The sequence below is a fragment of the Monodelphis domestica genome, chromosome 6, assembly GCF_027887165.1.
Source record: "Monodelphis domestica isolate mMonDom1 chromosome 6, mMonDom1.pri, whole genome shotgun sequence".
NCBI lineage: Eukaryota > Metazoa > Chordata > Mammalia > Didelphimorphia > Didelphidae > Monodelphis > Monodelphis domestica.
In genome coordinates, this window is record NC_077232.1 from 57,446,860 (window position 1) to 57,518,948 (window position 72,089).

The 72,089-nt window shown below is 39.6% G+C and overlaps 1 protein-coding gene, 1 long non-coding RNA gene and 1 pseudogene across 5 annotated transcripts; 2 read left to right on the plus strand and 1 right to left on the minus strand.

The window, feature by feature from the left end:
- The first annotated feature begins 8,967 nt into the window (after window positions 1-8,967).
- LOC100030471 (tubulin alpha-1 chain-like) lies at window positions 8,968-9,789 on the plus strand (annotated as a pseudogene).
- Window positions 9,790-16,746: 6,957 nt separating this feature from the next.
- On the minus strand, window positions 16,747-27,575 carry LOC107649389 (uncharacterized). Of its 2 annotated transcripts, none has more exons than XR_008912771.1 (3): window positions 27,450-27,575; window positions 22,669-22,807; window positions 16,747-19,333 (listed from the first exon to the last, which is right to left on the minus strand). It is a non-coding gene; the product is annotated as an uncharacterized LOC107649389 (long non-coding RNA). The 2 variants fall into 2 exon arrangements; XR_001623113.2 differs by lacking the exon at window positions 27,450-27,575 and adding an exon at window positions 26,956-27,303.
- E2F8 (E2F transcription factor 8) lies at window positions 26,779-52,112 on the plus strand. 3 transcript variants are annotated; one of them, XM_007497151.3, is made up of 13 exons: window positions 26,779-27,003; window positions 28,773-28,899; window positions 35,092-35,370; window positions 35,713-35,869; window positions 38,385-38,696; window positions 38,923-39,084; window positions 42,683-42,820; window positions 44,610-44,813; window positions 45,101-45,188; window positions 45,452-46,019; window positions 49,865-49,997; window positions 50,119-50,507; window positions 51,312-52,112. In XM_007497151.3, exons 2-13 carry the CDS (start codon window positions 28,885-28,887, stop codon window positions 51,492-51,494), a joined length of 2,628 nt encoding a protein of 875 aa, XP_007497213.1. In that variant the 5' UTR covers window positions 26,779-27,003; window positions 28,773-28,884; the 3' UTR covers window positions 51,495-52,112. The 3 variants fall into 3 exon arrangements, with proteins under 3 accessions (XP_007497213.1, XP_007497212.1, XP_001368013.1); XM_007497150.3 differs by lacking the exon at window positions 26,779-27,003 and adding an exon at window positions 27,455-27,592; XM_001367976.4 differs by lacking the exon at window positions 26,779-27,003 and adding an exon at window positions 28,117-28,246.
- The last annotated feature ends 19,977 nt before the right edge of the window (window positions 52,113-72,089 follow it).

A 72,089-nucleotide genomic window follows, 5' to 3' on the forward strand; every position in this document is an offset into this window, starting at 1 on the left:
AACCCCTAGGGGGAAAGACGTCAGAATATCCATATAGTTCACAAAATGCAGAATAGGTGTTTTAAAAATGGACAGAGTAGAAGAAATGGCATTTATTATAACAGCTAGAATTTATATATCAATTTAAGGTTTACAAAATTCCTCACAAACGTTATCTCATTTAATCCTGATGTCAACTCTGGGAGGGAGGTACTATTATTTCCCCACTTTACAGATGAGGAAACTGAGGGAAAGTGACTTGTTTAGGGTCATATAGCAAGTAAGTGTCTGTGGAAGTATTTGAACTTGGATCTTGTTGGTCCAATGCACTATCCTCTGCATCACCTAGTTGGCCTCTTTATTTAGCAGAGAACCAGAATGATATCAAAATACACTTGGAGGGACAGCTAGGTGGCTCAGTGGCTATAAAGTCAGACCTAGAGATGAGAGGTCCTGGGTTCAAATTTAACTGCAGACACTCCCTAGCTGTGTGACTCAGAGCAAACCACTTATCTCCCATTGCCTGTCCCTTACCACTCCTCTGCCTTGGAATCAGTAAACAGTATTGATTCTAAGAAGGAATATAGGGACTTTAAAGGGGAAAATGCATTTGGGGTTTAAATATTGAAGATATAAATTCGTTCAAGCCCCCTACGCCCATTAAGGAAGTTTGGGAAACCTTGCCTTAGTAAATCAGAATGCTCTTTTCTTCCCTCCTTTCCTTGGTAGTGTTGCAAGGTAGAAAAAGTGATGGGTTTTAAGTTAAACTGCATTTTGATTTTGGCTCTGCTGCATTTTGGTTGGGCCACAATAAGTAAATCATTTCCTATCTCTGGGTCTTGGTTTTTCCCATCTGTAAAATAAGAGGGTTAAATAAGATGATCTCCAGGGTCACGGCCAGCTTTAAACCCCTGATCTTAAAACTGAGTGGGGTGAGCAAGAACACAGCTCCAAGAGCCACGTAAAAGCCATTGAGTGAGACAAATCATTCATTTCAAATTAACAATCATTTATTAAACTACTACTATGGGCTGAACACTGTGCTAGGCAATGGAGATATAAAGACTAAAATAGCAGCTCCTGCTCACTATAAGCTTACATTGTACGATGCAGGAAGCAATATGTATACACAGCAATCATTGCAGGGAGAGGTAAAGAATTTTAAATAGGGATGGGAGATCAGGAGGCTGCACCTGAGCTGCCCCTCGAATGAGAGCTCCAAAAGGTGGAAATGCAGAGAGAGAGCATTCCAGGCATGGAGGATGGCTAGAACGAAGCCTTGGAGGAAGATGGAATAGCGTTTGAGAGAACAGCAACTAGTCCGACTGAAATGTGTAACTCACGAAAACCAGTAATAGGGAATCGGTCTAGAAAACAGATTTGAGCCAGATCATGAAGGGCTTTAGATAGCACAGATCACTGGGGACTGTAGTGGGTTTAGGCTTATTGTGTGCTGGGGCAGATTTAAAGACCTCAAGTTCAAAGTAATTCTGCCCCTGAAAGAGGAGTTAATATATGAATGGCTCTGGATTATGGCCCCAATTAGAGCACAAACTCTCTAATGAGTTGGGAGGTTGAGATTCCAGCCCTGCCCTGGGAAAGACCATTCTTTCCTGTGTAGTTCTGACCTGCCCCATGCATTTCTTTTGTAAATGAAAGGGCACAGAGGCATATAAAGAACAGGGTCAATAATGAGTGTTTGTGAAAACTAAGGTTAAATTAGACAAATGTCATCTTTAGCAGAATTAAAGATGGTGTCAGTCTTACTTGGCTGACAAAGATGAGCAAAAGGAAAAGGACAAATAGTTCTTCCATCTCTTCTTCATTTTCCTCCTCAGCCCTTCAGAAGAAAGAAAGAAAGAAAGAAAGAAAGAAAGAAAGAAAGAAAGAAAGAAAGAAAGAAAGAAAGAAAGAAAGAAAGAAAGAAAGAAAGAAAGAAAGAAAGAAAGAAAGAAAGAAAGAAAGAAAGAAAGAAAGAAAGAAAGAAAGAAAGAAAGAAAGAAAGAAAGAGAGAAAGAAAGAGAGAGAGAAAGAAAGAAAGAGAGAGAGAAAGAAAGAAAGAAAGAAAGAAAGAAAGAAAGAAAGAAAGAAAGAAAGAAAGAAAGAAAGAAAGAAAGAAAGAAAGAAAGAAAGAAAGAAAGAAAGAAAGAAAGAAAGAAAGAAAGAAAGAAAGAAAGAAAGAAGGAAAGAAGGAAAGAAAGAGAGGAAGGAAGGCAGGCAGGAAGGCAGGCAGGAAGGCAGGCAGGAAGGAAGGAAGGAAGGAAGGAAGGAAGGAAGGAAGGAAGGAAGGAAGGAAGGAAGGAAGAGAAAAGAAAAGCAGGGAGGAAAGGAAGGAAAGGGAAGAGGAAAGGATGGGGAAGAAGAAAGGAGAGAGGGAAGGCGGGAATGTTAATGTAGTTCATGGGTTCTGAAAGAAATCAACGAAGAAAACACATTCCTTAAAACAGAAAGTAAAATCAACTGCTCTTTAAGTGTCCAGGTTGATCTAAGCTTTTCATTGGCTGTCCACCATACTTGGAATGTCCATCCTTCTCATCTCTGCCTTCTACCTTCCCTGATCTCCTTCAAGGCTCAGCTCAAATCCCACCTTCTGAAAAAAGGCTTTCTTTTCCCCCAACCCTCTCAGTGGTCTTCCTTCTGAGTTATCTCTCATTTACACTGTATATAGCTTAGTATAAGCCAGTTATTTGCATGTAAACTCCTTAATGACAGGGACCTATTTTGCTTTTCATTTTCTTTGAATATCCAAGATTTAGCAAGTATCTGGCACATAGAAGGAGCTTAAAAATGTTGACTGACTGAATGACTGAATAGAACCACAGATTGTCATGCCACTATCTGAACCCATTTTGCAAAGAATTCTTTGGGATGGTCCTTATAGTACATGTTCTCTGTAGCATCCTATGCAGAAAGGAAACAGTTAAAAGGCCATTTCCTCAATTTTCTTTTCCTGTTCTCCAAGTCCAGTTTCTGTGTTTGCATTAACTTTTAATTAGCATTTCCTCTGAAAGAAAACTAGGATCCTATTATTAACAACTGGAGGTGTTCATTTGTTTAGGAATCTCAGACACCAGAATATATTTTTCCCTTGTATCAGGAGGCCCTGACACAAATTGATTTAATCTGACCATTTTCAGAAGAGCATGTAACAATTAAAGGCAAATAAATGGAATTAAAATAAAATTGAATCCAGCCTTTCAATGATATGACTTCTGATTTAATTTTAACTGGTCTAATGAATAAAAAATGAAGGCTTAGTGGTTGTGACTGACAGCAACTGGGTCAGAGGCGCCACCTACTGGTTAGAAGTTGCTATTGTTTCCCCCAGTTCCAGTCTCCCTGGGTCTGATTCTTTTTGCTTTGGAATTTATAATTTTTGATCTTTAGCTCATTTTTCTATGTCAGATTCCCCATATTTCTTGAAATTGTTATATTTTATTATATTACATATTGATATGATATGATACATATTATATAGTACATTATTATATTCTAAAAAATGTTATATAATTTTGTGACTCAGGGAAAAGTCCCCTTTGCAGTAATAGTCTCCCAACTAGATGCCTAAATTCAAAATTCACAAAAATTCAAATTCACATATATCTTTCATGGACTCCTCTTTTAAATTCTGACAAAAAGCAACCACAATGGGTTCATCCCCACATCCAGGGTAACTTGAGCCACTTTAAGAATTCAGGAAAAATTACGATAGAATATTCTCTTACTTTCTTACTATGGCCATCATCCTATAAAATAAGAGGATGAACTCTATAATGTCTTCTGGATGTAAATAATTGTTTTCATCATCAAAGCAAATGAGAGACTACTTTATTCAAAGACTTGTACCAGATACTGCTATAAGGAAAAGCTAAAGTTAGGGAGGAAAGTGGGTGTCTACAGCCCTGCAGACACACATTCTGCACACTTTCCTCCTTAACTTTAACTTTTCCTTATAACAATACCCAGGTAGATCCTTGGAACCTGTGTGTGCTTGGGCAAGTCACTTCTACCTCTAGGCATTCATTTTCTCATTTTAACCTAAGGGGATTGGAGATCGGGGCAGGGTTCAAAAATGTCTACACCACTACAATGAAAACTAGAAAGACTGTCAGGCTTGCTTCTCAGGTATGTTGGAGGGAGGGTTCTTGTTCAGATATAGATGGGATTAGGTGGTCTCTGAGATCTCTTCCAATTGACATTTAGTGACTCAGTGACTAGCAGATGTCTATTCTGGTTGGGATCAAATAACAAATCAGTCGAGTATACAAAACTGCATAGATGAAGAAGTATGGTACACTAGAAAGAAGCCTAGCTCTGGAGTCAGTGAATAAATATTTATTAAGCATCTAGTAGTAGTAGTAGTATTATAAATATTAAGTAGTATTAAGTATCTGGGTAGTAGGGGGTGTATTGAGCATTCAGGGAGGACTAGCACCTCTGGTAGGAGGGCTTATTAACCCTTTGCTGGGGGTCCACCTTTTACAACTCTCACCTGTGGCTCTAAGATGCTATACCAAGCCTGGTGGCCACCCCAGTATAGCCATCTTGGCAGATGGGCTACTGTCCTCATTGGTGAGTTAGGGAGCCGTCTACCCCAAGCATGTGAAGACTTGCTGAGTCTGTCTCAGGACTGAATGTACCAAGAACACTCTGTTTCAGTGGCTATGAAGTGGCTGAAGCAGGTGTTGTGGAGTACTTAGAGCTTGGTCAGATGTCCAAGATGTCAAGGTCATCTACAGCATCCAGAGCCATTTCTGGTCATCCAGAGTTCTGTCTTGTCACTGGACTTGAATAACTCTGTAAGATACAGTGAGGCTGATGACTTTGTTCAACTCTGACTCATTTATGTCCAATCCATAATCGAGTCAAGACATCACCCTGCAATGTCACTCGCCCTCTTCCAAATGAAAACAAGGCACAGTGCTAAACTCCAGAGATACAGAGAAAGGCAAAAAGCCAAGCCCAGCTCTCAAGGAGGTCACAGTCTAATGGGGGAGACAACAAGCCAACAACTATGTACAAACAAGCTATGAACAGGATATATCAGAGGTAAATCAAAGAGGTGAGGCACTAGAAATAAGAGGGACTAAGAAAGGCCCCCTGTTAAAGATGAGATTTTAGCAGGAACTTGAGAGGAGGCCAGGGAAGGCAAGAATTGGAGAAGCAGAGAAAGAGCAATATAGGTGACAGCCAGGTAAAATGCCCAGAGTCGGGCGATGGAATGTCTTGTTAGAGGAATAGCCTGGAGGCCAACATTACTGGACCAAAGAGTATGTTGGAGGGAGGGTGGTGTAAGGTGTAAGAGGACTGGAAATGTGGGGAAGGGATGGTAGGTGAAGAAGGAGTCAGAGGATATGGTTTCGGATTTCACCTCAGATGCTTATATTTGGAGGATCATGGGTAGATCTCTGTTTTCTTATTTATAAAATGAATGGTAGTGGGGCAGCTGGGTAGCTCAGTGGATTGAGAACCAGGCCTAGGGATGGGAGGTCCTAGGTTCAAATCTGGCTTCAGCCACTTCCTAGCTGTGTGACCCTGGGCAACTCACTTGACCCCCATTGCCTAGCCCTTACCACTCTTCTGCCTTGGAGCCAATACACAGTGTTGATTCTAAGACAGAAGGTAAGGGTTTTAAAAATAATAATAAATAAAATAAAATGAATGGGCTAGATGAGATGGCTTAATATAAACAAATCTATATATTATATATAAATCTATCTATATATAATATAAATCATTGATCCCCTTTAAGGAAAAATATGTATATTTTATAAGCATATTACATATTGTCATAAAAGCCTTCATATACTTTTTTTTTATCCTTACCTTCTGTCTTAGAATCAAAATTAAGTATCAGTTCCAAGGCAGAAGAGTGGTAAGGGCAAGGTAATGGCAGTTAAGTGACTTGTTCAGGGTCACACAGCTAGGAAGTGTCTGAAGCCAGATTTGAATCTGGGATGTCCTGTCTCCAGGCCTAGCTTTCTATCCACTGAGCCACCTAGCTGGTCCCCTACATATAGTTTTAAACTTTAATCACTTAATATTCCCATTAAAGTTGAGTGTTAATATTAATTATTCAGAAAGCCATAAAATTACACTGACATTTAGGAAAACCCATCTGAGGTAACATAAGCACCAAACGACGATATCCCCCAATGAGCTGGAGGAGGTAACATTTTAGGAGCAAAGAAGATTTCTATTATAAGATTTCTTTTTAAAAAATATCTAAGACACAGTTCAACGTATATGATGTCTATGAAGCAAAGACCACCAAGTGTGTCTGCTTCAGTAATCCCGGTAGCACGCCTGGAAAGGTGGTTTTCAGTTGTATTTGTCCACTGCAATTTTTTGTACAGCTTCATTTTTGAAAAGGACCATTTGCGAGAGTAGTTTGTGATCATTCGAGTGTGACGAGTCTTTCAAAGCCGTTTCTGCATTAGGAAAAGTTACTTGCACATTATTGTCAAGGTGGTGGGCTGTGAGAGGGATTGGATCCCATGAACCTGTCAGCTGTTGGCAGGCCTTGACAGATATCATGTCAGCCTTTCTATAATAAACTATGTTAAGGTCCTTGCAAAAAGGCCCCATTATGTGGAGAGCCCATAGCGGCCGCCCATTTCCTCCTAGATGGATTTCCATGGTACGACTTGGCCTCTGGCAAGACCCCATCCTTTGGGAGGCCCTCTCCTTCAGACACCATAAAGAAGCATAACTTCAGGCCAACCCATGTAACAGTCTCACTTTATGGGGGAGGCATGTTACCTGGGGAACCCTGGATTTGGAATAAAAGAAATTAAATTTGAATCCTCCTCTGCCATATGGTGGCATTAGCTGTCAGGGGATAGATTGCCAGACCTGAAGTAAGGAAGACTCTTCTCCCTGAGTTCAAAGCCAGCCTTAGCTGCAAGACCCTGGATAAGTCACTTCATGCTGCTTGCCTCAGTTTCCTCATCTGTAAAGAAAGCAGAGGAAGAAATGCAAATCACTTCAGTTTGTTTGTCAAGCAAACTCAAAATGGGATCATGAAGAGTTGGACATGAAATAAAATTAACCAAAAACAATTGTTACTACCTGAATGATCTGTGCTCTCTCTCTGGACCTTGGCTCCCTCTTCTATATAATGAAGGGGGTCAAACTAGAGAACCTCTATGGTTACTTTAAAGCTCCGCATCCATGATCCCATTTCTAGTGACTGAGAAGCATAATGTGTTATACTATAATTTTTTTTAGAAAACAGGTCTCTGAAAGTGTTATCTAATCCAATATTTTCAAAGGAGAATTATATACAATTCTAAAACAACAACAAAAATGACCTGGAAGTGATGGTAGGGCAATAGTGAGATAAACCGTATGTTCTGTGGTAGAATTATAGATGGCAATTCAGACCTACAAGTGTAAGGAATACAAAGAAATCTGGAAAGACCTTTATGAAATAATACAAAAAAAAAGAAAGAAAGGCACACACTCACTATAATCATATTAAGTGAAAAATGAATGAAAATGGCTAACTAAAAAAACCTGGTGGAGATTGAGTGGAAGTGATTAAAACAAGTGTTATACTTCATTGTTGAAATTAATTAGCTTAAGTCTGAATGGTAATTGAGCAAGTTTAGTGGATTGTATCAATGTTTGATGTTGAATTTTTAATAAAACTCTTAAAATAGCTCCTAAGGTTTGGGCAAAATCACAGAAACATTTACAACACCATAGTTTGGAAATCAAAATTCTTGAAGTTTTTAAATGTAAATATGATTAATGGAAACAATCTCCTACGAAATTGGCCTCTATAAATGGAGAAAATGAAAATCATTGTTAAACATCTTAAATGGCAGGTGTATTCTTTACAATACAGCTCTAGTCTGTCTTTCCAAGAAAACTATACACATACACTCCTCCTTACATGCTCTGGACTCAGCTAAGTTAGCCCACTTGTTGGTTCCCAAATACAACATCCCATCTCTGCCTTGGCACTTTTGTTTGCAAAGTCAGTACACACTCCATGTCTAGAATACGGGCCCTTTTCCATCTCTTAGAACCCTGATCTCCTTTCAAGGCTCAGCTCAACTGCCCTAACCTTCAAGGAGCTGTTTCTGATGTAGTTAGTATTGCTGACTTCCCTCAATCACTCTGTATTTATTTTATGCCTATCATATTTATTTCTTTGAACTTATTGTATTTCTCCTTTCAGCCCCATTATAATGTAAGCTCCTTGAGGGCAAGGAAATTTCCCTTTTGGTAATTGAACCCCCCCTCCCGTGCCTTAGCACATGGTAGGTGTTTAATAAATATTTACTGACTTAACTGATGATTCCATATTGTTCCTAATTAACTTTTCATTATTTAATTAGTTTGTAAATAATACCAGATTTGAAATTGATCTAGGAAGAAAAGATTTTTAAAAATCAATCTCATGAGGCAGTTTTACAGCCTATTAGACTGAAATCTCTTATTGTTAGTCAGTTCTCTAATATAAAAACCTAGATGAAAAAAATAAACACCTACTATGTGCCAGACACTGTGCAAAGTGTTTTTACAAATACTATGACATGTGATCTTCACATCAACCCTGGGAGATAGGTGCTTATTATACCCATTTTACAGATGGGGAACAATAGTCCATACATGAGAAGATAAGAGTGGATAATGGCTATGTGAGTGGTGTAATTGTAAATGGGCAGGAATGGGAGAAACATAGATGATTATCCAGCAAAGGAGACTATAAAAGAATGTCTAGACAAATAGAAAGGAAAATAGAAGTTCAGTTGTTGTTCAATCACTTTTTCAGTTTTATTTGACTCCTCTTAATCCCACTGGGGTTATCTTGGCATTATCTTGACAAAGATAATGGTCTGGTTTGCCATTTCCTTCTCCTGCACATTTTACAGATGAGCAAACTGAGGTAAATAAGGTTAAATGACATAACCAGTGTCACACAGTTAGTATCTGCATTCATATGTGAACTTTGGAATTATCCAGTCCAGTGGTACCATGTCCAGCAACTGGACCCTCTTCAGTGAGACTGGGGCTGGCAAGCACTTCTCCAGAGCAGTCTTTGGAGACTTGGAGCCTGCTGTAATAGATGAGGTTTGGACCAGCATCTATAAACAACTGTTCCACCCTGAGCAGCTGATCTCTGGCAAAAAGGATGCTGCTAATAACTATGCTGGGGGCCATTACACTGTTGGGAAGGAAATAATTGATCTTGTATTGGAGTGCATCTAAAAACTGTAGGACCAATGCACAGGGATGCAAGGATCCCTGATATTTCACAGCTTCAGGGACAGTACAGATTCAGTGTCATCTCTCTCCTGATGGAGAGACTCTATTGACTATGGCAAGATGTCTAAGCTAGAGTTTGCTATCTACCAGTCCCATAGGTATCCACAACTGTGGATAATATAAGTCCATATTAACCACTCACAATTCTGGACTACTCAGGTTGTGCCTTCATGGTGAACAATGAAACCATCTATGACATCTGGCATCGAATGCCCTACCTACACCAACTTCAATTGGCTCATTGACCTGATCATTGATGGCACTATCAACATAGACCTCACTGAGTTCCAGACCAACCTGGTGCCTTATCCCAAAATCCACTTGTCCCTCATCACCTCCTTGTCTACCATCTCTGCTAAAAAGACTTATAAGCAACTCTCCGTGGCAGAAATCGCCAATGCCTGCTTTGACCCCTCCAACCAGAAGAGGAGGTGCAACCCTCATCATGGCAAGTACAAGGCTTGTTGCATGCTGTACAGAGATTATGTCAATGCCACCATTGCCACAATCAAGACCCAGAGAACCATTTAGTTTGTTCCATTCAGGCCTGGCTCCAAGCCTGGCATTCTATCCACTACACCACCTAGCTGCCCATAAGAGGTTACAATATCACTAATATCCTGAATAAAATATAACCAGAAGGCAGGCATAGTTCACAACATCAAGTGCTACAGAGGTCAAGAAGGATGAAGACTGGCCAGGAAATCCATTGGATTTGACAATTGAAAGATCACGTTGGAAGTCAAATCATAACGGTTTAAGAAATGAAGAAGAGAAGAAGGAAAGAAATTAAGGCATCCTTTTCTCATCTGTAACATGAAAACATGTGGGTATTTTTAGTGGGTATTCCTTTTGCATATGTGTTAGATTAAATGGACTCTTGGGTCCCCTCCAACTCTCAAAAGTCGATGCGTCTGTGAAGGTTTAACTGAAAACCCTGTATAAGGTTTCAGCTCCAACATTCCATGATTTTATAACCACACGTGAATCATTATATGATTTAATGTACAAATGCAAACTGCATAAACATGAAAGCATGATGGTTACCATCTGATGATTAAATTCAAAATAAGTTGTGCAATTAGCAAAGGCTGTTGATCATAAAACATGTGACTCATTGTGGCACATTTGAATAGTCACTAAATTAGATAAATATAGGCTGCTATCACTGAAGTGCACAGATTGAGTTGTAAAGTTAAGGAAAACATAACAGTTAATTATAAAAGAGTACTAGTAATATAATCTATGAATGCTAGACTGATTATAATTCATACTAAAATAATCATGTCTCTCAAAAAATTGCAGTGTCAGGAGTATCCTAACCCACAAACTCACGGATGTGGGTGAGTCAGGAGGGGCCATGATGGCAACAGCTAGTACACTAGAATAGGACAGAGTAGAGGCCAGATAGAGCTATCATAAAAAGAATCAAGGCTAAAGGAGACCAGGCAAATTAGATACGTAATTATTTCACCAACAATTGAGGCAGCATGCCTCCTTATCTTGTTTAGACCTTTGCTCCACTCCCAAGTTTTTCCACTTTCATTTCAGTCCCCTGGATCATTCTGAAAGATCTCTACTACTGACATGGCTTGTCCCTGGTTTAGACTTGCTTGGATCCAGATTTGAATCCCTGGTCCACTTTTCCCCAGAAGAAGAGCCTACACTCAATCTGTATAATCAATCACCCTTTAAATCATCAGCACAAACTACCACCCTCTTCTTTGGCCTCCATCCCTCCAGCAATCCCTCAGAGGCAGAGCCATAACAAGGAACTATAACACCTAGGGCAAATTCAGTTGAGGAGTTAGGAGTGTGAGAAGATCCTCCCCTCGATTACTACCCAATTATGTCCTCTTCTCTTTAAATACTCGTTATTAAGGGTAGCAGATTTGCTTGGGCAAAAACTCCCTTCCATGAACTGATCCTTTGTCCCTATTTACTCCAGGCTTACCCTTCTGTGGCTCCTACGCTGCTCTGCCCTTTGTGCCCTCTGGAAACCTTATTCCAAGATGAACAAACTTCCCTTTATCTTAGACCTCTTTTGATACCTTTTTTTTTCTCCTGGAACCGAAGACACCTGCCCACTTCCTCCAAACCCCTAAAACATATCTCAGGCCACTCTCTCTAGTATTGGTAATGGCCTTTTTCATTTCCACCTCCACCAAGGCTAAACATATGTGACAGCCTCAACAACAACTGATCATGGACAAAAAAATAAGAATGACTGAACAAGTGTTTATTAAGCATATCCAATGGGCCAAATAGAAGTGTAATAAGAAGCTATGCTATGCTATAATGTGATGTTAGCATATCTGTGATATATATGACGTGATATATTATGATATTATGTTTATCTAGTATCTTAAGGTTCTCAAAGCAGATTACACATGGTATTTCATTTGATCTTCATTCAAACAGTGAGCTAAGTGTTAAAGGTATTATTTCTCATTTTATAGATGAGGAAATTGAGATTTAGGAGTTTAATGACTTGCCCAATGTTACACGATTAGTAAAAGCTAAATCAGGATTTGAACCCAGTTTTTTCTCATTCTAAGTTTTCCTCTTTTATCAAAGAGTTTAGTACCTGGCTCACAGTCATCTTCGCCACTCTAATTGCTGCTTTAAAACTGGAGCAAAGGTGAGGAGGAAGCAAGAGCCTTCATTTCTGCAAACATCTAGACCTCCCCTTTAAAAGCTCCACTTTCTGCTCCCTCTCCTCTCTCTATGCTGTTATCTGAAAGAAAGTTTGAAAAAACTGGCAATTTAGAAACTTGAGGGAAAGTAAAAGCCCCCATGGGGAAAATGGAAGCATCCATAGGGACAAATGGCCTAAAACTCTTTCTCTTCCCCCTAGCTTTGACTGAATTGAAATGTTCTGTTCTGAGCAGAAGATGTCCCTGAAGATTTTTGCCTCCGTAGGTAGAGGACTGCTTCCCCAGCCCCCTGATGGTTCCTAGGCTACCTAAGAACTGTATGGTTCCTTTCTTCAAGAACCACCTGGTTAAGTGAGGCCTCTACTCTGTCCTAGCAAAGCTAACACCCATTCCCTGGAATCTCCAACTCCCTAAAGAATTCTTTGTTATCATTCCCTTTGCTTGATACTTTCCAGCTTCCTGTTCCAATCATTCCTATCCTTTGACCTCTGTATCAATCCACCCTTCCTTCTAAACCTAAGGGGTGGTGGTGGTGGTGGTGGTGGTAGGAACAACTATCTTTCCCACTCAATTTTCTATTAAACTTCCCTGACTCCCAGGGGTGCCTTCCCCATAATTCCCATGTAAACACAGGTCAGCAGAGGGCTGCAAGATACAGAACACAGGGCAAGCAATTTCTGCCTGCTACCCAACCCTAGTGGCAACCAGAAGCCTATGAGAAGCAATGAGGGAGAAAGACTCCCTGGATCTGGCTATATTGTGAGGGATATTTGTAGTAAAACATCATGAGGTTCCCTCCACTCTTTTCACTAGGAGGACCTCTTACTCCAGTGTAGACTGGAGTTCATAGACATCAATCTCCAGGGAATGCTCATCTTTAGTTAGAACACAATGATGGATCCTCTTCCATCTATCCATGAAAGAGGAACTGGTTCCAATCTAGGGTTATTCGATCTAACTCATGTTTCTACCTAGTGTAATAGTTTAAAAAGGGGTATGGTCACCAAATTATAATAATCACAATTAAAATTATGAGGCTGTTAGTGGCTTTAGAAGCTTTATTACAGCAAAGTAGAGATAGTAAAGAGAGGGAAATGTAGGAAATAGGTAGAGGGTTGCCTAGCCTATCACTATAAGTGCCCAAATGATGATATCCAGGTCACACACACACACACACACACACACACACACACACACACACACATACACACACACACAGGGGTACAGTCTCCAGTCAGAAGAGCAGGAGAGTCCCTTCAACAAGAGTGTCCAGAGTAAGAGTCTCCTTAGCAAGAGTCTTCAGTCAGCACCCAAGTCCAAACCCAAGTCCCTCCAGAATCTGAATGGAAAATCAAAATGTCCTTTCAGCAAGAGCCACCAGTGCCAGAGTCTGAATCCCAGAGAGCAAATGCAAATCAGAATGTCCCACTTTGTACTGGGTCTTACCTTATAAACATTTTTCTCCACCCACTAGTTCTCCCACATCACATCTCAGGAACCAATCATAGTTCCTTAATTTGTCTGACATTGCCCACAGGGGAAGTACTAATGGGATCAATTTCCTGTCTCATTGGTTCAACTTGCTTTCCCTGTGGGTGTCTGTACTTGCAATTAATGCTAAAGGATCTTCAAGTTTCTGACTGATGACATAAAACAAAGGGAGTGTAATTCCCTTTTCACACTATGCACAGGGTTCCAGCTGGAAAAACCACCTTGAACTCTGTTCCCTGCTCTCATGTGCAAATGTCCTTTCTATTATCCATTTCCAGGCCCTCCTCTTGTCACACTCCATTTTTTAGCCTGCCTAATCATAAACCTTAAAATCAATTTGCCACATCTTCAGTTATTGGGAGTTTCAACTATGATGCATTTAGAGATCTTTGAAAATTTCATGAAAACTATTCTAAATGAAAGGGAGATAATCCTTCAGAAAGTCTATGCTACCCCAGTGAGAGTCAAAACCCATGAAGCACACTCATTTGGGTTCAGACCAATGACTCAGGATACCAAGTCCTTAAAGGTCTGAATGATGAAATCTGATCAGGTATTTAGCCTGAAAATAACCCTCTCCTTTCTCTTCTGAGTGCTGGAGTTCAACTGACTGGTTCTATACATTCAAATGTTACATAGGTCCAGCTGTGCTCCTGGTATTTCTGGAGAATGGAACAGATGCATGCCACATCTAACCATAAGCAGGGAGAGTTACTGCTCTTCTTGGCACTATTGGGATGTGTTTAGCAGATGAGGTGGAAAGTGTACCCTCACTAAACCATAGCAGTTCCACTTTCCACAGGTTCAGTTATCCATGGTCAACCCAAAGTTCTAGAGGTCTGCCACCAAAGTACTAAAAATTCACCTATGGCAGTGGTCTACCCTAAGGGGTAGTCTCTTCTGCTTCCACTTTTACTTGTGTTAGTTTGTATCCTCTTCAGAGCTCAGCTTGCTGGCTCCCCATCCAGCTGCTACTATCTACTGAAACTGCTTTGTATACATTTTGTATTTACTTATAACTTATTATATTCTCTGCCTTTGCTTAGGTGTAGAAACTGGTTTTTTTAAATATTCCCAGTATATACCAGTGTCTGGTTGTCTTTGTTAAATTCATTAGGTAACATTTATAAGGACTCTAGGTTCTGCAAAGTTCTGCAAAAAAAAACTTAACATAGTATCATCTCAAGAACCCTTTTATTTTGTTTTACTTTATTTTATTTTATTTTGGCTCTAAGAAATTTATTTTTATTTTTAATATACACTAAGTTTTATATTTTTAATTTTTGTTTTTTAATCAATTAATTAAGAATATTTTTCCATAATCATATGATTCATGTTCTCTCCCTCCCTTCTTCCCTCCCCATCCTGGAGCTGACAAGCAATTCCACTGGTTTATACATGTATCATTGCTGAAAACCTATTTCTATATTATTATTTTCAATAGAGATCTTTTAAAGCCAAAATACCCAATCATGTCCCCATCGAACCATGTGATCGATCATGCTTTTCTTCTGCATTTCTACTCCCACGGTTTTTTCTCTGGATGTGGATAGAGTTTTCTAGGTCCCTCCAGATTGTTCTGGGTCATCGCATTGTTGCTAATAAAGAAGTCCATTACATTTGATTGTGCCACAGTGTTTCACTTTCTGTGTACAATGTCAAGAACTCTTTTGAATAGTTGTTATTGACAGATAGGAAAATTGCAGTTCTGAGAGGTTAAGGAAAATGGGGGGGAGGGAAGAGGGGTGGAAGGAGAAGTGGAAGGTGTTACACAGCTAATGTCAGGGATTGCTGGTCTTGCATGCTACATACTTGGCCACTATTGGCCTCACATAAGGTGTTTTTTTTTTTTAACCCTTACCTTCTGTCTTGGAGTCAATACTGTGTATTGGTTCCAAGGCAGAAGAGTGGTAAGGGATAGGCAATGGTGGAGGTTAAGTGACTTGCCCAGGGTCACACAGCTGGGAAGTGGCTGAGGTCAGATTTGAACCTAGGACCTCCTGTCTCTAGGCCTGGCTCTCAATCCACTGGACTACCCAGCTGCCCCCCTCACATAAGGTTTTAATAAACATTTCTTCCCTTTTTAGTTGATAGGGACAAAGTGCCCACTAGTTGTTCCTATCTAGGAATCAGGGCCCTAGGAATGTAAATGTTATTCAAAGGCTCAGTCCCTCCTGTAATTTGCATTGCCTAACACCAGAGGATGGTCTGGGGTACCTGTCTCCAGCACTCAAATCACATCTATCACTCTCATTTTGGCTCTGCCTCATTTTGGGTGGTAGAATTTTTTCATACCTAGGGATGTCATGGGTTGGCATTTCCTCCCATCAAACCTCATAATTCAGTCCCATCCTACCTTCCTGGTGCATCTATTGTTAAATATAAGCCACACTGTATAAAATTTAAATCAAAATGATAAAAAATAAAATACTATATATGCTTAGCCCGGGATCCCAATTAGGACTGAATCCAACTATTCTAAGAGGACAAAACCTTGAAACCAGGAGCCAAGTTAAAGGATTTTCACTCTGGTTAAAGCCCTGAAAGCTAGACTTCTCTCTTGTTGCTCTATGACCTTCACACATGCACAGCCAGCACTCAGAGAGCTGCTCGGTTCCCCCTCTTCCCAGCACCTGAGAATATTTTCCCCTGCCCCCACCCCTCTCCAGCAGTCCAAAGCAAGCACTTTCTCTCTCAACTCTCTCTGGGGCTCACAGTTTGAATTTGCCCTCTGGGCACTCAAACTGGGAAAAGTTTCCCCAACCCTGCTCTAAAAACTGTAAGGAATCTATTCCACAGGGCTTTCACTGGTTTGAATGGGATGTCCCCCACTAGGCCAACAGGTTTTTGCTCCCCTCTGCTAGAACTGCCCGGGAAATCTAAAATTCTATTGAGTTTCCCTGCATTCCACAACCCTGAAATGGGAAGCGGGTAGAATACCCATGCCCACCTGGCCTAGGATGATAGCATCCCACCTCAGAAGAGTTATGGCCTCAAGTGTCAATGCTCTCCATTCATTGTCCCCCTCTTCCAACTTCCAAAATTGGACCAGCTTCCCCTCCTACGTTACTGATGTGGGAATAATTTCAATGGAAGAGGGTCACAGCAGGCACATCTTTCAGGCAAGACACACCCACTGCATCCTTGAGCATAGTTAGTTCTCAGTCTTAGTCCAATCAGCAACTCCTGACTCACTGAGCTGGAACCTTCCTAAAGCCCAGCTATCTTTTTCATTAGTCATATAGGAAATAGAGTGATGTAGTTGTTTTTTAACCCAAGGGGAAAGTTTTATAGTTACCCTAATAATGGTTCTAGCTGACATTTATACAACACTTTCACATCTTTTAAAAAATAAGTTTTATTGATTTTTTTGTTCTTATGTCAAAGTCATCTTTGAGGAAAACAAAACAAAACAAAAGCATCTTCCCCCCTTCTCCAATTTGAACTCTCCTTTTTACAGTGAAAAACAAACACAAAGAGTTAATACAGAGTTAACACTGACAGTGGATCCAACCATATGCCCTCATTATTCCTAGCCTTTCAGTCATGAGGAAGAGGTGCTCTGGTTTGTTCTGGACCATTGCTGGTTTTTCAGTTACTCAGAGTTCAGGTTCCTTTTTACAGTATCTCAAAGTTCTCAAATGTTTCGCATTTATCATTCCATTTGATTGCTACAAAAGTCTTGTGAGGTAGCTATGACTCATTTTACAGATGAGGAAATTGGGTCTAAAAGAGAGGTAACTGACTTCCCCAGGTTCAGAAGCAGGATTTGGAGACAAAAGCTTATGGCCCTGTGTAACAATCCCTCCCCTGTTCGGTTACTTATGACCCATCTGCTAGGATCCTTTTTTGGATCTGGATACTTTTAATCACCATTAGCCCTCTTACCTACAGCTTCCTGTAATCCACAAATTAGAGAAGACTGGCTCTTGGGTTTTCTCCTCATAGTTCCAACAGCAGCATAATAGTGGGAGTGGATGCTGGGTAAGACCCCTCTCCTGCTCAACCAGCAGAACCTTGCTCCTTGTCCCAAACAGAGGAACAAGTAGGGTAGGGATCCTTGCAAACCCAGCAACTAAAGTCTCTTGGGACAAGACTGCTGAGGGCTATCAGAGAAGCCTACAGGGTCCAAAGGAACACCAGACCTTTAAGACCAGAAGGCACCCAAAACAGTCTCAGAGAGGAATGTGCCTCAGGCCTGCTAGGGAAATAAACTACAAAGGGGCAGAATAGACCCTAACAGCACTGCAGGAAGCAGTTTAGGCTTCCAGATTCATTCATCTGTTGGAAAATCCCTCCCTACTCCTAGGATGCAACTGCCCTTAGCTACATCAGAGGACAAGATTAGTACTGGAAAAGCTAGATGCTCTATGAAAAGTCCTCCTTCCCATTCCAAGAGGACCATGCCTCATAAACACCACAGGAATCAACAATTTGATGACCACTTTACAATACAAAAACTACCAGTAACCCATCATGATTACTGTCTCTGGAAATCATTTTTCTCCTCCTTCCATATATTCCAGAAGAAAAGAGTCTCTTGCATCCAGGAAGAACTGCACTATATTCCTATTGCCCAGGAAGTTATGAGATATTTTAGGGAAACAAACAATTGTCTACTTTCTATTTCCCCAACGAACTTTATTTTGTGGTTCGGGACACACCATATATAATAATTAGCCCCTTAGCATCCCTGGACCCAATTTTGGACACCTCTCTACTACTCTGTTAAGAATTTAAATATATTTCTGTACCTTCCAGTAAAATTTTGTTTTTGTAGTTTGCCAACTACTGCTTCACCCAAGTCACAAATAAAAATTGTGAACAGAACAGGGCCAAAGACAAATCTCTGAAGGACTCTTTTTATTTTTTTGTTTTAATTATCTCCGTGGGACTCTTGAAGAGACCTACATCCATTCAGATTGTCATCAATCCATTTCCCACCATTCTTGGAATATTGCCATTCAGTGAATTCCAAATCAAGGTGACTAAACTCAAACCTAACATCTCTTCATCTTGTCCAAAAGGATATCATGAAAGACTCTGTCAAAATTGGAAAATGAGGGGCTGCCCTTTGATCAGGGGAATGGCTGCACTAATTGTGATATCTGATGGTGATGGAATACTATTGTGCTCAAAAGAATAATGAATTGGAGGAATTACATGGGAACTGGAATGACCTCCAGGAAGTGATGCAGAATGAAAGGAGCAGAACCAGGTGAACGTTGTGCACAGAAACTGACACTGTGACACAATCGAATGTAATGGACTTCTCCATTAGTGGCAATGCAGTGATCCCGAACAACTTGGAGAGATTTACAAGAAAGAACGCTATCCACACCCAGAGAAAGAACTGTGGGAGTAGAAACACAGAAGAAAAACAACTGCTTGATCACATGGTTCAATGGGGATATGCAAATATTAATAATATGGAAATGGGTCTTGATCAATAATACATGTAAAACCCAGTTGAATTGTTCATTGGCTTTAGGAGCAGGGGGCAGGGGAAGAAAAGAACATGAATCATGTAACCATGGAAAAATATTCTAAATTAAATTATTTTTTAAAAAATTAAAAAGAAAGACTTTGTCAAATAATTGGTTTCAGTGAAGAAACACACTATCTATCAGTGGCATGGGCTAAGAGAGTCTCCATGCCAGGAGTTCTCTAAACAAAAAATCACATGGCTAGATCCATGTGGACCTCCCCTGAACTACAAGCATTTTTTACATAAGGAAATGAAGTTAGTCCAGCACAATGAATTTGTGATGAATATAATCAGATCTCCCCGGTTCCACAGCTCCTGGGAGGCTGCTTGTCCAGGGTCCAGGGTTTGAGGGTAGATAAGCATTCTCTTACATCTCCTCATGTGCCTGGGGTTTCAGATTCCTCACCAATCCCTGTTCACAGTCTGAAGATCATTCTCCCTAGGAGACAGAATCAACACCAAATCAGAATGAAGAAGTTCAGTCCTCTGCCAAACTGCAACTGGGTTCAAAAAAAATTAACTGCTTAAGTCTTAGTGGAACTCAGATAAAATCACAGCATTTAAGGTTGGGAGGGATTTTAGAGTTCATTTAGTGTAACTTATGGTCCAGTTTCATAAGGGAACAAGAACTGAACCAAGGGAAATAATCTCCAAAGAAATTCCCCTATGGGATTTAAGATCTAGATCAGTAACTTAATGAATATATATTAAGTACCTACTATGTGCCAAGCACTGTGCTAAATGCCTGAGTTACAAAAAGAGGCAAAAGATAGTCCCTGCCCATAAGGAGTTTACAGTCTAATGGGAGAGACAACATGCAAACAAATATATACAAAGTAAACTACACACAGGATAAATGGGAAGTGAAAGAGGGGAGATATTTACTAAAGCAAGCATGAGTCATGTTAAGACTCACTTGCACACAGACTAATGCCATTTTAAAAATCAAAAGCTGCCTTCCCCTCCGACAGCCTGAGCTTTAGTTCTCTCCAGGTCAGAAATTCTTATCAAATGTCAACATTCATTGCATCCAGAGGTTGATCCCTCTATTCTTTACATTAGGCAAGAGAGTGATTTAGGGGGTGCTTATCTTTTGTTTCTATTCAAACCTTGTAATGAAATGATAATACTAACACTCTGAGATGATTAGCCTGATGGCAATGAGCAACATAGAACTGGGGAAGAGACCAAAGGCAAAGGATAAGTCTACTGTGACAGTCTAGGGAGGTACTTACTAGCTGTGTGACCCTGGGCAAGTCACTTAACCCTGTTTGACTAAAAATAAAGTCAAAAGATAGGTTTTAAAAATGTCTAGGGAGTATAGCAGTGAGGGGCTGAACTAAGGGGACCAATAGAAAACTGGGGAAAAAAAGAAAAAGTCAAAAGAAAGAATTTGTATGATATTGATATGGGTGGAGAAGGACGGAGAGATGATGATTCTTTGGCTTTGATTTTCAGGGTCAAAGTGTGAGAACATAATCTTCTTGATAAATTAAATATTTTTATTAATATAGTCACCAAATTATAAAAATGGACTGCAGTAACTTTATCAGAGCAAGTTGGCAGCACATAAGTAACATAAAATCTTCTAGAGCAGCCCAGTGTCCTGAGTGGTGACTTGACCACAGTCATAGAGGGAATATGCCTAAGGGAGTTTATTCAATATGTTGGAGGCCCTCCTAGCTTCCTTCTAATTTTGAGGGGTACTAGAGGAGCACCCTGTCATCTCACCCTCTCCACATGACTAGCCTATCTTTTCGTCTTTGGTGAAATTTGGGCCTGCGATCAGGAAGACCTGAGTTCTAATCCAGTCTTAAACACTTGTTAGTTGTGTGACTCTAGTCAAGTCACTTAACTCGGCCTCAGTTTTTGCATCTGTACAATGAGCTGGAGAGGGAATGGCAAACCACTCCATTATCTTTGTCAAGAAAATCTCACATGAGGTCACAAAGAATCAGACACAACTGAAATGAATGAATGAGACAATACAATAAGGAAAATAAAAGAACCTGCCTCTCAAGGTCGTTATGAGGATCAACTGCTATGATAATTGTAAAGCAGTTAGTCTAGTCCCTGGCTTATAACAGGCATTTAATAAATGCTTATTTTCTTCCTCAAGGAATCTAGGTGGTATAAATAGATAGAATGCTGAACTGAGAGTCAGAAGTTCAAATTGCCTATCAGACACTATCTGCATGGTGCTGGGCAAGTCGCTTACCTTCTACCTCAGTTTCCCCATCTGTATAGTAAAAATAATAGCTCCTACCTCCCAGTATTGTTGTGAAGATCAAATGAGATATTTGCAACTCTTAAAGTATATATAAATGCCAGCTATTATTCTAGAGGCATTCAGGTGGCAGAGTAAAAAGAGTGGCATGCCTGGAATCAGGAAGACCAGAGTTGAAATCCACCTTTGGTCACTTACTAAGCTGTGTGTCCCTGGGAAAATAACTTCACTTCTGTCTCCCTCAGTTTCCTCAACTATAAAACAGAGATTAAAATACTGCTTATTCGACAGAATTGTTGTGAAGATCAAATGAGACGATATTTACAAAGTACTTAACACAGGAAGTGGCACATAGTAGATACTTAATAAATGCTTATTTCCATCCCCTTCCTTCCGGTCTCCCTTCTCTCATTCCCTCAAAGTTTTCTAGAAGCTAGAAGGAAAGAAGTTTCAGCTAAATGGAAGGATAACTAATAGGAACAATAGCCATACAACATAAGTTCTACTGAATATAATTTAATCTTTTTTGATGAGCCAGAAGGCATGTTAGGACTTTTTAATACCTCCTTTTTCTCTTCTACATATGTTAACTATCCATGGAATACATCATGAAATTTTAAATTGGAACAGACTTCAGTTCTTTAATTTTGCAGCTGAAAAAACTGAGGCCCAGCTAGGATAAGAGACTTGTCACAAAGCACACAGGTAACCAATCAGCAGCAGTGTTGGGATTAGGACTGAGGTTCTCTGGCTCCAGGTTCAGTTGTTTAAGATATCAAATAGAAATACTGGTTTGAAGAAACTACCCGTTATAGAACACCAAATTAAACAGCTTTGAGGAAATTATTTGACCAGGTCCCCCCTCAATTGCTGGCAGCCAGGATCCCTGTTTTCTTTGTTAGGTGTAAAAATTTAGGGTTGAGACTGATATATTGCTTTTACACATCTTTTCATGCATTTGACCTCTGAAAGGTCAACTTAAATTTTCCACAAAGTTTTCATCAAAAAACCTGATTCTGTTGGGGTTCTTTCATTTCCATTTAATTTCCCTTCCAGTTCTCATGGTCTTTTCCTCATTTAAGCCACTATGGAATGGGGTTAAGGATGAGAAGAGGGTAGTGCCAAAAAATCAACAGGGCTGCAAATTTAGGGTTGGCAGAAAAATCTCAAAAAACCGTTAACCTTGAAAGAAGGGGTGGGCACCACTGAAACTAACATTCATAAATTCCAACTTTAAAGTGATAAATATTTTACAAAATTACACTTCTAAAAATCAGTAGGATCCCAGAGTTCGAGTTGGAAGGGACTGGGGAGGCCAGGTCCAACAACTTCACTTTATTGATGAGGAACATGAGGCTTAGAAAGTTTAAGGGACTTGCCTGGAGTCCCATAGCTATGTGTAATGATCTGAGGCAGGTTTTGAACTCAGGTTTTCCTGAATCCAAATCCTTTGCCCTGCCTCTCAAATCATCTCTAAGAGCACTGGATTTTGTCCAAAGAAAATATAAAATATAAGAACAAAGGATTCAAGCACATGAGCTACTTACATTAAACATTCTATTCACACTGAATCTGTCTGTCTTCCTGTGTAGATGGATGCCTGCTCACGGATGCTTACTTATTTATCATAGGCAAAATTGTTTCATAGCAGAATTGCTTTTAGATTTCAAAGGCACCTTGGATATTCTGAAACAATTTCAAAGGGTCAGTTTAGATAAAATGAGAGAACTTGATATTTACTTCGTTGTAGGTCACTTATGTAGGTACTGATTTTTGACAGCTTTCTCTTCTGATATGTAATGGAACTTGGCAGATATCACAGAATTTGTAATGAATAATAATGCCCCAGATTTATTATATAGTGCTCTATGATTTACAATTGGCTTCATGGCTGAGAGTTCACATATAAATCTATAAATATGTGAATTCAGCATAATCAGATTCAGTCTTCTGCCATGTATCATTCATTGTCTTTTGTTGAATGTTATTTAGCGAGGGGGTTGGCCTTTCACTTGGAAGCTTTAGAGTAATTTGTAAATGAAACAAAGTTACGATGGTACAGTTTCAATCTGCTGCACACAGTAACGATATCTTGATACATTAGAACTGAATGATAGGCCATAATTTGGGATGAAGACAATGAAAGCCAGCTATTAACAAATCATCTCTTAAAACATAACTAATGTATTAAAAACAAACATGACAGACTTTAAATCAAATGTTTGTTCCATTCCCAAACCCTAGTAATATGCAGGGATTCCATTATAATTTTATATATTAGTTAGTCATATATAAACTAGAGGTTAATAATACATATTAATAAAATAGAATTGGTCCGTTTTTCTTGCAGGTTATAAGCAGTACCTTACTCATCCTCATAACTCCCCTTAATGTGGGTAGGAAAGGGTTATTTTCTTTCCATTTTCAACAATGGCAAACTGTGAAGGTTTCTAAGACTGTTCGAGGCAAATGGTAAAGCTAGTAAGACCACAATGGTGTTGAATTAATCTCGGGTGAGTTTTCTCAGCAGGACTGAGCTTTCATACTAAGAATCATGGGGCAATTTTCTGAGTGGTATCAGGAATAGCACCAAAGCTGTTGGGTGGCTGTGATGATAGATTGTATCATCAGCACGAGCCAGCCCATCTTCCCCTAAACTCTTCCATCCCTCCCATTTGCCTTCCCTTCCTCTCCCGGTATAAAAACTTCACCAGGGTAGGGCTCCTCTCAGAATCATATGCCTATAAAGTAACTAAACTGAACCTTTAGTAAAGGCAGGATAGAAGTAATAAGTAGATTAGGAATTGAGAAAAACTATTCCTCATGGCTCCAAAACATGGGATTTTGCTCATCTAGATATTTGGCAGAATAGTAGACACTGTGAGAGATTGGCAAAGGATCTAGATTCAAATTCTGCTTTGCTGCTAACTATTTGTATGACCATGGGCAAATCACATTGTGGGTCTGGGCCTTGGTTTCTTTAACTGCAAAAGGAGTGAGTGGGTTAGACAAGAAGACCCTTAAGGCCTTTCTAATTCTACAACCAGGATCTGGAGTATAATGAATCCTGGAAGAATTGTTTAAGAGTTGCAAGATCAAAAAATAAAATTTGAGAGTCATTGTACTTGAGAAATTCCCTTAGGTTAACCCTCTCCCAGATTTTGTTCTCCTGCTCTGACAAAAATGGTTTTTAAGAACTTTATCTGATGATCCCCTATACTAGGCATATTTTTCATAACTTTTTATCAGATACTGAATTATTTTACCTTTTATTTTATGAAAATGTTGTACAATACATGTTATTTTATGAAAATATTGTACAATATGCGCCTTGCAATGAATGAAAAAAATTGATTTAACTGCAGTAAGACAGAAAACATCAGGTGACATATTCTAAATAGATACAGTTCACCTTCTCTGAATTCTTTACTCACTGGAAAACACATTTGGATACAGTCCTCAGGCCTCATCTTTCTGGCCACTTAGCTTTCACAAATATAGTACCAGTAAGCTAAAGAAAGAGGGCTGGCTTCGGAATACAAAAACCAGATCTATCTAATTGTATGCCTATGGTAAGTCATGTTCCCTTAAGATTTTAAATCTGGAAGAGACCTTAGAGGTCTTGTAGTCTGAACCCCTTATTTTATAGCTGAGGAAACTAAGGCTCAGTATTTAATTGAATTGCTCAACATCAAACAGGAAGTAGCAGACCCAGGACAGGAGTTAGATCTCCTACCTCCAAATCCAGTCTTGCTACTACACCATACTTGGCTTCTTCTATTATAAAATGAGATATGGACAAATTTCTCTGGACCCTTTATAGCTCTGGTGATCTAAGATTCTCTGTAGTGAATAAAGGTTTCCTGGGTTCAAAATCTCAATCCCAAACTTCTATCATTTCAGTTTGCCCTATTTTGGTTAGAAAAGTCATTTGTTTTCCACAGCTGAAACCAATTCCATTCTTATTTAAGAACTGGTTTTTTTCTACTGGAATTTTCAAAAAGTTGCATGATACTGTTCAATAGCCTGAATTCAAAAAATGGTCACTGAAAGAGAAATCCATTTCCAATCTGACTTTTCCTGTTTCCTGCTGAATGATTCAAAGGAAGTATGATCTAGTGAAAAAAGCCTGGAGCAATTAAGCTAAACTCCTGGATTTTAGGTCTGGTTCTTCCATGATTAAACAAGTCACTACCTTTCTGTGTCTTAGCTTCCTTTTCTGTGAAATAGAGATAATATCTACCCTGCCTAACAAATAGGATTGCTGGAAGATTATAAGCATAAAAGTACTTTAGTAAGTCAAAAGTCCAAAACAAATTTCAAGGAAATATTACAAATATTAATTCTGTACTTAATTGGAAGGTAAATCCTATCTATCTAGATAGTGCCTGTTACTGCTATATTTTGTAATTTTCACACTAGAAGTTTTAACTCTTTCGTTATTCGATGGATTGAAACTATAGGGGAAAGGTTAAAATTCTGATCTATGCACACTTAAGTCTTCTTGGTTTGGGGTATCTGAAAAAAAGTGTTCAAGTAGAAGTACTGAATGTAATTACTGAAAAACTATATACAAAGTTGGCAAAAAAAAATGCCAATTACTGCATTCTGCTTATAAATAAAGTCTCATTAGCACATAACCCACTGACCTTTCTTTTTATTATTTTTAATCAGAAATGCAGACTGCCAGGATAATGTATTTAAAACACAAATCCTACATAATCTGATGTTAGGTCAAAATGTGTACTTCAGCAAAATATCACCCAATCAGGTTATACATCTCCAAAGAGTCCTTGAGAACATTTCTACTCTATTTGCTTGGATCACCACCCTCCCCCAACAAGCTTGAGAAAATCAGGAAAGAAGGAGAGGTCCTGTAGAACAAGATCTATGAATTTAGGTTGAACATAAGTGGTATAGCCTCCTCTCTCTGTCTGAGAAGTCTTGAGGTCCTTATCTTATGGGGGACAATATAAGAATACGTTTGGTTCCAAGTAAATAGCTAATGATTCATTGCCATATAAAGTAAACCAATTGGACTCGAGTAGCAAGGCCAGGGAGTCTTTAGGTGGCTTATTGAGAAGAGATAACAAAATAAGAAAGGGTTACAAAATAAGAGGAAGAAATCAAACTAAACAACGTAAAATGAATGGTTGCTCTGATCCTGGAGGAATTGAGCAATAGGAAATGCCTGGCAAAACCAGAAACACCAGCACTTAGAAGAAAGAGAAGAGAAGAAAAAGATAGAAGAGAAGCGAGAGGAAAAAAAGGAGAGAGGAAAAGAGAGAAAGGGGAGAGGAAGGAGGGAAGGAAGAAGCAGGAAGAGGAGAAAGAAAAGTAGAATTCAGAGGGAGCTAGCCACGGGCAGGGCAAAAAACAAACTCGAACACAGCATACACAAGTAGGCCATTATTTATACATATACATCTATATATCTATACAACTTCCTACTTCTCTTCTCAGGGACTCGGGTTCCCCAACTGTAAAAAAAAAAAAAGAAAAAGAAAAAGGTGGGCGGGGAACTAGATGACCTTCAAGGTCTACCTCCTGACTCAGGCAGTCCAGGAAAGGGGGAGGGGAAGATGCAAGAGAAGGCAAGAGGAGGGAAGTCGGGAGGAGTTGGCGGGTTTTCAGCTTTAAACTCCCTCCCATACCTAACCCCTCAATTTTTGGATAAAGCTTCCCAGGCCCCCATCTCTGGCGACAGGAGATCAAATTTCAAAGTGATGAACACCCTGATTTTCAGAAACTGTGCTGAAATCTTCTCTGGGATAAAAGGTCTCTTGGGCTCCCTTTTCTGGCAGCAGAGGCTCAAGTTTCAAAGTCATAAATACCCTGATTTTCGGAATCGGTGTTGAAGGCGAGTGCTACAGCTCCGACAGGTAAGAAGGGCGGAGTAAGCAGGTGTGGTGCTCTCCGGTAGAGGAGAGACCTGGGTTGCCTATTTGAGGGGAGGGCAGGGAAGAAGAGACTGGGTCGCGATCATAGCCCGCTCACAGGTACCCGGCAAATCCCTCCTTGACTTGAGTAGAGTCAAAAAAAAAAAAGTTTCTTAACTTTTTGCCCAACTTCGCGGGGAGGGCGGTGCCAGCCTCTGATTGGCTCGTGGCTCTTGGCGGGAGATTCGGATTGGCCGAGACAGACCCGGGAGGGGAGGGGCGGGTCCGGGGGGAGCGGCCCTCCCAGCTCCAACCCATCGGAGCCGCTCACTCGCGCGGACAGCGGGTTAATTTCAAATCTGGGGCTCTGGGAAGGTCACGCGCCCGCAGTTCTGCCACCCTCCCGCCGGGCCACCGACGGACACTCCCGCTCCGCCTTCCACACCCACCTCCAAGTGACACCTGGACGGACGGACGGGCGGCGGAGCCGGCTCGGGCGGGAAGTAGGGGACGAGGACTAGGAGGAGGAGCAGCAGTAGGAGCAGCAGAGGCGGCCTCCCTCCCTCCTGCCGGGGGCCGCCCACCCCGACAGGTGAGGGGGGTTCCTGGCCTGGCTGGACTGCCGCGGCCCCTGCAGGGCTCCAGGAGCCCCAGTGTTCTTCTGGCCGAGCTGCCGAGCCGAGCAGAGCCGGCCCTGGTCGGGCGGAGGGGGCGGGAAGGCGACCGGCGGTTTCCCGCCTCCCCCTCCGGCGCCCGCGGAAGGAGGAGCCGAGCTCCCGCGCTATGGGGGGGCGGGGCAGGGGCCGGGGGCTCCCGAGGGGGGACCCTAGGGGGGATGGGGAGGGGGATCCTGGCGCCGGCGGCAGCGCGGGGTCGCCTGCCGACCTGCCCGCCCTCCTGCTCGCAATCCCCGCGCTCTGCTGGGCGGCACCCGCCGTGGCCCGGGTTTTCCCCGCCAAATTTTTAAATCGAAGTCTGAAGGTTGGGGCCCGCCCCCTGTCCCGAAGGCCAATCGCGGGCCGGAGACCGAGCTTCTCATTGGTCTGGGCCTGTAACCCTGGAGACCACGAGGAAGCTGTCAAGGAACTGTCCTCAAGGTGGGCGGAGGGGAGGGGCAGTTAGGAGGAGGGGGAAGTTCTTTCGGCCCGCGCTAGTGGCCATCGGGAGCCCTGAAGGCTCTTAGCGGGACACCTTTAGCGTTTCCCGGGTCTGTAAATAGCTGGGCCAGAAACCAGCCAACCTACGAGTAAGGAAAACGAATTAAATGCAATCTTGGTAGATGTAGAATTATTTAAAAAGAAAAATCGTAATGAATGCTCAGCAACAAATTATTGAGCTGCAGGTATCCGCATCAGAGAAGGGCATTTCCTCCCCAAGAGTTCCTTACACTAATGAAATTGTATCCACGATGATCATTGATTTGTTGGGGGTTTTTTTTGACGAATGTTCTTATTTGAATTTTTTTCATTTACAATGCTGCCTAATTCCATCTCCATGGGAAGTGTGAAAGTTTATCATTGAGGAAAAGCCGTAATTTGAATTCTTTCTATCATTCTTTTCTGTCCAATTATACTTTTATCAGAATTTTGAAAAGTTATCCTTATTTATCAGTATCCATGCCAGTAGTAAAACTGTGGCTCCTTTTTGTTTTGCATTTTTATTTGAGAGGGGTGGGTGACATGGGATTTGCATCAGAATTTCTAAGAAACTCATTTCTCTTGTGTATTATATTTTTCTCTTTTTATTAACTTTTTTCTTTGTTTTTCTTGAAGGATATTGCAAATTTATCACAAAATTAAATATACTGGCATGTATGAGCCATCAGAATTTCTAGGAGAAATCAGCATCTTTAATTTTTAAGAAATTATATGAAGAGTTTACAAAATGGAGAATGAGAAGGTACTGTAATTTCCATATCTATAGTTTTAAAGTAATGTCCTCTTATCTTTACTCTGAAGTTTCTTTGTTTTGTTTTTTTTTCTTTTCAAGCAAATGGGACCTAGATTGATATTAAATAGTGCTAGGGTGGTTGTTGTTTTTCTTCATGTTTTAATAAGACCACATCTTCTAGAAATTATCTGTAAAGACAGAGAGGTTGAATTAAAACTAATTTGTTTGTGCTAATGCAAAAAAAAAAAGAGGAAACCCTATTGCAGTTTATCCTACTTGTGTGAAACTAAATTTCAGTAGTTTAGGTCCAAAATAAAATGTGGATGAAAAAGCACTATAATAAAAGAATTTGTGAACAAATTTTATCTTTCTTTAACCCAGAAAAGAAGTAAATAATATACAGGGTATCCCAAATATTTTAGTATAATCTGCACTAAGATGTTTGGGATATTTTGTATTTTCATTTTCACTTTGGCATTTCTGAGAGTAATAAAACACCAAGATTGTTTTTGAGAACTATATACCATGAGTTCACTTCACATGATTTCAGAGTTGGTTTCCTTTACCAGGGATGACCATTTTTTTCCAACTCTCATCTATTATCCAGATAAAGGCACTATAAACAACAAAAATATATCCAAATAGCTCTAACTCCTTGTTCCTAAAAGTTAACAGTTCACACGAAACAGGAAGATTCAGAATGCTTCTGGTTACTGGTATTGACATAGAATAGCAACCATCTACTTTCTTCTAATTCTCAGAATTGGAGAGATCAGAGCCATTACCAAATCATTTGACTCCCTCACCAAAAATCCTATCACTTGGTTATCATCTCTGATATGGATGCTAACAAGTATTACTGTTGAGTGTAAAAATGGAGATTTGAACCCCAGACTTCAATCCCAGAAGTCCTAGCTAGTTCCCAGAATTCCCTAAAATCTCACCAGAGTCCTCACCTGGGCCAAGAACAAAATGGGCATTTAAACTGACAGTACCGCCTACTTGGTCTCTCTACATGCAGGCAAGATGTGAGTGGCTGTGAATGGGCTCTGTGCACGTGCTTTCTTATTTTGTATTTTCTTTATTTCTTAATTCTAATAATATTTAATAAACCTCTAAAAATATATACTTTTAATAGAGAAACGAATTTAATTTTTACAGTTTGGCTAACCACTCGGTTGTGACGAAATATACCCTCAATCTTCTTAACTTTCCTAAATCTTTTCTCTACTGTGACTAAGTTCAGCTTTTAATAGCTACTGCTATATAATTTTTACATGAGACTAATTGAACTAATATAGTTTCTCTTGAATCTAAGAACATGAAGTTATTGAGGAGTAAGAACAAGATTTGTTTTTGTATTTAGGAAACAGTTAATAGAAATCAACCAGTTAGCATTTCTTGAGCTCCTCTTACATGCCAGGCACTATATTAGGTCCTGAGGAGTTGTTCATTTGTGTCAGACTCTTTGTGACCTCGTGGATCATAACTATTCATGAAATTTTCTTGGCAAGAATACTGGAGTGGTTTACCATTTCCTTCTCCAATGGATCCTTTTGTCAAGGCAGTCAGAGGTGACTTGCCCAGAGTCACCCAGCTAGGAAGTATCTGAATCCAGATTAGAACTCAAGGCTCCTGATTACGGACCCAGCACTCTATCCACTGAGCAACCTAACTACTTCTTAGGAAAAAACAGAGTTAAGTGATTTGCCCAAGGTCACACAGTTAGGAAATGTCTGTAAGATACAAAGTCTAAAGTGGAACAGCCTCTGTCCTCAAGGAACTTGCATTCTTTCAAGGGAGAAAACCTACACATAAATAAGTATACCCAGAATAAATTCAAAATAGGCCAGGTAGAAGGTGGGCTGTAGGAGATAGGTGCATTAGAGAGTGGTACTTGAACAAAATTTTGAAAGAAACAACAGAGTCTAAGAGGTGGGAGTATTTTCACAACGTAAGGCAAAACCAGTCCATGCAGACTCCTGAAGATAGTAAGTGGAGGGTCCTGTGTAAGGAGCAGCAAGAAGGGCATTGGCTGGAGTGAAGTGTGGGAAGGGGTATGATTCATAATAAGATTACAAAAGTAAGTTTAGGGCTGGGTTGTTAAGCAGAGGAGCATATTTTTGTTTCTTGAGACAATAGGGAACCCTTGGAGTTTACTGAGTCAGAGAACGGCATGGTCTTCCTTGTTCTTTGGGGAAATCACTTTGGTGACTGTGGACAATGGATTGAAGTAGGGACAGAGACTTAAGGCAGGAAGAACAAACAGGAAGCTATTGCCATAGACCATGCAAGAGATGATGAAGTCCTGAGCCAGTTGTGGTGGCCTTGAGAATAGAGAAAAGGAAGACTTGAAGAGGCAAAGACATGGCAGACGATTGAATAGACTGGACAGGGGGGAAGTGAAGAGTCAGGAAGAATGGTGATGTCCTTGAAAGAAATAGGGAAAGAGCTGTGAATTGGGAATCTTAATCATACTCTCATCCTCACCTGGCTGGTTGATATCTGTGTTTTGGGGGGAGTTATTTCACTCCTTTGAACCAGTTTCTCTGTAAAGCAAAGGAGATAGAGAAGGTCATACATAAGGTCCTAGACTTAATGTTTGAAGGGACTATGGGAGGCTATCTAGTCCATCCCTTTATTTTAGAGTTAAGGAAACTGAAATCCCCTGATTCCCAAGAACTTGCCAGGTCATACAGTTAGCCAGTGACTCAGCTGGGAGTTCATCCCTGTCCCCTGACTTCAGATCTAACCTTCTTTTGACTATACCAAGGCCTTGTCCAACTACAATGTGCTATGAGTCTGTGATCATCAGTATAACACACAATTGTAGGGCTTTCATTCTATAATTTCAAGTTTAGATTAGATACTTTCATAAGCCTTTGATCTTACCTTTTACCTGTGCAAACTATAGCCCGTCCACACCTTCTCCTCCTATGTAATTGTTGTCTGTATCCTTGGGTAAATTCTGCATAGAGGATACACCTACTATGCTGGGGGCCATCCTTTGGTATTTACTGTTTCTTCGAAACTGATTCAAGATTTTTATTTTTGTCACATCATTAGCCCACCTTCTCTCACATACTTTGTTGGTGATACTTTTTATGCCATTGCAATTAACCAATAATCATGTATTAAGTTCCTCATATGTGTCAAGCATATTGCTAAGATCTGGAGATAAGATAAAAATGAAACAGATAAGCAGATATAAAATAAATATAAGGTAATGTCGGAGGGAGAAAAGATGGCAATTGAAATTATTTTTTACGTTTGTTTCTTACATGATCATGGCTAGCCTGTGTATCCTTCTCATTCCTTCTGCCAGAATCATCCCATATAACAAGTAGTATTTTTTAGAAAGAAAAAAAAAAGGCAGGGAGCAGCTAATTGGCTCAGTGGATAGAAAGCCAGGCCTAGAGACTGGAGGTCTCAGATACTTCCTGCCTGTGTGACTCTGGACAAGTCACTTAACCCTAGTTGCCTAGCCCTTTCTACCTTACTGCTCTTCTACCCATACTTCGTATCAATTTTAAGACAGACTATGGGTTTTGTCTTTTTTTTTTAAAGGCCGGGGGCAATTATATAAAACATATACAATGTGTAAAATCTGTGGCCCTCTCACAAAGGAAGGAGTGGGTTGAGAGTTCTTTTGTATCTCTTTAATAGAGTAAGACTTGTTTAATCTGTATCACTTGGTTACATTGACTAATGACTGTTTAGTGTGTCGTTCTTTCTGTCTACAATGTTACAGTCACCCCATGTATATTTTCTTGACTGCCAACTTCACTCTTAAAGTACTTGAACTGAATTTTGAAGGATTTTGAGAGATGGAAGTGGGATACAGTATATTTCAGGCATGGGAACCAGCCTGTGCAAAGGGAGAAAAAGATAGATGATGGGAGTGGCTTGGGAGAAAGAGCAAGAGCAGTTGTTTGACTGGATCATAGAATGTGTAAAGGGGAAAAATATCTGATAAAACTGGAAATATGGGTTTGGTTAAATGCCAAAAAAGGAGAGGTGATATTTCACTCTAGAAATAAAAGGAGTCACTGGAGTTCACTGAGTAGGAGAATAACGTGCTTAAACTAGTTTTTTAAGAGAAATCATTTTGGCAGTTACTTCTTATCCCCATGTCATGCTTAGTAATGTATTCTACCATTTATTATGTCTTTGTAATTCTCTTTGGGTCACCAGCATTTAAAAAAAAAAAAACTTATCTAGGGGGCAGCTAAGTGGCTCAGAGGATTGAGAGCCAGGCCTAGAGACAGGAGGTCCTGGGTTCAAATTTGTTCTCAGACTCTTCCCAGCTGTGTGACCCTGGGCAAGTCACTTAACCCCCATTGCTTAGGCCTTACTGTTCTTCTGCCTTAGAATCGATACACAGTATTTATTCTAAGACAGAAGGTAAGAGTTTAAAAAAATAACAAAAAAACTTTTCTAAATATCTAGTTTATAAATATCTAGGCATACTAAATATCATTTCCAAGGCAGAAGAACGATAAGGGCTAGGCAATGGGGGTCAAGTGACTTGCGCAGAGTTACATAGCTAAGAAGAGTCTGAGATCACATTTGAACCCAGGACTTCCCATCTCCTGGACTGGCTTTATATCTACTAAGCCACCAGCTGTTCCTATCACCGGCATTTTTAATTCTTATGATGAAGCCAGCTGTTCTCTAATAGAAGAGATAATGGTACAGATTAGAAATCAATGAAGTCATCGGTCTTAGTTGTGGCTCAGAAGTAAAGACCAGCTTATGAAATAGCTGAGTCAGCTGCTGTCTCAGACGCCTCTCAGGAGCTCTGTTGCCCTCTACTGGACAGAAACTCTGTTGTCACCTGGATTTGGCTTCTCTGCATGCCTGTGGGCCAACCCTAATTCATTCTATAGGGTGGGCTTAGATTGGTGCTTATTGGAAACTGTATAACCATTTAATCTTATTATCAAGGGCACTGGTGACCCCCTTGAATTATTTCAAAATAAGTAAACTATTTAAAATGGGTCAGCTCATTAGCCATAGAAGTTTGAGTCAGTGTCTGGTTACTAGGTAGTCTGAAGGTGGTAAGCCAGTGAAATGGTGCTATTACACGCTCATTGCGTTACTGTCACGAAGGAGGCAGGGCAGCTGAGCTCTGGGAACAGGAAGACAGTATCTGCTGTCAGGATGCCAAATAAGGGCATTCCTGTCTCCCATACTAAGGCTTCCTGCCTATTGGCCAACTTGCAAAAATAGAGATAGCCCAGGCTTCTCTGGGGTCATGTTACCTAGCCAGGCCCTTACTCTGGGGCTGTTAGAGCTTGTATTGACAGCAGAGCAGCTCAGCTAGTTTCCTTTGTGACTTTCCCTGTTTGCTTCCCGTGTGCTCTGAACCCGTGTTCCCCTCTGTTCTGTGTGTCCCTGTGGAAAATCTTGCACGATCATCTGTTCTATGAACATTGTGAAGTGTTAGGCACAGGCCATGGCTAAAGGCTATCCAGCAAGACTGTTTTACTTGGTCAGTACCAGCTACATCCTTCCTTCACAGCACCATGGGATCACTGGATTTAAAGCTGGAGAACTCTTGGTAGATTGTCTTTTTAATTTTGCAGCTAAGGAAATAAAGGCTCAGAAGTTAAACAATTTACGCATGGTCATAACAGCAAGATACAGACCTGGATTTGAATTCGGGTCCTTTGATTCCAAATCTTAGTTAGCCCTCCCCTATTTTTTTCAACAGTCTTTGTCAGAGGTCATAGGATCCTAACACATTGGCAGATTGCCAATGGTTATTATCATCTTAAAAATATATATACTCTTACTGGGTTTTATTTTCTTAAAATATTAATAAACCTAAAGAAGAATGCATTCTGGAGCAAAAAATTCTCAGACAAAAAATAGATATCTAGATAGAGATAGCAAGTTCCTTCATTAGATGTTATCAGTTGAAGGTGAATGATCACTTGTTGAGGATGTTAAAGAGGAGATTCCTGTTTAGGCACAAGTAGGACTACATGCCCTCTCGCTCTTTTCCACCTCTGAGATTCTACAATTTTATCAAGCCCAACCTTGCACATATGGAGAAAGTGAGCTCGGGATTACCTAGAGAGTGTCAGAGCTGGGACTAGAATTCAGATCTCCTTCCCCTGTTTTTATGTATCTTCACCAAGACAAAGACAATTGTTTGTTGTATGATGAATGTCATTTTATATTTTCTGCTTTCAGGAAAATCATTTCTTTGAGCCACATAAAAGAATATTGATAAAAACTCCACAGAAGGAGTCGGCTACTCCCAATTCAGTATTAGCAGAGATTCAACCTGACTTTGGACCATTAACAACACCCACAAAGCCTAAGGAAATCTCTCCAGGTGAACCATGGACGCCAACAGCGAACCTTAAAATGTTGATCAGTGCTGCTAGTCCTGAAATCCGAAACAGAGATCAGAAAAGAGGATTGTCTGACAATAGGAGTGGAATCCTTGAGGCCAAAGATTGTTTACATGTAGGTTTTTAGAAGGCTCAGGACATTATTTGACCATACCAGTGAAAATATTGAAAGAATGGGAGCAGGAATCATTTAAAAGATCAGTGTTATTTAACTAATCTATAATAAGATAAAGCTTTTAATCAAAGAAAATATTCTGGGATGCTGGTATTTTTAGTACTAGATTGCCTTTCGAATTTGTCAAGTAAGCTTTACTAGTATATTTCTTTTTTCAAAACTTTGCAGCTGTTGAAGCTATAGCACATGGTATAAGTATCTGCCATTAAGTACAGGTGCCCCTAATAAATCTTTCATGCCTTATATTTCTATATTTAAAGTAATTTTCATCTTCTTGTGTAGGATCATTTATCTGGAGATGAATATGAGAAATCCCAACCAAGTCGTAAAGAAAAAAGTTTAGGGTTATTGTGTCATAAATTCTTAGCACGATACCCTAACTATCCTAACCCTGCAGTGAATAATGACATTTGTCTTGATGAAGTAGCAGAAGAACTCAGTAAGTATATAAACATTTTTGTATTTAATAATTTGAGTGACTATATGCTCATGACAATCTGTTCTAAACTAAATAATTTTTTATAAATTGTATATGATTGAATTAAAATGAGAAGTTTCTAAAATGACATTCGAAATAGTTTTTATTTGAGAATATGTTCCTGCTGTGGTTGCATATTTAATCCTTACAAAGTTTGAAACTCACATATAATTATGTTAAACTAACATTTGTAGATAGCTTAAGAACTGTGTGAATTTTGAGTGATTTTTCTGATGGAGGAAAAATCCCTTCCTGGAATGGCCACTCTTCTGATGAGGGATTCTCTGGATTTAGAGACTCAAGATTAGGATCCCAGGTACAGTCCATTGCCAGGCCTGTGCTCTAATCCTTTCCTTCTTGTACTCTTATTAGCATAGCATTGGAGGACACAACAGAAACTCTATTCCCATGTTTTTATGATCCAAATGGAGTAGGACATTCGTGAAGGAATAAGTAGATTTCAAAAACATTCTATGGCATGTGATTTTTTTTTTTAAGATTTGAAAGATACAAAGGCAAAAAGGGTTTCATGAAGAGGGGGGTACAATGGAAAGTCAGAGACCTAGAGTCATAGGACTTGGGTTCAAATTCTACCCATGCTACTCATTAGCTGTGTGACCTTGGGCAAGTCACATCTCTCTTGACATCAGTTTCTTCATCTGTAAAATGAAAAGTTGGATTAAAGCCTTCTAAAATACATTCTAGCTCATAAGTATTGGGATCCTATGAATCTCTTAACTATGAATTCTTATCCTGACTTACACTGTAGATGAGTGATTTTATTATATTTGCCTATTATCTATGTGTTTGCCTAGCAGTTTCTTTAAGTGGGAATCATTCAACTTCATTGTTGTTATAAAAACTAATGAGTTTATTAAATTCATTAACCTTGGCCCAGTGGTGCTATAGAAAGCTGTTGAGGTTGTTTTTCTGTGTCTTTTTACATTCTGTCCTCTCATTTTCTCCCTTCCCATATACTACACTTGTTGCAAAATTATGAAATCCTACTTTAAAAATAGATATGTGGCTGTATTTGGAGATACTGAAGTGGATAAAACTGCATGTAATAGGCATATATAAATCAATATAACTATTAACTATGGTATTTGGTCATATAATAATAAAAATATAACTCATCAACCTATAAAGAAAATAGCTCTATTCCTAAGGGTTTTCTTTTAAGCTTTAAAATACATTTTAAGCATACTAACATCTAAAATGTCACATTTAAAGATTATACAACTTGGATTGGTCTGTTTTATCTATAATATCACTTTGTATTAAAAAGATGGACCTTTGTTTCAGGGAGAAGTTTGGGATCATTTAAAGAACTTTGCCATTTCCCAAAGGCAATCCAGCCTGCTTTCCTCCTCCTGTTCAATAATGAGTTCAACTCATTGTCCACTTGCAGTGTTTGTACAGTATGTATGTGTATATATGTATGTATATATACATATATATTCTGATGGATGAACTCTATAGATTGTCCATCCATCTGCATATTATAATTGGGACAATAAACATTCTTCATCCACTTACTTTTCCTGTGTGGATAGTTAGACCAAACTCCTTTTAAACAATTATGGATGTCATGCAGGAAGCTCTACAGCGTTCTGGAATGTGATGCAACCAGCATTTCTTAATACCACTGTTCTACTGGTGGTTTCCTCTGACAACAAATGGGACATTCAGAGCGCCAAAGAACTGAAAATCACTGAAAGGGCAAAGGAGAGGCACACAGTGGACAGGGAAGAGGCTTATAGCAAATTACAAATAAGGAACTACAAAGGAGTAAAGGATGCCACCAAAGAAAGAAAGAAAAAGAAGCTGGGCTGGTCACATGGTGATGATGAGGGATAACCATCGGACTGTGTTCCTTTGGCATCCTTGCAACAAGGAAGTCTGCAGCCCATGGGTGGACCTTTAATGATGAACTTGTGAAAGAACACGGACAAGAATTTCCTAGGAATGGCATGCACAGAGGGTTTGCTTTCTTCATCCCTGGAGGCCGTGTCCTTGGATATGGTCACAGATCACTTGTCCTCATCTCATCGTAGTGATGTTAGCTCTGCTCTAGATGCACTGTTATATTTTTTAATTCCTGTTTTAAAAGTAAATACTAGAATTATGGATAGCACGCAACCGAATGAAAGGTACTGATCAAAGGTGGATTCCGTGTTATTTCTGACCTATCCAAAATATTGAATAGTCTAAGCATATTAATGTCACAGAATAATTTGTAGCCAGTGCATAGTTGTCAACAACGGACTGAAAATGTGACCCACGGATGTATATTTTAGGTGTTTTCCCAGTCACATGGTTAGTGTGCTTGTAGTTCATGCTTTTATATTAATTAAAACTTCATGAGTACAATTACGGTTGTACTGCTGAAGACAAAGGCTGCTCAATTTAAAATGCCCTAAAAAATCAACTTCAGGTCATTTGAAAATAACGGTCAATTATCCTTTCTTTGTAGATGTTGAACGTAGACGCATTTATGATATTGTAAATGTCCTAGAAAGTTTGCATATGGTCAGTCGCTTGGCAAAAAACAGATATACTTGGCACGGGCGTCATAATCTCCACAAAACCCTGGGAACTTTGAAAAGCGTTGGTATGGAAAACAAATATGCCGAACAGATCGTGATGATCAAGAAGAGAGAGTATGAGCAAGAATTTGACTTTAATAGTGACAAAAATGAAGAGGCCGCCGTGAAACCCAGCCCTGGCCAAAATGGACACTCCGACATGTGCTTTGTTGAACTGCCTGGAGTGGAATTTCGAGCAGGTGAGATATTTTTGAAAAGAGCCTTTTACATGGGCCTTCTTTTCTTTGTAAAGAAAATAAAACATGTGCTCGCAGACATTCTTGTCAGGTCGTTTTCCAAGTGTAAAAACCCTGAAGTTGTCCTGAGTGAATGAGAGAAGTGGCATTATTTTCAACCTTGTTGCCACATAGGTTGAGCTTACTCGTGGATTGTAATTCTTGACTCCCTCTCCTCTTGCATACATAGCTTCTGTAAATAGTCGGAAAGACAAGTCTTTAAGAGTGATGAGCCAGAAGTTTGTGATGCTGTTTCTGGTGTCCACCCCTCAGATAGTAAGCCTGGAAGTCGCTGCCAAAATTTTAATTGGTGAGGACCACGTAGAGGACCTGGACAAAAGCAAGTTTAAAAGTAAGTGTGCTGCTAATGTAAGCATGGCTTTGCTTAGGTATACCCAATGTTGGAATCCAGGTGGAGCCTTGGTATATAATTGCATCTTCTTGGCCTGTGTTTTGAATTCCTTTGGAAGCTATCATACTGCTTCTTTAAATCAAACTGGGATTCTTTTTGTCAGAAATACTTAGATTTGAAGCCATCTATAGCTCCCTAATTCTTTTCCAAGTTGCTTGAAAGTGTAGTAGCTTTTATTTCTAGAAATGGGGCTTGGACTAGGGTGCTTAGTGTTCAGAGTAAACAAAGAACATGATTCTTAATTTGTTTTAAACCAAAGAAATCTCCAGGAAAGGGCACTCCAGCAGATTCAGGAAACTTGCTTTCACTTTACTGAAGCCTTGAAATGGGATGGAAGAAGAGGTAGTTACTGCAGAGGTGGGAGGAGTTTCTCTTGCTCCCTATATTCTTCTCCCCAACTGAGAATCCCAGCACATTTTAGAGGGGAGCATAGCAAAGAGAAAAGCATGGACGCCCTGGTTGAGTCAGATATCGACCAGGTGGAACTTTGACATCTACCAAGGGATTCCTTTCTCCCGAAAGGTCCTTCTGTCTTCAACGTTCTTCGATGGCATGCAGAATAAAACTTGTGACCAACTGTAGAGAAGTTCCATAGGATCATAGATTTAGAGCTGGAAGGGATTTTCAAGGCCATCAAGTCCAACCCTTTGGGATGACAAAGTGGAGAGAGAGACCCAGAGAGTTGGGAACCGAAGAAACCCAGAAGGTTAGAACTGGAAGGGAGCTGGTAGAATTTGATTCCCTGTCCTCATTTTATGCCTAAGGAAATGGCTCCTAGAGAAGTTTAATGATGGACCAGTTTTCCCTGGTAAGTGATGAATAGCTAAAATTAAAACATCAGCCTCCTGATTCAGTGCCCTTTAAGCCCCTTGTCTATATTCACTTGGCTACTAGATGGCACAGTGGATAGAGTGCTGAGTCTAGAGTCAGGAAGACCTGAGTTCAAATCCAACCTCAGACACATAACTAATTTGTGATGCAGATCAAGTCACTTACCTCTGTTTGCATTATTCCACTGGCAAAGGAAATGGTAAACCATTCCAGTATCCTTGCCAAGAAAATCATGTGGAGAGTATGGTCCACAGGGTCACAAACATGTGGCTACACCTGTTACACATGGCTAAACAACTGGACAACAATTTTATTCATTGCCTATAATAAAATAGTTGTTATAAATTTTTAAAAACGAGCTCTAGTCTTATTGGTTGTGACGTGGAATATAGGAAACAAGAAGAGGATGTGATGTTTTGGGGAGTTCCAGCTTTTAGCGAGAAGCCAAAGCTTTGGGGCTCTGATAGGGGAAGCAAGGCTAGAGCTGTTCTGTCTGTTTTTCTTCTGGTCCTCATAAGCCTCAGAATTTTAAGAGAGGCATAAAACAGAAGATCCAGGCTGAAGCAAGTGCGAGCATATTTTTCCTCTCAACATTCTGAGAAGAAATCCTTTTTTTTTCCCCTTAAGTCACCAATGTCATCCTTCCTTGAGAAATTTTCAGGCTTACAGCCAAACATGCTTACATTCATTTTAGTAGCTAAAAGTATGATAATCACCTTTAGGTTGCCTAAAGAGGCTCTTGGTACAGTGGAAAGAACAACTGGCTATGGAGTCAGAGGTCCTGGATTCAGATCCTGCTTCTGACAATTACTAAATGTGTGACCTTGGGAAAGCAAGTCACTTAACCTCCCTGGCCTGAAATACCATGTACGAGATGCTTCTGAGGATCCCTTTCATCTGCTGAACACCAGCCCTAAGTCTCTTATTCTATAAAATTGGGACAGCAATAGCCCTTTCTCTTTCTTAGGAGGATAGAGTGATAGTACTTTTTTTTAAACCATTACTTTCTGTCTTTGTAACACCCATAGGACAGAAGGATAAAGGTGAGGCAAACAGGGTTAAGTGACTCACCCAGGGCCACACAGGAGTGACTGTACTTTGCAAAACTTAAGAAGCAATATAAATGTTGTTGGTTGTTTTAAGTTCTCAGTAAGCCACCCAATAGCCTTTTTCATCTTTGATGGCATTGCAAGAAGCATGTTTGTCATATAAATGAACTCTTCCTATAGAGTATCCCTACCATGCTAGGGATAAACCAATCCTTTATCACACTCATAATAACAATTTACCCTTAATGTGTAGCTTCGTTCAGGTTTGCAGAGCATTATCTTCCCCAAAACCCTATGAAGTAGAAAGAATAGAGATTCCCTACCTGTTAATGTATCTATAAAGACAGAAGGAAATGGAAAATGAAGGCAGTCATCCAGGTCATTTGGGCTACAGATCCTGCCGCTTCCTTGAGAAAAAACTGTAGTCTGTATCATACAGATGGGCTGCAACAGACAATGCTCCACTCCCCATTTCATTTTATTTGTCTAGACACAGCCATAGATTCATCTCTGAGTTCAGAAAGCATGATCGTTTGCCAGATCCGCAGGGAGTTCAGAGCCCTCTGGCTTGGCTATGAAGATGCAGCTAAATTTGCAAATGACAACCGTTTGCTGTGAGGGTGCGTCACTGGGGAGGTATAGGCAGGCCTTTTCAAGGACATATAAGCCAGTTGTGGGCTGCTTTTCAGAAGTGGAGAGTGTGGTGAGATTAAATAAGGCATCTGCATCTTAGATTGTGTCATATGCCGTTGTTAGAAATGACCAAGATGGGGGGCAGCTGGGTAGCTCAATGGATTGAGAGCCAGGCCTAGAGATGGGAGGTCCTGGGTTCAAATCTGGCCTCAGACACTTCCCAGCTGTGTGACCCTGGGCAAGTCATTTACCCCCATTGCCTAGCTGCTCTTCTGCCTTGGAGCCAATACACAGTATTGATTCCAAGACAGAAAGAAAGGGTTTAAAAAATAAAGAAATGACCAAGATGGAGCTTAGTGCAATAGAGAGAAAGCTGACTCTTGCTAGTGGTCCATCCGAGTCATCTGAGCTTTCTGAACCTCAGTTTCTTTATCTTATAAAATGAGATTATGTGTCTTATGGATTCCCATGCCATTTTCAGACCTTTAAAGCGCTATATAAGTGTGAGTTAAAGAGAAGCAAGAAATGGTTGCCACTTTTATCCCTGTTTCCTTCCCCTATAAAATTCTCCAGGATATTGAAAAGCCCCTCAAGAATTAAGGCATTGAAATCTATATGATAATTCTTTTTTAATTAATTTTTAATTAATTAATGGGAAAGGGACCTGAGGCCACCTCCCCCAGCCCTTTTGTGTTATGGTTCGTGGAAACTGAGGTTCACAAAAAGTTGAATGACTTGTCCAGTTTCTCTCACAATTTGAATCTGGGTTCTCTACCTTCACATTCAGTGTTCTTTTTCCTTACTGGAGGGAAAATCTACACAGCTGAGATCACATACCTTTTGAGGTGGCTTAGAAAAACAAGTCAGTATTGTCACTGGAATAATTTGGAAAAGTAATCTCATTTCTGCTCGTTGGACAGTTTGGTTATCTTAAATTAGAAGTACTTATAGTGCTTATTTTTATGTGGAAAATGTTTTGAAAAACTGACAAAAATGAATCTACTGTCCTATTTACTTGGTTCCAGCTAAAATTAGGAGGCTATATGATATAGCAAATGTTTTGAGTAGTCTGGAGCTCATCAAGAAAGTTCATGTCACGGAAGAAAGAGGCCGAAAACCAGCTTTCAAGTGGACAGGGCCAGAAATCTGTCCCAATTCCTCAGGTGTGTATTTTTTCCTTTTCATTATTTTGATTTAATATGAACACAGTTACTCAACCCACCTCCCCCACCCAAAGAGATTATGCAAGTGGATCTCAAGTTTATAGTCTGAGATATTTCTCCCTCTCACTCCTCTCAGCTGAGTTCCATGTTTATACCTTATTGAGAAAACAGAGGCCATATGCCAGTGAGCTTCCTCCTTTCCCCTTCTCTCCATCTCAAAATCCCTTGATAACAGCCCCCAGTTCTTCCCATTTGACTCTTAGTCTCATAAAGAGATGACTCTTGCCTTTCCAAGGCCAGTACTCCTTTACAAACTTTGATCCTTTCCTTCCCTGCCTTCTTTAGCAGATTGCTCCTCAAAACGATTCTCTCACATCTTAAATCTCTCCCAGCTACCAGTTATTTCCTTGTTGGTAGTAAGTATGCTCATACCTTCCCTGTCCTTAAAAAATTCTCTCTAGGAGACAACTGGGTGGCTCAGTGGATGGAGAGTCAGGCCTAGAGATGGGAGGTCTTGGGTTCAAATCTAGCCTCAGACACTTTCTAGCTGTGTGACCCTGGGCAGGTCACTTAAGCTCATTGCTTGGCCCTTAATGTTCTTCTGCCTTAGAACCAATACACAGTATTGATTCTAAGATGGAAGTTATGGGTTTAAAAAAAATCCTCTCTAGATCTTAGCATTCCCTCAAGCCATAATCCTTTATCCACTGTTGCTTTCACTGTCACACTTCTTAAAAAAAAAAAAAAGCTTTTATTCCCTTATTGCCTCTATTTCCGCTTCTGTGACTTATTTCTTAAGCCTTTTCATTCTGGTTATTGATCTTATGATTAAATTGCTTTCTCCCAAGTCACCAGCATCATTCTTTGTCTTTCTTGACCTCTCTCGCCTATGATATTGACCCCCCAACTCCCTCCCCTCCCCTCCTCATGCGTACTCAGTCTTCTCTGAGTTTTAGCGGCGCCGCACTGTTACCTGTTACCTGTCTGGCTGATCCCTTCCAGCCTGAAGTGATGGATCATCCGTCATCTATGTCAGACCTCCCAACAGTGGCTGTGGCTGTTGTCTACACTTTCTCTTTGGGGTTTTCTTCACTTGTGATGAATTAAAATATCTAAGTAGATGGCCACAAGATTGTGCTAGTCTCTTCTGAGCTCTATTCATTCATCACCAAATGCAATTGACCATTTCACATGGGAAGACTCACAGGCATCTTAAACTCATCATATCCAAAAAGGAGCTTCTCGCATTTGCCCCAAACCCATCCCTCTTCCAAACTCCCATTTCTCAAGGGGAACACCGTCATTCCAGCCACCCAGGCTTGTAAACTTGGCCTCATCCTTTAGTCCTCACTCCTTCTAACGCCTCATATCCATTCATGGCTGGAAAACTTCGAGTCTTTCAATAACTACCTCCTACTGAGGTGTCACCTATTACCCATCCACTCCAAGTAAGTCATTTGCTAGGTAATCAATGAAAAAAATGTAATTTAGAAATACAACCTCATGTTCTACCCTAAGAATGAAATGTCATCGTGAAAGCACTTTGAGAAAAGAATAAAAAACTCCCCAAATCATCAGTATTATGATCTTGCACCTTAGTGACCTTTAGAACTGAAATCTACGTGTCCAACTTCAATCATTTTGAGTCTGTAGTTTTTATTTTCTGTATTTGAGATGCTAGTCTGTGCCAATTATTACTTAAAATGTGCTCAGAAGAATGATTTCATTTCAGCGCATATGAATTTAATCCACTGTATACATGTGAATACACTGATCTCTTGTGTTTCAGTTCTGAGCCCCATAACTTCCTTTGACTCATCTGACTTGGAGCCACCTCAGTCCTCTAAAGATCAGTGTGCTAAAAATCTCTTCTCTACTACCGGGAAACCAAACTTTACCAGGCATCCATCTCTAATAAAACTAGTAAAGAGTATAGAAAATGACCGGAGAAAGATAAGTTCTGCTCCCAGTAGCCCCATCAAAACCAATAAAGGTAAGTATCTGAAAAAGAAGACTGGGACATACCACTAACAATGACTGGGACTTTTTGCTACAAAATATTCTTATTGAATTGCTTTAGTAGATCTGTTCAACTGATTCAGTAAGTTAGAGAATTACAGTAACCTTTATCCACTCAAATGTTCTTGACATCTAAATCATGCATGAACCAAGTGATAGGAATAGAATTTTGTGGACTGTTTCCACACATTTTCCTTCATTGTGGTTTCATCTGGAAGAATGTTTTCTCTAGCTTTAATTTACATTATTCTATTTTACCAGCTGAGAGTTCTCTGAAGTCAGTGCCCTTCCCAAGTAAGATGGCTCAACTTGCAGCTATTTGCAAAATGCAATTAGAAGAGCAATCAAGGTAGGTCGGCGTTTTGCACTTTCATATTGTCCTGAATTAATTTCCTCTGATTTACATGGATTTCATATTGTATCTAAGAATATTGACTAGACTTGGGAACTAGTAAGATGTTTTTAATGCTCGGCTACTTTCAAATAATATTTGGACTTAACAGAAGCTCCCATAAAAACACTGATTTTTTTTTTAACCTTTAAATTTGAATGATAGACTATTTCGTGGTGGTTATTGTTTTTCAATGTGTGGATTTTTATTTTGTTTTTTAGTGAACTAAAAAAGAAGGTGAAAATGCAATTGACAAGACCTACAGTGCACTGTCAATCTCTTGACCTCATAGCAAATCCTGAGCCTAATCGAACCATGTCCTCTTCTCAGACTCCATCTCTCATTCAGCCACTAGGTGTCCTACCTCTGATCCACAGCCCCTTATCTTCTGCAGTGCCTGTCATTGTACCTCATGCCCATTCGGGTACCTCCTATGCAATCTATCTGCATCCCTCCCAGGCCCAAACTGTGACACCTCAAAACCTAAATTCCACTGTACACACTGTTCCCTGTACTAATGTAACTGGAATGAAAGGTTCTGCCGATAATACTAATTCACATCTCTTAACTACTAAAATGAGCACGGAAAAAGTCACTGGTGATACAGTCAAAGCTGATGGCACCACTAAGCCTGGGAAAGCATTGCCCACCCCCGAAGGACAAACGCCGAGGAATGAAGAAAGAGAGCCAACTGCTGAAAGATGTTTGAAGAGACAGAGCGGGCTGGAGGACAGCAATTCCAAAAAAAAACTTAAAGAAGATCTAAAAGGACTTGAAAATGTCTCAGCAGTAAGTGAAGTCCTTCACTGGCCAGGCAGGGGAGCTCCCTCGGGTGGTTAGTGGAGGAGTCAGTTGTTTTGAATCCGGCCTGACTCAGAAGCTTCCTCACATCCTAAACTGAGTTCCAGGCACCTCGGACAGTTAATCTCCTGCCTGCCTAGGATCTCTGCACGGGCATCTCTAACCTTTAGCGACAGGGATTACATGTAGGGCTTTCAAGCAGTCCCAGTTCCGGCTTTTAAGTTAACTGTGTTCCTGGCAACATGGGACACCAGCACCTGTTGTAAGAGGTCGAAGGAATTTATGGGTTAAAGTAGCACCAAATGAATGTGCGCTTGCAACAATCTATATAAAGGCTGCTTTCTGAGTCACAGCCTCGAGTCACTTAAGTATTTAGTATTTGGGAAAGATAACAAATCTTTCCTCTTATTTAAAAAAATTTTTTTTCCACCATTCATTTACTTCAAAATTACATTTACAAAGAAACATGTAAATAGAAAATTTGAAGTTGATCTTAGTAGCTTTAAGAATTGGGATATGATGGATTTTTTTAACTATCTTGGCATGTTAGCTTCATCTTTTTATACATAGAGAGATTGAATTCTGTATAGAAGATAGTATAATCCAAAAAATACCTGGGAAGCCAGCTAGGTGGCTCTGTGGATTGAGATAGGAGGTCTTAGCTGTGTGACCCTGGGCAAGTCACTTAACCCTCATTGCCTAGCCCTTATCACTCTTCTGTGATAGAAGGTAAGGGTTTAAAAAAAAAAAAAGACAGGCAACATTACATAGAAAGACTTGGCTTCCAGTTGTTGCTCTGCTGGCAATTTATTATTTGACCTTGGGAAAGTTGCTCAATCTTGCTACTGAGTTTCCACAAAAGATGAGTAGTATTCTTCTACTGTGGTTACATTTCCAGAAATTTTATGAAGATACATGAATATTTCATGGAAAATAGTGTATCCAAGATACATAAGCTACAGGGCATGGGTTGTTAGTATGGCTCTAGCCAGCAAATTGTTCCCCTTTCTGCTGACTACAACTTTGCAGTGACCATTCTGAATATGGATTTTTTTTCTCCCTGAAATTTTGAGCAAGAGAAGCAGAAAAGGTCCCTTGGGCAGAGATGTGCTTTTTTTTTTTAGTTTCTGGAGTATACTTGACAATGGTCTGAAACACTGAACTTCAGAGATTGTAGGATGAGGTCAGAGGACCCTAACCCCTGGCTAAAGAGCTGAAGGATTTGATCACTTCTTTTTGATCATCTTAGGAAGTTTTACTGTTTTCCTCTGACATTTATAACCTGCAGCTTTATGAAGTTTTAGGGTTAGAGTATCCTTTAAAGGAGAAAGAGGAGGAGGAAATAAACATGGGCCAAGTACTTTACAAATGTTATCTCATTTGATCCTTAATGATCCTGGGAGAGAGGCAATATTATTATCCATATTTTCCAGTTGAGGAAACTGAGGGAAACGGGTCATGTGACTTGTCCAGGGTCACACAGCTCGTAAGTATCAGGGGGAGTTAAACTCGGGTCTTCCTGACTCCATGTCCAGCACTCTTCACTGCACCACCTTCCCCCCGTTCTTTAGCAGTGATGGGTTTGCCTTCACTGGAGGTTTGTGAGTGATAGTCAGACGGCCACTTACTAAGAAGCATGCCGAGGGATTACTTTGTAGGTATAGTTTGGATGAGATGACCTCCAAGGACCCTCCCAACTCTGAGATTCTGGCATTTTCATATGGTTGCAACAGTATCAGTACTGCCTCCTCTCGTGCAGATTGCGACCCCTCCATGCTTTCGCAAGAAGTCTTTGTAGCCTGCCCTGACTCAAAAATGTCAGCCATTTGGCAGTGAGACTCCAGCCTGGCTAGAGTGGTCCTCCAGTGAAAAAGGGAGAGAACAAAATGCTGATTCTGCCATTAACTAAGAGGGTTTGGGGCAACTCACACAGGACTTACATTTCCTCATCTTTAAAATTAGGTAGTTAGAGTAAATGATCTTTAAATTCTCTTCCAGTTTTAGCTATCAATAGGTAGCATTTATATAGTTCCTACTATATGCCATGCACTGTGCTAAGCATTTTATCAATATTAGCTTATTTCATCCTCAAAACAAACTTGGGAAGTAAGTGCTATAATCTGTATTTGGCAGGTGGGTACATTGAGGCAAACAGGGTAAGTGACTTCCCCAGGGTCACACAGCTAATAAGTGCGATGATCTCCATTTTGAAGATGGGTAAACTGAGGCAAACAGGGTAATTGACTTCCTCAGGGTCACACAACCAGTAAGTGCCTAAGGCCAGATATGAACTCAAGTCTTCCTGATTCCATGCCTGTTGCTCTATCCACTGTACCTCCTAGCTGCCCCCCCAAATTAAACCTCTATAATGACAGTCATGCAGTATATAATCAAAACACTGAGCTTATTGCTAGGCCCACACCGACAGCCTTTTCAGTTTCGTAGGGCTTACCTGAGATTGCAGCTGGCAGGCACAAGTCTCTTGGGAAGCTGATGTGGCCTCCACCCTGAGGAGTAAACTGGCTTAATTGTCCAGAAGCTACTGTAGACTCCTAATCTGTCATAAGCACTTTGTGCTAAACACCAGCAATAGCAAGTCAGGCAAAACCACTCCCCAAAACCCAGTCCCTGCCCCCACGTACCTTCAAAGCCGGGGAAGGTCTGGTGGACGTTGGTGATGTCGGGCAACCGCCTCATTTTATAAATGAAGAAACAGACCCAAGAAGTTGCTAATTTGCCCAACTTCATGCAGCTAGAGTGGGCAATGGGAGAGCCAGAACTCCGACTCTCTGGTCCTCTTCATACTCCAACTCCTCTGCTGTTACTCTCTTCTCATTCTAGATTATCTTTAAAAAGAAAAATGGCATATAAAAGAACAGTCATTTATTTACAAGAAATGCCTTTAATTTGGGGTCATGTTGGGTTGAAATGGGCTCGTTTACCCATGAATGTTTTCTCTCTCTGGCACAGTGTAATGATAAAGCAGGCAGAGCTTGGATGATGTGATACCAGATCAGGACTTTCCATTTTCAGGAAGAACTTGCTAAATTTGGGGGAGTTTGGAGGCCTTTGTCCTAATTTATGCTATTTCACAGGGAAATAATTTTTTTAAAAAGACCTTTTTTTTTCTTTTCCAACTCCCTCTGAACCCTTTTAACTTCAGTAAATTGTGAGATTGAGAACGTTGTAGTGATCATTGTCCCTTGTAGCATCTCCAGAATCTTTGAAATGGATGACTTGGCAAATCCATGTAGCACCTTCATTCAAATCCAATTGAGTCCTCTAGAAACTGGCAAACCTCTCAAGCCCGATAGGCCAAATCATGACTTGCGCTCCTTGTGGAGATGAGCTTTACTGGCTCTTCAGAAAAATCACATTTGTATTCAGTGGGAGATGATGATGTTTAGTTGTTTTCAATCATGTCCTACTTCATGACCCTTTAGGGGTTTTCTTGCAAAGATAACTGGAATGGTCTGCTATTTCCTTCTCAGGCTCATTTGACAGATGAGGAAACTGAAGCAAATAGGGTGAAGTGACTTGCCCAGGGTCAAGCGTCTGAGGCTGGATTTGAACTCTGGGCACTGTGCCATCTAGCTGTCTTGGGCAGATACCCCCATCTATTTTTGAAACTAGAGGAAGCATTTCTAAGAACCACTTCAGGCCTTCAAGGAATAAGATAGGTTGTTTTCTCAGAAGACTGAAGGAAAAATTCCAAAATGATTGTCCTCCTAGAAGCCCATCCCTGATTAACAGATAATGTCATCAGTCAAAAAAGAAGCAGACATGATTCTTCTTGTATTTATGTCATAAAACCACTTCTTTTTTTTTCCTAGACCTTGTTTCCATCAGGATACCTCATTCCTCTCACACAGTGCCCATCACTTGGTACAGAGTCCATTTTATCTCATAAGGAAAATGCAGGTGCTTGTTCTCCAAATAATAGGATCTACAACTCACCAATTACAGGTGCGTTTGCATTTTAAAACCTGTGTGTACCGGGCTGGATCTCGAGTGTATTCAAGCTCTATTAGCCTCTCGGGCATATGCCTTTCCTTTCAACAGTTTGTCTTTTCCCGGTTCCTTCTAGGTGTTATTCCTGTGACAACCTCTGACCTCACTGCTGTGAATTTTCCCACTTTTCATGTGACGCCTCTGAAGCTGATGGTTTCCCCCACTTCTGTGGGCACCGTACCTGTTGTCAACAGTCCATCCCTTCCTTCTTCAAGCCACTCTATTCCCGTCCAGAACCCGAGCTCAGCGATTGTAAACTTTACCCTGCAGCATTTAGGGCTGATATCTCCAGGCGTGCAGGTGTCTACGAATGCCGGGCCCGGCTCCGTCCCAGCTTCTCCCAGAATAGAGCCTGTTAGCACTACATCCGACAACACAGCCATGCAGCCAGGAAAGCACGATTCACCTGGAGCCGGGCAGAGTCAGCTGAACGGACAATCGGTCACTGTGACTACAGTACAGCAGGTAGGCTTGTTTACCCAGTTTAATTTGAAAGATAGAGAAATCCCAGTCTGCTGCGCTAATACTTTCCACCCTGGAACCGCTTCCTTTGTTGGCCTTTTATCAGAGTTGTTTTCTCATCCTCATTTTGGGGGGTCGTCGTGAAATCTAAGTGACCCGATTCCCTTTGGAATGTAGGAATGCTGATCATCTCCTATCTGCCACACGATGGAGCAATGAATTAGCTTCACTGGATGCCACCGAGTTTCTTTTTCTTCCCTTCGTGCATGAGAACAGCTCCTTGTGAGCAGGAAGGATGTCTTGCGTGCACCCTCAGAGATCTCTTTATCAAATATCTTATTTTAATCAATACTTAATCAATATCCTAAATTCCTCACTACAGTATGTAGGCTAAAAAACTAAATCTGGGGGACAATGTTCCTGCTAGATTATCCCATGGTTCCCCGAAAATGCCAGCCTATTGACAAAGTGGGAATGAGTGGCTTTTCTTGGCCATACCTCGAGCATGATGGACTATCTATCCTTGGCAATCTAAGAGAGAGAGAGAGATCCTTGTCCTTTATAAAGCAGAGCAGGGTATGCTGTCAGACCCTCCCTCGCCCAGGACTCTGGTGTATAATATGCAGATGCCTAGGGATCGTTTATCATCCTGACTCGGTGAAAATCAAATGTTAAAAGCTCGTCCTCATTGGCCGAGCAGGTTCTCAGATATGCTGTATTTGCAGCATTTTCAACATTGGGCTAGGATGATTTTTTAAAATATGTATTTAGTCCTAATTGGCTTTCTTTTCCATTCCTTTCAATTAGCCTGTACCAGTGACACCCAAAGGATCACAATTAATGACTGAAAACTTCTTCCGAACACCTGGAGGACCAAGTAAGCTTCTGGCTTCCACTTGTGATGACTTGGATGGTGCCAACAAAGCTTCTCTAGGACCTCTTTTTGTCCCACAACGAAAGCTTGAAGTGTCTACAGAAGATGTCCACTAATGTAGTGAGCCAAACATTGGTGCTTAATAAAGATTTAAGTTACTAGGAAAAGAACTTAACACAAGAGATGTTAACATACTTATTTGGAGAACAGGTACTACCCCAGAAACATTGTAAATATGTTTAACGACTGACTGCTTAATGCAGAGCAGAATCTTACTTTACTGTGTGTATGTGTGTGTGTGTATGTGTATGTGTGTATATATACATATATATTTGTATAAGTACAGCCTTAATACTATGAAATTAATGAAAAATATTGAACTCAGGTACATTACCTTCTGGGAAAAATTCATTATTTCAACGAAATACTCTGTACCTGTGATATTCCACAGAGTAACTATTCTTAGTTACAACTTACTCTTTAGAAAATTAAATTATATTGGCATAACCGAACAACATTCTATTGCACTTTGCACCAAAAGTGCAATGTATAATATTGTATTTCTAAATAGGTGGGACTATAGCTATATTTTGTAATGTCTTTGATCCCATGTTCTTACAGTAATGTCTTTTGTAAAGGTAGGAATGAGTCTTAATCAAGTCTATGAAAGAAGGAATTATTTATATAATGTATTTTTAATCATAAATTGTTCAAATTAAAACTTTTCTAAAACATCTTAATGTTTTCATTTGGACATCTGAGAAATAGTTTTGACGATGAAATGACCTCTAGACTTACAAAGTGTGAGTTTCTATCCTTATATTGCAGTGAGAAGATGACAGTCTTCAGGGTCAGGAAGTTCCTCTCCTGTCTCACATGTTAAAGCCCAATGACCGTAAGGAATAGACCATGGAAAAGATACTGGAAGATCATAGGTCACTTGGCGGGGGAGGCTGGAGATAGAGCACAGAACAGGAAATTGCTCCTCTGGGGACATTAGTCACAGACTGTTGGGCATAGGGAGAAGCTGGCGATTTCTCTACTTAGCATTGGTGGTTCTTAGCGCCAGAGGAGGGCTGCTACCAAGTCCTCCTCTGTTCCTGTAGGGGAACTGAATGTGAGAAAACGAATTCCCTCTGTGCCTAAGAGAACATATTTGCTGACAGCTTCCGTGGACTCAGGAAAGATTTGAGCTACAGTTTTGAAGGATGTATCTTACTTGAGCTCTCAGCCATGGAAAATAGGCACATCGGTAACTGGACATGTTCTACGGAGGTTTTTTAACCTGCCTGTTGGGTTCAAACCAATCATGAAAAGTGTTATTTAAATGACCCCCAAAACATTTAAAATGTACTTTTGGATGGTACTTTGAAAGATCCACAATTTAATCTGTTCAAGGTATTCCCTCCGAAGACAGGCAATATAACCCTTCCAAATGTTAATCCTACACTTCCTATCCATGTTTTCCCAAACATCCCAGTGCCTTCAAGATACTCTTGATATGGAGTGCCCATGTACCACTTGGGTTGTTTGTTTGATGGTCTTTCATTGTCTATGATCAGCCCATCTCCAATGGCTGCAAATAAAGCAATGCTGATGTATGCTCTACTATTCCTGGCATACAAGCCATCTTTGGTAATATACTACAATCTTTTTATCCCTATCAATCGTGGCTCTCCATTATCCTTTGTTGTTAGTTATCATTTTAATTCTACATGACTTTTTTGGTCATAGTGCATTACAGGGAGAATTTGGTGGCATAAATGGGTTTTTGGAGAAAAGAATGATTTTCAGATTACTGAAAACACTATGTTGTTTCCCAAAGGCTGTCCATTTTTATCTCCTACCCAATTCCAGATCCAGCTTATTCATCTGCTGAGATTGTTGAAAATATATATACTGATGGATTGCCCATGCAACTGAATGCCATAATCAGCCATCTATCTTGTTCAAACAAACCATATATCTCATTTTTTCAAATCAACTATATAGCTTTTCCCATTGTGGTTGGTTAAACCCATCTCCCTCACAATACTCTGCATTTCATTTAAGAGGAATTGTAGTTTTCCAAGATTTAATGCGATTATGATTTCATCTGAAAATAGGAGCATTCGGAGAACTTCACCACCAAGAGGAAGTCCTTCTTTGGGTCTCACAGATACTAGCATCAACCTTTTTTTTAAGTTTGTTTAATTTAAATATTTTTCCACAATTGCATGATTCATGTTCTTTCCCTCCCCTTCTCCCACCCCTCTCCAGTAACCGACAATTCAAATGTGTTTTACATGTATCATTGATCAAGACCTATTTCCATATTATTATTTGCAATAGAGTGATCATTTTAGAGTTAAAATCCCCAATCATATCCCCACTGACCCATGTGATCAAGCAGTTGTTTTTCTTCTGTATTTCTGCTCCCACAGTTCTTTCTCTGGATATGGAGAGCATCTTTCTCATGAAACCCTCAGGATTGTCCTGGATCATTGCATTACTTCTAGTAAAGTTCATTACATTTGATTATACCACAGTGTATCAGTCTCTGTGTACAATGTTCTCCTGGTTCTGCTCATTTCACTTAGCATCATTTCATGGAAGTCATTCCAGTTCACATGGAATTCCCCCAGTTCATTATTCCTTTGAGCATAATAGTATTCCATCACCATCAGATACCATAATTTGTTTAGCCATTCCCCAGTCAAAGGGCAGCCCCTCATTTTCCAGCTTTTTGCTACTACAAAGAGCACAGCTATATATTTTTGTACACATATTTTTCCTTGTTATCTCTTTGGGGTATAAACACAGCAGCTGAATGAGAGGATAAAAGGGCAGACAGTCTTTTAGCACCCTTTGGGCATAGTTCCAAATTGCCATCCAGAATGGGTGGATCAATTCACAATTCCGCCACCAATGCATTAGTGGACCCAATGGATTTCTTTTTTTTTTTAATCCTTACCTTCCATCTTGGAATCAATGCTACATATTGGTTCCAAGGCAGAAGAGTAGTATGGGTTAGGCAACTGGAGTTAAATGACTTGCCCAGGGTCACACAGCTAGGAAGTATCTGAGGCCAGAATTGAACCCAGGACCTCCCATCTCTAGGCCTGGCTCTCAATCCATTGAGCCACTGAGCTGCCCCCATACCTGTTGATGTCTTGATGTGAGAAGCAGGTTAGAGCAATGGAATGAGAACAGGCTTTGGAGTCAGGACCTACCTCTGCCCCATACTTTTTATATGATATTTGATGTCATTCAATCCCCAAGAAAAGAAAGGAGGAAAAAAGGTCCCTTTCAGCTCTGAAACTATAATCCTATGATGTCAATATGTAACTGCTCACTCAACAAAATTATCTCTGTAGTTATATTTGTCATAGGATCAGGTATAAATTTAATGTGAAAAAGAATCTCTGAGGAGAGCCTACAAGACCAAATATTGTTCTTCTAAGTAAAATGCCTTTTTTTTTCTTTAATTCTTACCTTCTATCTTAAAATATATCCAGAGAATCAGGTCTAACAAGGCAGAAGAGCAGTATAGGGTAGGCAATTGGGGTTAAGTGATTTGCCTAGGATCACACCACTAGGAATTGTCTGAGGCCAAATTTGAACCAGGATCTCCCATTGCCTGCCAGCCACCCAGCTGCCCTGATCAAATGCTTTTCAAAATAATTTTAAATAGAATATTTTATTCTTGACATTTCCATTCCAGGAACTCATGTGACCATTCAGATGTGGCCTAATAAAGGAAGTCGCCTTTGCTTGTTCCCATGTTTTTGTCAAATATGTCCTCAATTGGAGCATTCTCCATTATTTTGTAGAAATGAAAAAGCCTAATGATAGATTATTATCTTATTTGTTTGCCGTGCCAGGAGAAACCAAGGCTGGGTGCCAGCTGTTAGGTATAGCTGTTGGAGTTCTCATTTTTTTTTAACTCTTACCTTTTGTCTTGGAGTCAATACTGTGTATTGACTCCAAGGCAGAAGAGTGATAAGGGCTAGGCAATGGGGGTGAAGTGACTTGCCCAGGGTCACACAGCTGGGAAGTGTCTGAGGTCACATTTGAACCTAGGACCTCCTGTCTCTAGGTCTGACTCTCAATCCACTGAGCTACCCAGCTGCTCCCGGAGTTCTCATTTCTGAGATGGTGTGTTGGATGGTTAAATTCTGTGGTTCCTTCTTGAATTCTGTCAGCTGAGGAGAGCTGATATTTGGGTTATTTTACTAAGTAATAGCTGGAATTTATATAACATATTGTATTTACAAGGTTGGAGAAGGAAATGGCAAATCACTCCAGAATCTTTGTCAAGAAAACTATATCATGAAGAGTCAGATATTATTGAACAACTAAACAAAATTTTACAAGGTGCCCTACCTAGAATATCTCATTTGACCCTCCAATAACTCTAAAGCACCACAGGTATTGCCCCACTTCGCAGATAAGAAAATTGAGGCTCCCCAAGGCCGGGTGACTTGTCCATGGTCACATAACTAGAAGAGGTCACAAGCAGGATTTAAATAAAATAAAAGATGATGAATTATTTTATTTGTATTGTAGATGGTCCCCAGGGTATTAATTGTTATACTCTGACATGAAGCAAAGAGCACTGGATCTGGCCTCAGAAGACCAGGAAAGCTGAATTATAGCTTTTCCACTACCTATGTGACCCAGGCAAGGTCATTTTATCCTGCCAGCCTTATTTAAACAATAATGGGTTCCATTTGAGCATCTGAAAAGGTCTTATCATTGCAAAAGTCAATAAACAAATGCTTCCTGAGCATCTTCCTACAATAGTCTGGTCACTTCTGGTCCTGGGAGGGATACAATAATAAAGGGGTATTAGACAAGTCACATTCAGGTTAGGGAGGAATAGGGATCCGGATCCTACCTGTGATCTCATTGGTTTAGGGGTCTTCCCAATGAAGAAATTACCTCCACTAATGCAACTTGGTACCTTTACTGTACCTGGAGCAACTAGATGTCTCAGTGGATAGGATACCTGTCCTGGAGTCAGAAAGACCTGAGTTCCAATCTAGCCACAGACACTTACTACTTATGTAACCCCGGGCAAATCACTAAACCTTTGACTTACTCCACTAGAGAAGGAAATAACAAACCACTCTAATATCTTTGCCAAGAAAACCTCATGGACGTTATGATCCACAGGGGCACAAAGAGTTGGGCACAACTAGAAAAGAATAGCAACCTTCACTGCAGCTTGAGTTCAAATCCTACCTTAAAGTTATAGAAAACCAAAGGACTGAAAATAAGCTTTAAACTTGGAGATAGGAAAATTTGCCAACCCCTCCCTCCTCCCCATGCATGTTTCCATCCAGTGGCATTGGTCTCTCTGGGGGTTTTTTTTGGTGCAAGTCACTCCATTTCCTAACTTTTTCTCTAGTTGTTTCTCATGTCTGGAATGTTCTCCCTCCTTATCTCTGCCTCCAGGCCTCTCTGGCTTCCTTCAAGTCCCAGCTAAAATCTCACCCTCCACAGGAAGCCTTTCCCAACATATCAATTCCAGGACCTTCCCTCCGTTGATTTTTCTGACTTACCCTATAAAAGGTTTGTTTGTACTTAGTTTTTTATATGCCTCTGACAAATACTGAATCAGTTATATTCAGAATCCCTCTCTAATTAGACCTTGATTATTAGATCACTAATTAGAATTCCTTGATAGTAGGTACTTATCTTTAACCTTACTTTGTAACCCTAGAGTTTAGCATAGTGCCTGGAATATAATAGAGAAATAAATATTTATAGATGGACTTGAGTTCAAATCCTACCTGAGAAATTTGCTAGCTGTGGAAATCTATGAAAATCACTTATCCTTTCAACCTCAATTTTCTCATCCATAAATGGGGATAAAAGCACCTACTTCCTAATCCCCAAGGTCATTGGGAAGATCAAATGAGATAACATATTAAAGGGTTTTACATAAATCCTAGTTTTTATTAGTAATAATATACTATTTTTGAAGTAATGTAGTTAACAATAACTGATTCAGTATTTGTCAGAGGCATGACTAGAATTCATCTTCCTAGTTTCCAGCTCTCTTATCCTATGCTACTACTCTAGTTAGAGACACAGGACACAGGCATGTTAAATGCTAAATCATTTCAAAAGCTAATAGTTCAATAAAAGAAATATAAGAAGGCCATCCAAATGAACAATTTGGAGGTTCAAAGGAAGGAGAGACCACCGTGGGCTAGAGTGTGTATAGGAAGGCTTCCTGGAGGAAGCCACCATCCATCTCACTTAAAATGTCTTGACCCAGAGGGCATATATACTGAAGTAATAACAAAATTCTTGCCTAAGCAGGAAATGCAGATTGTTTGCCTATGTAAAAGTAAATGTAAAGTGTCTAGAAAATCACTTTATAATGTCATTGCTAGGGCAGCGAGGTGGTGCAGTATATATAGTGCCAAGCCTGGAGTCGGGAAGACCCGAGTTTCAATCTGGCCTCAGACACTTATTAGCTGTGTGACTAGACAAGTCACTTAACCCTGTTTGCCTCAGTTTCTTCATAAATGTAAAATGAACCACAGAGGAAATTGCAAATCATTTAAGTATCTTTGACAAGAACCCCCTGAATGGGATCATGAAGAATCCGACACGACTGAAAAGTGACTAAACAACAAATGCAGTTGAAAATACAAAATGCATAGCACTGTCTTGGGGGGGGGGGGGAGTGGAGAGTAATTTAGAAAATGGAAATGACAATCTTTGAAGGATAAAGCGGTTCAAATCCTGCTTCTGCTCCTTACTCGCTGTGCAGCCGGGGGCACATTGGCTAACATTTCCAGGCTTCACTGTCTTCATCTGTAAAGCAAAGGACTTGGACTAGCTGGTATCCCAAGTCCCTCTGGCCTCCAACTCTAGATCGTCCATTCTGTCTTGCCCTTTTCAAATGATTAGTGGTTTTGGAAGTAGAAGATAAGAAGATTTTTAGAAACTTAAGTAGATAAGCACCCTGGTAATAAGCCTATTAAAGAAGTACAGCTTGATTTCACATTCTTACAATGTTCTTGGCATGCTCACAGCTTTCTGATCTAAAGGCCTAAGTAAGAAATAATATGGAAATTAAAATGCCATTGTTCTGAAGAAAAAAATGAATTATTAAAAAATCTGTTTTAACATTTGTGCCTCAAAGCCCAATTTAAATTCATTTAAGTCAATTATATAAATTAACTAAATGCCAAAAGTGGTAAATATAGAATTTTAATAAATATTTTTAATAGTTTTGGGGGAAATGTTGGTAAATCTTCATGTCATTATATGTATAAATATATACTTGTGAAGGACTAAAAGGCAAAGTATATAATATACTAATATTAATAATAATAATAAATATACTAAGCCATAGTTAGTCTATGTTTTCCCTTTAATTCAAATATTTTTAAGTAAATACTATATACTATGCTGGATTATTAATACAATAACGCCTCATTTCTCCAGCATTGCTATACAATATTCTGTAGAATATTAGATCATTGGATTCTACCATTCCTCTTTCTAAACCTAATGAAATCTGTCCTCCCCAAATCTGGAGTATATATAAGATGATACCAGGATTTTCTTTCCTTTTCTATTGGTCTGAACTCAAGTTCCTCTCATTTCTATTTCAGTCCCTCCTTGTTGATGAGAGTCAGGTCTATAGTTGTATCTCTCCTTGTTTCAAACTTTCTTTTGGAAGGGTGGAATATTATCATTAGGGAAATTTACTAATTTCTCCACTCTTTGGTTTTATCCACAGATACTCCAATATCTCTTTGCCTAGAGATATCCAGATGGTTTAAGTTCCTTATCAAAGCATACGTGCCCCTATGCCAAATATGTAATCCTTTTCCCTAAATTTTTCTTCCCATCTCAGCTAGTCCATATTGCTTCTATTTCTTCATTCATTACTCCTTCACCGAATGCTCTTCATCATATTTATTTCATCAAATTCTTAAATGTATTCACATATTTTAATACACAATGCTGATTGGATACCCTCCTTTCTTAGCCTCATCCTACTGAGTCAAGGCCAATACCAAGTCTGTTCCACCAAGCCTCAGTGATACCACAGGGCAAATTTTCTCTCTTGAATTAGAACAGGGATTCTAAATTTAATAGGGTCCATGAACTTGGATAGAAAAAAAATTGCTTCTTTATTTTCACTAACCTTTCACTGAAATATTTCATTTCCCTAATTATTTTTTAAAAATCATTTAGAAAAGGTTCATGAACTTCAGTAGACTCATAAAGGAGTACCTGCCCTGACGCAAAAAAAAGGATGAGGGGGGCAGCTGGGTGGCTCAGTAGATTGAGAGCCAGGCCTAGAGATGGGAGGTCCTGGGTTCAAATCTGCCCTCAGACACTTCCCAGCTGTGGGACCCTGGGCAAGTCACTTAACCCCCATTGCCTAGTCCTTATCACTCTTCTGCCTTGGAACCAATACCCAGTATTGATTCTAAGATGGAAGGTAAGGGTTAAAAAAAAAGGATAAGAACTCCTGCATTAAAAGCTTTAATTCACCTTCTTTAGTAGCTATACATTGAATATTTGCATATAGGCAGATGAGGCCATGATTTTTACTTCGAGTTCTTTTCCTGTAAGTAATGGTCCCATCTTATGTTATTCTTCCCAAGGTGTCCCTGATATTTTCTTTATTCTCAGGCATGCTAAATAGCAATAATGTTCATGGTATATTATATCATATAACCCAACAGGAGTTGCTTAATTCTTTGTATTTTTATCCCTATGACTTTGCCCAGTCCTTAGCACATAGTGGGCGTCCGCTGATTAATTGATGATCATAACATTATAGAACACTTTAAGGCTTGCAGGGAATTTTTGTCACCATCCTGAGAGGTTAATAATCCATGTATTTTTATTCTCATTTTCGAGAAGAGGCTCTGAAAGTTTATATAAAATTTTGTCATTAAAACCTAAGTGCCTGAGGGAAGATTCAGACTGTGTCCTCACTCCTCCAATGATCTATCCACAACTCTTCTGACTTTCATTATTCTCTTCCTCCTCCCTTTTTAATTTAAATCCACCTTGACCAAATGTGCAAAACTCCAGACAAATATGGTTTGTTTTATTATTTTTTAGACAAGTACATTTTTAATGAGCCCCCATTTGGTAAATTCCACCCCTTTCCAAGTGTCTCTCATTGGTACCTTTTAAAACATGGTTCTTGAATCTACATGCTGTTCTCAGAAACCACTCTAGCCATTAGTTTCCCAAACCCACATTTTCTTCTATATTCCCAACTTTTAATTATCAGAAGTGGTGGAAATATACAAACCGTGCCCCTAAAATCATCTATTTTTAAGCTCCCAATTTTATTATACTTAATAATTCTTTCTATGTTTCTTCTTTTGCCTGTTTGTCTCTGGGAAATACCAGGAAATAGTCACAGTCATCAATTTTGGCAATTCTTAAAACACTCCCTATGGAATCAATCATGCAGTAAACTCCTACTTCCTACTCCCTGGCAAGCATCACCATCTTCCTAGTGGCGGCTGCTCTCTTTGGAAGGACCCAGAAGCTTTGCAAGGGGAGCAGGGAATGCAAGCAAGCTCAATAAAGCGGAATGTTGATTTTTGGGAAAAAAATTGCCAGGCAATTATACTAAGTGCTAGGAATACAAAGAAGAATAATCCCTGCCCTAAAGGAGCTCACAGTCTATTGATGTACAAATATACATACAAAATCTACACAAAATAAATAGAAGGTGATTTTATGGGGTGGGAAGCCCCGGAAAATCAGAAAAGACTTGTGGAACATTGTGCTTGAGCTGAGTTTTAAAGACGGTGAAAGAGGGAATGAATTACAGTCACGAGGAATAACCATGGACTGGAAAGTAGAATGCTGAGTTTAGGGAAGAGCAAACAGTTCAGTATGGTTGAACCACATAGTACATGAAGGAGAATAATGTGTAATAAACCTAGAAAAATGAACTGGAGCCAGATTAAGGAATTTTAATGTCAAACAAAGGGATGTATTTGATCCTAAAGAAAAATTGAGTTTTTATTAAGCACTTACTGTGTACTAGGCTCAGAGCTAGCTAGCTAGGTACTGGGGATACAAAAGAAATTGATGAAAACAGATGCTGCCCTCAAGAACTTTATATATAACAAAGAAATACAGTATAATTTGGTGAAAGAAGGCACTAGGATCTAGAAAAATCAAGAAAGACCACGTAAAAGGTAAAATGGCTTTCAGCTGAGTCAATACCATATTTCAATATAGTTTGGTTATCACTGCAGGAAAACAGATTGTTCAATGTGAGGCATATTATAATAAAGAAAGCTATTTCTGGGACTATATAGAAGAGCTAAGCGCTGATGCTTATGTAAGTGCATATGATGGTATGAAATTGAAAATGACCATTGTGCTTCCGGATGATAATGGCAAAAAGGTTTCCCTATGAAAGATTGCCTGGACAAAACCAGAAAAGGAACAAGCAATTGTCACTCCTCAAAATCAAGATTGATGAGTCTAATGGCAAGGTTCATACTCTGCAGTTTGGAAATGTCTGATGCCTTTCACAAGCACAAAGCTGGCTTACTTGGACTATCAACACAGATACCTGAGAATGATGGGTATTATTGGAGCAGGTTGAGATAAGGATTGAGTTCAAGCTGCTAGAAACAAGTAGGTGAATGGAATGGAATGGCTTGGTTTGAGTGAGGGTATACTTATGAGGATATGTATATGTGAGAGGGAACAGGTCCTTTCCAGCTCTAAAATTCTCTCATTTTATGCTAGTCTGGTCCTCCATTAAACTCCTACTCTTTGTGGAAGGGAAGTGCCTCTGGGCTATCAAAGGTTATCTCTATGGAATGGAAGCTTTGGAGAGTACTCGCAAGCTAAAGAGCTCTATTACAGATCCAATAACCGACTATTTGGCTACTTGGAGAAATGGAAAGATTGATCATCTGAAAGTTGTTCTCCTTGTGCTGATTTTTTAAGTCTGTGTAAAAAGCTCCCTAATAAGACACAGAATAATTGTGATTTATATTAGGAAAGTTCTTACAATGACAAAATCATTAATCTATTAAATCTATCAAATTTTGAATGCTAAAGTAGGGGGAAATGGTATCATGGGTTCATAATAGTGTAGCAGTTTTGTGCTAAGCCACATATAGTAATTTCATGAACTTAACCCACCATAATGCCACCATACTAGCTGAGGAGTGGGTAGATGTGATGCAAGCTGTGAGCAATACCTTCCAGATGCTCTCAGGAGCAATACACTCACACCTCTCCTTCAGTGTGCTACCCTTTCCCCAGGTTCAATGGCAATCTAGTAGTTAAGAATAAGAATTATGTCAGAAAAGCATTTAAAACACAAAATCTCTCATTTAGATCTCTAGGTGGTATAGTGAAGAAAACGTTAGGCCTGGACATCTTCCTGTGTTCAAATATGGCCTCAGACATTTATTAACTGTGTTACTACAGCCAAGTTGCCTAAACCATGTTTGCTTTAGTATCCTTATCTGTAAAGTGAGCAGGAAAAGGAAATGCCCAACTACTCTAGTGTCATTGCCAAGAAAACTCCAAATGAGATCATGATGAGTTAGACACAACTGAAAAATGACCAAACTCTACCCCAGTGCTTAAAAACTATAGAAACCTCTCTTCTTATAAGCTATCACTTTTCCCTTACTCCCAATCTCTAAACTCATAGTTTTAGATAAGTGTCATTGTTTATATTTTAATTTTTTATGAATTTGTCAAACATTATCAAACATGACCATTGGAGGAAAAAGAGAATGGTATGATACACAAGATCTCTATTATACATACAGATTTTTTTAAAAGTATCAACAAGACAATTCTTTTTTTAGAAAGCATTTTAATAATTTTATTAAGATATTTTATTTTTACCAATTACATGTAATAACAAATTTCCTAGGGGCAGCGAGGTGGCCCAGTAGATGGAGAACCAGAGCTAGAGATAAGAGGTCCTAGGTTTAAATCCAGCCTCAGATACTTCCTAGCTGTGTGATCCTGTGCAAGTCACTTAATCCCCATTGCCTAGCCCTTACTTCTCTTCTGTCTTAGAACCAAAACACAATATTGAATCTAAGATGGAAGGCAAGGATTTTCAAAAAATAACAAATTTCCCAAAAAGTTTCCAAAGTTGTATGACCCAAATTGTCTCCCCCCCCCCATCCATTCCCTCTCTCTCCTAGAGTTGACAAGCACTGCGATCCAGGTTATACATGTATTATCATGCAAAACATATTTCCATACTGTTCATTTTTTTAAAGAGAATAATCGTATAAAACCAAAACTCCCAAATAAAAACCCAAATAAAATTAAGTGAAAAATCACATGCTTTGATCTATGTTGTGACTCCAACAGTTCTTTCTCTGAGTATAGCAATCTTTGTCATAAGCCCCTGAGAATTATCCTGGATCATTGTATTGCTGAAAGTAGCTAAATCTATCACAGTTGATCATTCCACAGTATTGCTGTTATTATGTACAATGTTCTCCTGGTTCTGCTTATTTCACTCTGCATCAGTTCATGCAGGTCTTTCCAGCTCTTTCTGAAGGCCTTATGATGAAAAATTCTATTCACTTCCATAGAACACACCGATGGAATCTGAATGTAGATCAAACCATACTCTTTTGAGTTTCTTTATTTTTCTTTTCTTTCTTGTCTGTATTTTCTTTTGCAACATGGTTAATATGAAAATATGTTTTGTATGACTGAGGAAGTATAATTTGTCAGATTCTTTGCCTTCTCAAGAAAGAGGGAGGAGGAGGAAGAAGGAGAGAATCTGGAAGGCAAAAATATTTAAATGAATGTTAAAAAATTGTTAATACATATAGTTGGAAATATAAAAAATATAAAAAAATTTTAAATAAAATATTTATCCAGTTCAACCCAGTATTTCCAAACCTGTTCTTCTTATTTGTGTCTCTGTTTAAAGCCCTCTACTCTCTTGTCCATTTTAAAACATTTTATTAATATTTTTCTTTTCTTTCATCATCATTACTTCCTCTCTGACCTTATCCCCACAAATAAAAATCCTTCCCTGTAACAAATAAGCATATTCAAGAAATATAAATGTATGCATTGATCATATATGAAAATGCATGTCTCAATCTGCACCTTTAACCTATTTCCTCTCTGGAATTAGTCATCTAACAATCAGAGTTCTTAAATTGTTAAAAGTTGTTTTCTTTGCATTGCTCTAGTCATTGTATAAACTATTCTCCCAGTTCTCATTTCATTATGCATAAACTCATACAGGTTCCTCTAAATTTATTCCTTTCATCACGTTATGGCACAGTAATATTTTATTACATTTATATACCATAATTCTTTTAGTCTTTTTCATGTTGAACAAACTCACATTGATTTCGCTTCTTTGCTACAAGAAAAAGCCCTGCTAAAATACTTTTGTACAAATGGGTTTTATAATTCTGCCTTTTGGGGAATATGGCTAATATCTCTATAACTATCGACACTAACAAATAATGCAAAGAAATAGGTCAATGTTTACATAGCTTATAGGGTGTGATAAAGGTCTCGTCTATGTTCTGGAAGGGAAAGGAAAAGACAGTTTTCAGCTAGATTCTCTCACTGACAGCTGCAACAGCTGGTTTCTCCAAAACACTGAAATGAGAGTCCAACAATTCATCTCTCCTCAGAGAGATAAGTTAATTGAGTTTACCTCAGGATTAAAGTCTCACAGTTTCCCTCCGGACCTCTTCTCAGCATGTTTTCACAGAAAGCCTTCACAACAAAGTGCCTTAGCCACATAATGACAAAGTCCCTCAAAGATGACAGTTAATTATCCAAATCTCTGGCAGACTCTTGTCCAAAGACCTGTCAGTCTCCTTAGGAATAACGATTCTCTCAGTGTTTCCCATAGACTCCTCTTAAAAAGAAGGTTAACTATCAGTCTCCAAGTTCCTTGACCTGGCAAGAATATCCACAGTTCCAGTGAGAGGAGCTATTTAAGCTGGGGATATAATGGCGACTTCCAGATGATATCAAGGTTTCTATATGCATTCAAATTAATCTATATCTTCTATAGCTACATTAACAGTAGTGGTCGGTGAGCAATAATTAGTGGTTTTGTAATACAGAAAAAGTTACATAAAATGTTTCCACAAATCCACTCTAGAAAAATGCAGGAAAAGACCCTGGAAGTCAAGACAGGAAAAGCCTTAGGACACCACAATGCTTCTACTGAGAAGCATAGCTTCTTCTTGCCATTGAGGGGCAGAGGGTCTCAGTAGAGTAGACCTGGGCCAAGAAGGATATCATCTGAGGTAAAGCGACCACTGACAGTTTCCTATTTTAATGATTCTTGCTAATTGTTATGCCTAACTAACTTTTATCTACTAAGGAATGCAAATACCACCAAAGGATCAAAGAATCAGAAGTGACATCGTCAAATCCATCATTTTACAGATGAAGAAACTGAGAATCTTCTATGTAGAGGGTAAATGATTTACCCAGAGCATACCTAGAATCTAAATCAAGATTTGAACTCAGAACTTTAGGCCCAGTACCCTCCCTATTTACTAAGCATCCTCTTAATTGTAGTGCCCTAATAAAAGGTCCTAATTGCCCTAGTTGTAGCTCTGATGAGAACTGATGTTTAAACATCAAGTGATTCAACAGTTCCCAGGAATTAATGGAAGCAGATTGGACATTTTAGAAAGATTATCCACAAGGCTGGAAACAAACTTTTTCTCCTCCTAATGCGACCTTCAGTTGCTAAGAAGATTAAATTATATATAATATGCCATTATTTAAACTCTCCAGTTAATCCAGGTTTTGTATTTTCTTAACTATATAGCTTTAACTGAATCTTTTCTTGGTCTCCAGACATACTTTCCATTCTATGGGGCCAAAAAGGAGTCAAGATCTTACAGGGCAAAGTCAGGATATAAAAAGTTCATAAGGCAGAGCTTGGAATCCCAACCTTTAAGTTTAACTCCATTTAGATTACAGCCTCCTACAATAATAGCATCAATAAACTCTAAATCCTTTTCCAGGGTGTTAGCCAAGAGAAACACCATGTGTACTCGAAGGGGATTAGAAATTCAGTCAAGAAATTAGTCAGTCTTTGCCATGGATCTACCCATGCCCCACTTCTGATGCATTTAACAATAATCTAGCTTTAGGAGCTCCAAGAAGGTGGATCCTATGGGTTAGGTACTCTGGCTCACGTGGTGTAATATTAAACAAGGCAGATTTTAAATAGGGCTTCTTCATAGAAATCTGTGAAGGCAGGGTCAAGTATCTACAGCTGCTAGTGGCTGAGTTCCACACAGTACATCTGAAAAGGGACAAGCACTTAGGGGTAAGTTCAGCTGCTGGGTATGCTACAGACTGTCAAAATACTGGCAGCATAACTGACCAAGGGGTTGAGAAATGTTAGCATACTGACAAATGGCTCTCTGGTCCTCTTGTTTAAAGGCCACCCCAAGATATCCCTCTCTGTATCATCTCAGATATTTTTGGAAACTTCTCCAACCAAGGGGCACCTACGTCATGATTTCTGTAACGGTAAAGGGGTACAGAACAGAGTTCAGGATAACACTCATTAGGAAAAATGAAATTTTATAATAATAAATTATTATATTTATATTATATATTTATAGATAATTTTATAATAATAAATTATTAAATAAATAATAAAATGTTTTATTATTGACAAGATAGAGTTGCCTTATTGAAACAGAAACAAAAAATTTGGCCCAATCATGGTATAAGGCTGGTAGCTATTTTGAGCCTAAACCTTTGAGCTGGTGTTTGTGTGACTAATTACCTTTACTCCTTGGGTGATAAGTGTCAATTATATAAGTTGTTGAGAAATTCGGGAGTTTTGTGCCAACAACTATGAGGTGGGTTTTACATGGCCCTCAGTGGATTTTGTAATCCTTTTATAGTCATAGAATTAGAATTGGCAACTCATTGGCACAATAGGTTGTGAGAGTGCTAGATCTGCAGTCTGGAAGACCTGAGTCCAAATTCTACATCAAACACTTGCTAAGCTATGTTTTATGGGCAAGTCTCTTGCAAATCACTTTGATTCAAGGCAAGTTACTTAACTTCCCTTGGCCTCAATTTCTTTATCTATAAAATTGGGATAATAATAGCACCTGCTTCACAGCACTGTTGGAAAAGATCAATTGAGATAATATGGGAAGTGCTTTGCAAATCTCAAAGCATTATCTAAGTGCTAGTTGTCATTAGTATTATCAAAGTATTTGAAGAGATCTCAGAAGTCAATAAACCCAAAGGAGTTCTCTCCATCTCCTATAATGCCATACTAAAAAGGATCAAGCCCCAAGCTAAAAGCATCATACTTGTCTTCACTGCTACAGGCACAGTAAAACTGTAAAACACTTCACAATTTGTAAACTGCTTTATAAAAATTATCTTATGTGAGCTACATGTGAATCTTTTGAGGAGAGAGAGAGAAGGTGGAGGGAGGGAAGAAGGAAGGTAGGAAGAAAGGAAGGAAGGAAGGAAGGAAGGAAGGAAGGAAGGAAGGAAGGAAGGAAGGAAGGAAGGAAGGAAGGAAGGAAGGAAGGAAGGAAGGAAGGAAGGAAGGAAGGAAGGAAGGAAGGAAGGAAGGAAGGGAGGAAGGGAGGAAGGAAGGGAGGGAGGAAGGAAGGAAGGAAGGAAGGAAGGAAGGAAGGAAGGAAGGAAGGAAGGAAGGAAGGAAGGAAGGAAGGAAGGAAGGAAGGAAGGAAGGAAGGAAGGAAGGAAGGAAGGAAGGAAGGAAAGAAGGAAGGGAGAGATGGAGGGAGGGATGGAGGGAGGAAGGAAGGAAGGAAGGAAGGAAGGAAGGAAGGAAGGAAGGAAGGAAGGAAGGAAAGAAGGAAGGAAGTAAAGAAGGAAGGAAGGAAGGGAGGGACGGAGGGAGGGATGGAGGGAGGAAGGAAGGAAGGAAGGAAGGAAGGAAGGAAGGAAGGAAGGAAGGAAGGAAGGAAGGAAGGAAGGAAAGAAGGAAGGGAGAGATGGAGGGAGGGATGGAGGGAGGAAGGAAGGAAGGAAGGAAGGAAGGAAGGAAGGAAGGAAGGAAGGAAGGAAGGAAGGAAGGAAAGAAGGAAGGAAGGAAGGGAGGGATGGAGGGAGGGATGGAGGGAGGAAGGAAGGAAGGAAGGAAGGAAGGAAGGAAGGAAGGAAGGAAGGAAGGAAGGAAGGAAGGAAGGAAGGAAGGAAGGAAGGAGGGAGGGAGGGACAAAATAAAGAAGGAAGGAAAGAAGGGAAGGAGGAAAGGAGGGAGGAACAAGGTCAAGAAAAACAATATATTTCCCATATATGATAATTTATGCTTCAAGCTACACCTATAGTCCATCACTTCTTTTCTGAGTGTAGGAATATATAAATTTCACCTTGTCCTCTGAAGTCACATTTAGCTACTTCACTATTCAGAGTTCTGATATATTTCAATGTTGTTTTCTATTTCTTTTATATATACTTATATATATATGTCCTGATTGTCTCTCCTGGTTGACCATAAGCTCCTTAAAAGCAGGGTTGGTTTCATTTATCTCTATATATTAACACCAAACACAATGCTTGGCCCATAATAGGTGCTTAAGAAATGATTATTGATTGGTTGATTAACTCCTCAGTATGGTCATCATGAACACCGAGGCCAAAATCATCACTTGGTCCCCAACATAACAATAATAATAATAACAATAACAATAATATCGACATGGTACTTTAAGGTTTGCAAAATGTTTTACATATTTTTTTCATTTTATTCTCAAAACAACCCTATGGAGTAGATACTACTATCATTTCCATTTTACAGATAAGGAAACTGAGGCAGATAAGGACATAAATAATAAGTATATGAGGCAGGAGTTAACCTTTAATCTTCCTTAGATCAAGTCTAACACTCTATTCACTGTGTACCTAGCAGGAGAGGTGATATCTTTTTGCTGTAGTTCTTAACTTGGTGGCCTGTGAATTTTAAAAAAATCATAACTGTATTTGATCTAAATTGGTTTTCTTTGCAATTGATGGTATTTTATTTTATGCATTTAAAAACATTAATCTGGAGAGGAGTCTATAGGCTTGACCAGAGTGAACAACAAAAACAAAAAGGTAAAGAACCCCTGTCTTATTGTGAGAAGTCCCTGTGCCCTCAGAAAGTCCAGTCTATGGACAATCAAATTCCATTCAATAATCAGTTATTAAGAACCTATTATGGACAAGGCACTTCATTAAGCCATAGACAATCCTTAAAACTTTCCTGGCTTGGTAGGACCTGAAAGGACTTGTGCTTTAAATCAGAGATGTCAAACAAATGGCTCATGGGCTGTATGTGGTCCACAACACTCCTAAGCACGGCCCAAACCAATTAAAATGTAATTAGGAAATATTTAACAAAATAAATAAAAATTCAATGAAACATTCATATTACCTTTTATAACTGAGTCACTGTTCAGTCCTCGGGGATCCTTATTACCAATTAGTGGCCCTCATCTCTATTTGAGTTCAAATTTAAGGAACTGAAACTTGCAAGAATTAAAGATCACCCCTATGTCTTAGCAAGGAATCAGAGGACCTTAAGGAAGTTTATATATGTGTGTGCATATACACATGTACATACATGCATGGATAGTACTAATACACACATACATGTAATATACACATATATGTTTATATACTGTAAATAAATCAGTGGCTGAAGAAGACATTGTCTAGTCTATGGTATGCAGCTGGAGACAAAGCAAGACAAAGAAGACAAAGAATAAGAATTTATTTTTTATTTTATTGTTTTTTATTATTTTTATAATTATATATTTATATTTTACTCTATATTTATTTATAATTATATGTTATAAATTATCATTTATTAAGCACTTACAATTTGTCTGGTACTCTGTTAAGAACTGAGCACATAAATAGAAGCAAGAAAAAAGACAGTCCCTCCCCTCAAGGAGCTTGCATTATATGTAGAGACAGGCAACACACCAAGGGAACCCAAAAAGTCCTGAGGTGAGGACTTAGAGAGGAGAACATATAAGAGTGAGAGGGCAGGTGAAGCTTGGTAGCAAAGTTCTGAGAGTCAGATGCTAAGTCAGAAGGAAAATGAGGCCTGGCTGGCCTGGGCCCTTCCCTAAAATGGAAGCTCTAAGAGGAACTCACCAATGGAAGAAGGAAGCTACAAGGATGAAGGGATATTCTAAGGCAAGATGGCCTCAGTGCCTAAAGCACTGAGGGAACATCCAGAGTTGTGTGGAATAGATAACCCGCAAGGGCCATCCATTCATGACTATGTCTTAGAGGACAGCTATGACAAAGAAACAATGAGCTGGACTTAGAATTGAACAGAAGGAACAGAGGGTATGTTAAGAAATTACGTAGTTCTTTTGGTGACTCTAGACTTGTCCCTGAAACAAAAGCCCAAAATTAATATAGTTTTAATATTAAAGTTGAATTGATGCTTTAAAAAAGTATGGTTGTTCATTTGCAACATTTTATTTTACCTTAACATAAACATTCTTAATTTCTGGGAAGAGTCCTTATGATGGCAAGATTTCAGAATCTTGGAGGAGGAATGTTGACAATGTATGTTTTATGTAGAGATACATTCTCATAAATTTATACAGTCAATGGACCTACATTATGCATCACAATCATCTTAACCAATGCTCTGTAAGTAACAGAGAGACTCATCCTGGAAGCTCTCTTTGCAGATGACTGTGCTCTCATGGCCCACCAAGAAAATCATCTCCAAACCATTGTGGACAGGTTCTCCACCACAACAAAACTGTTTGGTCTGACGATCAGCCTCAGCAAAACAGAGGTGCTGTTCCAACCTGCACCAGGGAGGCCAACTAACCAGCTGTGCATTACAATCGACAGCTTTCTAACGTCAACACTTTCAAGTATCTGGGCAGCACCATCGCCAACGACGGGTCCCTAGACCACGAGATTAATGCCAGGATCCAAAAGGCCAGCCAGGTACTCGGGTGGCTGCGCTGCCAAGTCCTCCAACACAGAGGTGTAAGCACTGCGATGAAGCTCAAAGTGTACAACACAGTGGTCCTCAGCTCGCTCCGGTACCCTGCGAGACATGGACACTGTATCGGAACAATTGATTCTCAGTGATATTATTGAGTTATGATTCTGCAAATTTCCAAGCTTAAGAAAATGAAAATGACCCCTTCTCTAGTGTTTGGCAAGAAATGTCTGTATAAATCAAATATTTACTAAAACATTTTATAAGAAGAAACTATTCTATTGAGTCCAATTAAATAATTATTCCATGGTATAAGAATATTTACAGTTTCAGTTTATGAAAGTGATTGTCATCCTCTGGATTCTTATTATTTAGTTGTACAAATGTCTTTGATTTACAATTCCTTTCTGTGTATTATTTTGTAACCAATATCTCCTCTGCATTTGGTCCATGGAGGTTGGAGTCTAAAACTTTGTATCTAAGGAATACTGTTCTGCTCCCTGTTTAATGCAATCTTTTGGCGCAATTGTTTTGTCAGATTCATTCTATCATTATAGCAAGATATTGACTTTTTAGAAGTTCTTTCCTGTGCTTCTATCATGCTGTGTGCCTCCTTAATTGTCAGGAATCAGAACACTTTCATTCTTTTTCTTTCCTATTGGCCTAGAAATTGGTAAGAAGGTATATTTTTCTATCATCTCTGTCCCCTTGCCAATACCCCTAAAATGACATAATCAGGACTAGGTGATATTAAGGTGTT

Coding starts and splice junctions, on each gene's coding strand:
- E2F8 (XM_007497151.3), top strand. Junction 35,371..35,712: donor AGGCCAAAGATTGTTTACAT/GTAGGTTTTTAG, acceptor CTTCTTGTGTAG/GATCATTTATCTGGAGATGA. Junction 35,870..38,384: donor TGAAGTAGCAGAAGAACTCA/GTAAGTATATAA, acceptor CTTTCTTTGTAG/ATGTTGAACGTAGACGCATT.